General features: G+C 46.7%; 2 protein-coding genes across 2 annotated transcripts in view; both read right to left on the bottom strand.

The window, feature by feature from the left end:
* Positions 1-6,126: 6,126 nt before the first annotated feature.
* Positions 6,127-21,844, bottom strand: LOC149335608 (uncharacterized). The gene is made up of 6 exons (XM_089553980.1): positions 21,815-21,844; positions 15,738-15,899; positions 14,066-14,311; positions 12,750-12,892; positions 11,794-11,902; positions 6,127-6,477 (listed from the first exon to the last, which is right to left on the bottom strand). The coding sequence occupies exons 1-6, from the start codon at positions 21,842-21,844 to the stop codon at positions 6,127-6,129; spliced, it is 1,041 nt and encodes a 346-aa protein (XP_089410106.1).
* A 14,639-nt stretch (positions 21,845-36,483) lies between these two features.
* Positions 36,484-71,873, bottom strand: part of LOC149335609 (sodium- and chloride-dependent glycine transporter 1-like) — a 35,762-nt gene continuing 372 nt past the window's right edge. The window contains exons 2-15 of the mRNA XM_089553845.1: positions 70,930-71,051; positions 70,197-70,328; positions 65,618-65,787; positions 64,344-64,528; positions 62,944-63,076; positions 61,803-61,937; positions 60,973-61,076; positions 59,149-59,273; positions 50,656-50,768; positions 49,486-49,614; positions 48,153-48,252; positions 42,516-42,616; positions 37,864-38,031; positions 36,484-36,852 (exon numbers count right to left, since the gene is read on the bottom strand). Of these exons, the coding sequence (XP_089409971.1) occupies positions 36,520-36,852; positions 37,864-38,031; positions 42,516-42,616; positions 48,153-48,252; positions 49,486-49,614; positions 50,656-50,768; positions 59,149-59,273; positions 60,973-61,076; positions 61,803-61,937; positions 62,944-63,076; positions 64,344-64,528; positions 65,618-65,787; positions 70,197-70,328; positions 70,930-71,051 (2,050 nt within the window). The 3' untranslated portion in view covers positions 36,484-36,519. The remainder of the gene's footprint in view (positions 36,853-37,863; positions 38,032-42,515; positions 42,617-48,152; positions 48,253-49,485; positions 49,615-50,655; positions 50,769-59,148; positions 59,274-60,972; positions 61,077-61,802; positions 61,938-62,943; positions 63,077-64,343; positions 64,529-65,617; positions 65,788-70,196; positions 70,329-70,929; positions 71,052-71,873) is intronic.

Below are 71,873 nucleotides of genomic sequence, written 5' to 3' on the forward strand. Positions count from 1 at the left end.
CACTGCGCCATGCCAGCTCGATGGTTCGGAATGAACAAAGGCGCGTCTAGTGAATACGGTGTCTTCACTCACTCTGATCCTCCTCCAATCCCTTCCGGCGAGGTTTAGGTGTCCACCGAGATATGAGAGACAGATACATTTCCTTTCCTCAAAAACCAATTTACCGATGAGCGAGGCGTAGAACCGAATGGGCGATGGCGTTCTATGGACTCATTGGCAGCGTTTCAAGACGCTGTCACGTTCCACTCTTAGGGCCGAAGCTTAACATCTTAACCACACATCAGTGACCGCACTTTAGGTCAAATAAGTCCCCCCTGAATTTTGACGGGTGTCCACCGAGATATGTGAGACAGTTACTGCGTAATTTCCTTTCCTCAAACACAATTTTCATTTTCTTCATTACGGCTCCTCTTTATCTATCTTCTTTCACTCCCACCTCCCTTCCTCTACGGTGCGGTTCAGGTGTCCACCGAGATTACAGAGAATTACTGCGCCATTTCCTTTCCTCAAAAAGCGTTGCGTTCAAAGGGCAAGGCATCGCGCCGAACGGGTGGTGGCGTTCCATGGACTCCCTGGCAGCGCTACAACGCGCTGTCGCGTTCCACTCCTAAAGGCGAAGCTTAAGCGGCATTAATTAGCAGTTAATTAGTATTCAGGCATTACTCAGTAATTAACAATTAATTAGTGATTTGCCATCACTTAGTAATTAGTACTCAAATATATGAGACGCCACCAGTGCCACAGAAACAGCGAAGGTGGTGCGGAAAACGCTTCCGCCTCTACCCACTTTAGATAGTCAAAGTGCCCCCTGAATTTTTTTTTCACTATATATAAGATTTCACTATAACAATCACCAAACCCGCATATCTTCCGTCGGCAAGCGTGAATATTTTGTTGCTATTATCGGTTTTGCTATCGTCAAAAGCGTTCTGCGTTGGTTTTCTATGGCAGTCTTAACTGCTCGATTTTGCCACATATCGGAAGATATGTAGCAATCGGAAAGATTTTGCTACGTATCGGAATAAAGGACCTTCAACATCTCTACACCAGTACATTACACTTTTGCAATATTCAAAGTTTTCGTCCGAGAATGTTGCACCTCATAGGCATTGGTTCCTGTCTGCCCGCGCACCGGTAAAGCGAGAAACGACGAAGAATTTTTGGGCTCGAGGGCATCAGCGGTCAAATAGCTCCATGACACAAGGTTTTTTTCTTCTACTCAAGGCGGGGTCAATGACCCATTTCCCAAGCTCACCCTTCCCGGCGTTTCGGCTACGGTGAATTAAAATTATGTAATCTATTTAACTATGCTGCTGTGAACGTCTCCCCCCCCCCCCCCCCCCCGTCTCACTGTGGCAATTTTCCTTTCAGCTGACGGGGGAGGGGGGGGGGGGGGGGGGGGGTTTGCTGGCGTGCTGTTTGCACGTGTTAAAACCGGAAGTGTCGCTTCGTGCTGTCAGGTGCCTAAGTTCTGGGAACTTTCCAGCTTTGCCTTGTACCACGCAAGTCTGCAAGTCTGTCATTCCTCTTCTGCACCGAAAACTAGTCGAAAACCAAAGACACCTGGTCAGTGTTCTGCCCACCGCAGGTGCAATCCGCTTCCGCGAAAACGATCTGCATGCAGAGGAGTTGCGCTTGAGAGGAACTGGGTAGTTGTTGCCCTCACACCTGCCGTCACTCGGAGGGGGCCTCAGAACCGAGATTTCTTTCCTCGGCCTGAGTGGCCATTATGTAAAGGCGAGGCCATTGAAGCCGACATTCACCACTTACTGTGGCACTGCGCTGCTCTCAAGCCTACAAGGATCCGGCACCTGAAGGCAGGGGGTCTTTCCTCGCGCAACCCTGCTTCATATATCGCCTGGAAGCAGGGATGGACTTCACAAAATCAGCTAACCTATTCCCATTACCTTAATCTTTACTGCAGCCTCCATCACACTTTCGCCCATTGATCCCCTGAAGCAATAAATCTCGCTAAAAAAAAAAAGGAACTGCACGTGTATGATACAAGCTGGCGGCCCGTGTTCAAACAGGGGGGTGTTGAAAATGCAGTAAAGAAAAAGCGGGGCTTTAAAATATGGGATTCATTGTGGAGTGTTGTTCTCGCATTCATGTTTGAGTTGATTTGACATCAGTAAATCTTTTTCCAGTATGCACCCCTCTAGTGGCCACCAAGAAGGGTTTGGTCGCCTATGGTACCTTCCGAGAAGCCACTGAGGAGACGTGCCCAGTGTGCCTATTGTATTGAACGAACAGCCAACTTTCAAAGTTCTCTGGAAAGCGCCGTGTCGTCCGTTTCCTTGTCTCTTGTGCTAGTCGTCGTTCGCGCTGTTTATACAAGAAGTTTCAAAGTTCCACGAAAGCTGACTAACAGGGAAAAAATTTCCCTCCAAAAAGCCTCAATCATAGATTGTTTTCACTTCCTGCTTTGCCCACAAGAGTAGTTAACGCGAAGCTAGACCTACGAGTTGGCCTCCATTCTATTCTTTTGGGTTCTCTGGAACGCTTTTTCGGCGCCTTTATCCTATTTTATCAATAACTCCCCTCTCACACAGATTAAGTGCAGTGTAGTGGATTTGACATAAGTGAATCTTTTTTCACTATGCACTCCTCTAGAGGCCACCTAGAAAGGTTTGGTCGCCTATGGTTTCCTCGGAGAAGGCACTGAGGGGACGTCCCCTGCGCGCCCATTGCATTGACCGAACAGCCAACTTTCAAAATTCCAGGAAAGCTGACTCACTGGGTGATAATTTTCTACGAAAAACCCTTGTTGAAAATTGTTTTCACTTCCTGCTCTGCCCGCAAGAGTAGTTAAGACCAAGGAAGATAATAGAGTGTCCCTCCTTTGTATTCTTTTGGATTCACTGGCACCCTTCTTCGGTGACTCTATCTCGTCTATTCAGCGACTTCCGTCTCATGCAGATTAGGTGGCATCTCCCCCCCTTCCTATATCGAAAAAGATTCCGAGAGTGCCTTCTGTGAACGAGACCTTTTGGTTGGAAGATATCTCAATTTGACGCGACACTGCCATTGCCGCAGACCGGATGCTAGAAGTAACAGAATCGTTCCGACCTCACTGGCCTCTAAACCACGTGACTTCACTCATTCACTCACTCTTCCGACTTGCGTATACAAAGAAGGGCGGGGGGGGGGGGGGGGGGGGATAGTTTTTCTAGCACAATCTTCCCTCTCTCCTTCAACAGATCGGTGGTTGCCTGATTCACTTTGCATTAGTCCTAAAGCTTCCTTTACTTTTTCTTTTGTAACTGGCGGGACGTCCGTCTTCTGTCTGGACAAACAGATGCAGCATTTGAAGATTCAATTAAATTTATTTTTTCAGAAAAAAAATATACATCCTGCAGAGGTTACAGGGCTAAAAGCTGTTAGTAAACAGCTTGACTTGGCCGGAACCTCTATAATCGCAGTAGACGATGAGACGCACATAACTGGATGATTGTGATTTGACAATAATATTTAAGCAACATGAAATTGTGAAGAGATACGGCAACAAGTTTAACATGAGCACATAAGTCAATTTCTGCAGCCACACCAGGTACAAACTTGAACACAAGACACAAATTGAACACTCAGTATGCTTCGGTGATAATAACAGCTTACAGAGGTACGTACAACCTCGCAATAAACAAAGCATGTTTTAAGCTCATTTAAGGTAACATTAGATAAAGAAATGTATTCGTTAAGAATAGATGGTATATTGTGTTCTAGTGCTTGTAGTTTATAATTATTTCCAAAGTATAGTATAAACCAGCGGTCGGTGTTTCGAGTGGAGATTTGGCTTGATGGGGGTCTTAAATGTGCAGTATTTATTTAAAAATCGCTAAAGGCAGGAGAAGAATGGTAAAACGAGCGCGAAATTCGAAAGACATACATATACTCAAAGCGAATTATTTTGCAATTCTGAAAAGCAGTTCGCGTCGGAGGGAGATAAGGAACATTAGCGATATAGCGAATCATTTCCTTCTGCGGAATCTGTATTTTTCTTATATTTGTTTTTGTAGTGGTCGCCCAAACAGAGTTGCTGTAATTCAAGACAGAACCGAAGAGAGCATGATAAACCTGAATTTTTATCTGAGTAGGGAGAAGCGATCGGCATCTTGATAGCACTCCTGTTATCGAAGAAAGCTTTTACAGATATTATCTACATGCCAATCCCAACTAAGGTGGCTTGAAAATGTAACGCCAAGGATTTCGTGCTTATCTACAACTTGAACTTCCTGACCTGCGTATTTAAGAACGTGTGGTAGTTGAGCTGGCTTATTTTTTCCACGGAAAATTATTACCTTAGTCTTTGTAGGGTTTATTCGGAGGCAATTCAATAACACCAATTCTGCAGTCTCATAAGTATTGCATTGCACTTTTGTATTAGATTGTTCACATCAGGGCCAGAGATAAGTATACTGCTATCGTCGGCGTATATAATAAATTTCGCAGTATCATTAATGTGGACAATGTCATTTATGTAGACGTTAAAGAGCAGTGGGCGAAGAATGCTTCCTTGGGGCACACCACTTTCTATTGGTAAAAAAGAAGACTGATGGCTCCCTATATAAACAGATTGTTGCCGATTATTCAAGTATGACTTCAAGAGGTTAAGAGGTATCCAACGAACTCCATTCTGAGAAAGTTTGTTAGTTAAAGTTTTATGGTTAAGGGAATCGAAAGCCTTGATGAAGTCAATTAAAAGTCCTAGAGTAAAAATACCTGTTTCGATGTTTCGCAGTGTAGTTTCCTTGAGTGTTAACAGAGCTGTTTCGGTTGACTTGCCGTTTCGAAAACCAAATTGAGCATTAGACAAGATTCCTTTTGTGTTATAAAACTTCGATAGACGGGAAAAGATGACTTTTTCCAACCCCTTCGAAAAAACCGGGATCACAGATATTGGTCTACAGTTTGATATACACCTTTATCACTGCCCTTAAACACAGCTATCACCCTTGCTTTCTTCATCTCTTCCGGGAGAACTCCTGTTTCAATCACCGAATTGAATATATGTGCAAGCCCTGGCGATAAGAGGTAGTATGTTTCACTGGTTTTATCTGGATATTATCAACGTCTAATGCTTTGCTATTACTTAGATTCATAAAGGTTGTATATATCTCTGTTTCATCGGTGGGCTCAAGAAAAATGCTTTCGACGGGAGTACGAGATGAGGGAACTTCAGGCAGTTGTGCCATTGGGTCATGAACAGTTAAAAAATTGTTAAAATGGTCAGCAAGTGCCTGGCTAGATAATTCCCGGCCTTTCTAAAAGTATTCGTTAAGGTGGCGCACTTTTTGCATTGCGGCCCATCAAGTTGTTTACAATTTTCCAGAGAGCGTCTGAGCTTTTCATTCCAAAGTCAGAGAATCGCTTTCGATGATACTCTGTTCTAGCCCGTCTAATGTCATCTAGTATCGTGAACAATCATGCATGACAAGTGCTACAGTTTACGGTCCAGAGCTCTTTTTCTCTCCTTTGTGTCTGCCAGCAGGTTCGGGCATTAGTTTTTTTAATATTCGAGTCTTTGTTGTTTTAATGGTAGTTTCCCATCATTCTGCTCGAGTATGAATGTATCGTATACTTGGCTTCTGTTCACTGTCTCGATTGTTCTGTTATCAGTTATGTGCCTGCTCTGCGCAATTCTCCATGTGTTTACATGCGGTTGCGCGTAGCGCCTGTCACACAGTGCAAACAAACACCGTTGCTAAGACTTCCAAAAGGCGATCGGCAGTGTTGAATACACAGCAATTAGGACAGAGTTCACTGCAGAGATATGGATTTCAATGAACGGCAGGTCATTCGCGAGCACTCCGTCCAAAGCCGCTGTCTACATCTACGTTTTCATCATTTTTAGCTATATCAGAATGTAGTACTCCTCTTTTTCTTTTATTTTACGCCCACCTGGAGAATGTAGCGTGCTATCAGTGATACGCCAGACACGAGAAGTTTCTAAGCATTGCAAATATAAATCTACAAAAGAAGCTGCATGGGTCCCGCCAAGATACTGTATGCTCCGCAAACGATTCGGTACCCTGACGAAACAAAACGGCGCTACGACTCGTTCCGCTTTGTTCCCCGACACTCAGGCAGTTTGAAAGCAACCAGCCTTTTCTCATCGACTTGCAAATCTCAGCCTTTTTGGGGCTCGGGCTTTTGTGCCTCAGGCTTCGGTGGCTCGGCCTTGGGCTCGGCCTTAGGCTCGGCTTTGGCCTCCGCTTTCGGCTCCTGCTTGCCCTCGCCGGCAGCTGCTGCCTCTTGCTCCGGCTTATCCGATGCCTTGTTCGCAGCTGCCTCCTTGGCGTCCTCGATGGCCTTGAGCTTGAGCTCGAGCTCGCGCTGGGGCCTCTCGCTCTCGTTCAGCCTCTCGGCGTCCTCGGCCTTCATGTAGCCCTTCTCGACCATGAAGAGCCGGTAGCGTCGCCGGTCTTCGTAGCCCTTGGGGCCCCAGTCTTCGCGGGGGCTGATCGCCTTCCAAAAGTCCTGCGACAGGACGCCGCGTCAGAAACCACAGTTATGAATGTAGCGATACGCAGAGCAATGAAATCAATCTCGCAGGATCATTATAGGATTAGCATCCAGTCATATGTCTCCCATGCCTCAAGAGACGGAGGCAAGACCCAAAATTCTCAACTGTCATTTTCCCTCCAGCTTTTTGAAATTCTTCATCTGCCCACCAGGAACGAAAATACCGAAGTCCCGCCTCCTTATTATGCTTATCATATCTCGTGATTTTCATCAACTAAGCCATCTCAAGAAAAAAAAATTACTTTCATCATACTCTCCTTAAAGAGCAACTGCAGCACTTTTTTGAGAATTACGCGATATTCGAGGATTCAAATCTATATAGGCTGTAGGTAAAGCATGCCAAGTGTTTTTGCACTAGTATTTAAAATAGTGACGTAATCGACGATTGAATTTTGCGCTTCTCCTCAGTGCATGGAAGGGGTGCAGGGAAATTCAGCGTGACGTCACGGAAGGTATGATTTCAAATTACAGCTGTCGTCAGCCACACCCTGCCCTGACTCATTAGACGCTGCCAAACAACTCTCGACAAGGTTTGCCTTCGGTGGCGTTGGTTTTTTTCCTTCAAAGCAAGCGTTTGTGCGTTGGAAATGTACTGATACTTTCGATGACGTCACCATGCGCCCCACCACTTGGCGCTGTGCGCTGCGGAGAAGCTTGAAGGGCGTCCGGATTTTAATCGGCGCTTAATTCACTATTTCAAGTGCTAGCACAAAAAGACTTCGCGTGCTTTACCTGCAAGTTTCACACAATCGACCCTCTTAAGCTCGTTGATTTATAAAACATATGCAGTTTCCCTTTAACAGCCGTTCCAATGGCTTCGGCTCTAACGGCAGAAATAATTTTGCGCTTCCTTTTCTGCTATGCTAAATTCTTTTATTATTTTGTTATTTTCTACTTCATGTTGGATTACGCTAAGGAAGTCAAGCAGAACCTCTAACTGGGCTAGTTGGTTGATTGTGACATAAGTGAAAAACGCGCGAAAGTAGCCCGAAGGCGAAACGAAGAAGGAACAGGAACGAGCGCTGAGAAGGGCCCACTGTATAAGAAAGGTAGTCAAGCAGAACTTTTTGCTGGGCTAGATTTAGCAGGACCAACTAGCCCAGCAAAAAGTTCTCCTGCAGGCCTGCACTGGTCGACATAAATCTCCTTCTCTTACCACTTGTCTTCCATTATAGCTCTTCGGCGGATTAATAGCTATTCGGCGGATTAATCGCGGGGCATTTTAGCTTAATTAGTGGGTCATTACTCTTTCCATTTGTTTATAAATACAACCCTAGGTTTGTACCTCTCTGACGGATGGTCCATTGACAAGGACGTTTATTTGCGTTTATTTCAAAACAGGTGCTATTCTGTTCCCCCACCAGTGCATGGGAACAGAACAGCACCTGCTTTGAAAAGATTTACCTCAGCTTCCGCGCCTGATGCCTGGTTATAGCTTAGCACGAGAAGTTTTCGCAGAGGTTGTTCCTCAATTTTTTCGCGGAGTATTTGATGAAGGGCCTTTACTGCGTTCGAAATGTTTACTGGGATCTTTACTGGGTTCGAAGTTTGTGTGGGTTCGAAATGGCCGAATCTGCTGTCGGCCAGAGGAGGGTGGTTCGGCTGGCCCACTCCACTGATTTCAGCAAATTGGTTCGGGTGACTGCTGGCGTTTTCTGTATTCCTCTGCAAGTACATTATGGCTTTTTTTACGTTGTTGCAAGCACATGCAGTTTCACTATTGTGCAGGTAAATATCATAAGCATTGGAATGAGTTTGTTTCGCAAGTTGGTGTGACGCAGTTCACGTGCTTGTGTTGACGGAAATTGACATAAAGAGCTACCTCACGCATAATTTTTCACTTTCATGATCCCTTTCATACCCGACAGGGCAGCCGTTTTGTAGGGATTGTTTTCATTCACCGATGTCTTATTTTATTCTCCTGATTCGCTACTACGAGGCAAAACGCAGCCGCCGCGGTGCCTGAAAGGTTCCTTCCTCAAAACGCGATGCGTTCAATTGTGTTTCCAACGGGCGACGCATCGCGCCGAACGGATGGTCGAGTTCCGTGGACTCGCTGGCAGCGCTACAACACGCTGTCGCGTTCCACTCCTAAAGGCGAAGCTTAATCGTACGTCATTCATTTATTTTTTTTTTGTTATTGAAAAAAAAGTCGGATAAATTCTTTGTCGGCTGCCGCTTTGCAGCGCACAATTTGTATATGGATGCTTGGTGGCCACAACGCGCCGCCACACAATTACATCGATGTTAAGGAATTATGAATGGGAACATTTAATGAATCCTCGAAAAAACAGTTCCCATCCAATAGCGAAAATCTTGCTGCCCTTAATAAATATATAAAAAATATTTACATAAAAAATTTACATAGTACACATACGAGCCTGCCCAAGCCAACAATGGGCTTGAGGGGCAGTGCTCGGCAGAATGGAGCAAGCCAGAGAACGGCACAGATTACTAAGACCGTCATTGCTGCTTACGAGAAGAGTTCAATGCTTTTCGCAACCCTGCAGATTCAATAAAACGGCCGGGAAAAAGTAAAATGCAGCCAACGAGGGTCTGAGGAATCGTGTCCCAGCCCCATTTTTCTCTAAAAATTTCTTCGCATTATCGATCACTCTATCACGTCTATTCTACACTTGCAAAACTTACCTCTTCCATGAGTTGCATGTTTGCGGAGTCTCACTTCTCATTCCTAAATATGGTGTCGAAATAGGTGTCGAAAATTCCTGAATATGGTGCCAGCTCATTGCTTGGCCTACGGCTGCACGAATTACTTCATTCACCAAGGAAAAGCTCAGGTTCCCGCCCAGCTCGTTTCGGATGCTCCTGCTGTATTTCGCGCTTGCTGCCAAGTGCACGCAGCTCGGTGGTTCTAGAAGAGTTTTGCCATGGACGCACGTGCGTATATACCGAATATATACTAGTATGAACACAACAATGTCCAGCAATCCAACAATGTGAAGCCATGCTATCTGAACAGTGGGAGCACGGCAGAGCGCAACCGTCAGCACGCAAAAAGCAACGCTCTGCCGTATCAGCACGAGCCATTATTCAGATAGTACAACGGGTCACCATAATCATTTATTTGACCGTTAAAGGCCTTTGGGGGAGGGGGGGGGGGGTATTACATAAGGGGGCTCGGTTACTAATCAGTTAAGTGTGCCCAGCAGCAACTAATGCCCTATCAAGAAAGCGTACCAGTGACGAGAAACCGACGACAAGGAAGGCCGTTACTAACGACGAACCATGCCGTTGCCACATAAACACCGGTATTCAACGCGCACGCGCCACTCTCAGGAAATCTAGTTCATCGTTGTTGCTTCAAGATTCATCATCAAGTTTCTGACGTAACCTTCCTCCTTGAAGGACCAGCCGCGATAAGCCTGGCCAACAGCGGAGATGGTGGAGTGGAGGTTTTGCCACACATTTGAGGCTACCACGCGAAAAATCTTCGCTTTCTAAAAACGCAAATGGGAGGTTCTCCTCCTCTGTCATCCTATTTCGTTAGCAAACGCACGTATCCGGCAAATAAACAACACTAAAACAACACAACAAGCGCACGAGAACTGCTGAACGCTGCCTTGCACACGTCTGCTCGGGAACAACTTTCCAACCAAAAGGTCCGGTGGAGCTTCCCTCTTTGCACGACAGGTGGCGCTCGCTTTTCCGCTTTTTTTTTTTTTGTCGGACTCTGATAACAGATGTTCTCCCGTTGTAAAGGATGTGACCGCGACATCATCATCATCATGGTCAATTAAATGGTTTTTCACAAACACAAAGGACTGAAAATTATCCACCATGTTTATTTCACTCTTACATGTGACCCACTGCGGGGGCTCCTGAAATTGATAGCATGCACTTTTTTATTATTACACATCACAAAAATTTAGATAAGAATCGAAGTTAATCTAGACGTCCACAGTGCTCTCCTCGTGCGCTGTCAAAAACCTCCCCCATGCAACATGTTCTGATAAGCACTGCATGCAATATGACATTATCCGTACAAAGTTCTCAGCCGCGGTACAGTGAACTAGAATAGCCGCGGTGAGTTAACATGGATATCCGAATCGCCGGGCGTTTCAACGGAACAAGCAGACGCAGTCTGGCGGGTTCGGGCGAGGTGCGTGACATAGTGGACGGGGTGTGCAGTCCTTCAATCCGTGCCATCCTGTAAAGGATTGCTGCCTGGTCTTGCGTGAGGCTGCTTACACGTTCGTACTTAGACTGTCTGTACTTGTCGCATGGAGCCTGCAACAAAGAACGACGTCAGATATTCGTCCCATGCTGGCGCAATTTACAAACACATGCAGTCATATACATGCGGGAATTTTAAGGTGAAAGCCTTTTATGGCGTTTGAGTAGCGTGGACAGGATGTGGCACCCATTCACCATTCCACAGCCAATCTACACTCTAATCCATAGCCATCCAACAAGCCAAACCGTAATCCACAAACCAATTCATAACTGAAAAAAGTACCAACTGTCAGTGAATGAAAAATAAGGAAAGAAAATGGGTATATACGGGAATAAAAGCCGGGCCTGCGATACGGCAATGATTCCACTGCGCCACGAGAGCTTTTTTTATCATTTATTACACGCATTTATGCATTACTTGCAAAAATAATCAACCAGCAACCGATCAATTTCGTTGGAAACAAAACACCACACAACTAAAACGGTGGCAAGGAAAGACAAGGGTTTCACTGTTACAGGTGAATAAAGGCGCGTCTAGTGAATGGAGAGTTATCTTAGAAGTTTTGGGTTTGGTTTAGTGGGGTCTAACGCCCCAAAGCGACCCAGGCTATCGGGGCGCCGTAATGAAGGGCTCCGGAAATTTCGACCACCTGGTGTTTTAACGTGCAATCACATCGCACAGTACACGGGCCTCTAGAATTTCGTCTCTATAGAAATGTGACCGCCGTGGCCGGCATCCAACCCGCGTCTGTCGGGTCAGCAGCCGAACACCATAACCACTGAGGCACCGCGGCGGGTTGTCTTAGAAGTGTATAACGAGTAATTATGAGCATATAAATGACACCGTCGCAGTTAAGCGAGTACAAAAGTACGCTTCCGGTAAATTTACTTCATGCTTGCCGTGTCGTAGCGCCATCACTGGCCCTGCAAGTGAATCCTTACGAAAGACCACATAAGAAATTTCTATGCATAATAATACAAATCAGTAGGGACTGAGAAACGGACTTGTACTCTCGGTAACAATAAGCAATGCATCGTTACATTTGTACGCTCAAAAAAAGTAAATACAATACATACCCAATCTCCATCTTCGCATGCGTCCAAGGTCATCCTGATCATCTGCCTCACTAAGGGCCACAGGCTCTCTGCTGAATGACCAGAGTGGAACTCCATTTTGAGGTCCCAACTGCAAAGGAAAAGCATTGCGCTTGGCGCTCACATCCACTATTTCAAACTGAGCTTGTGAGACCTGCGATTCCCAGGCAGCTCTAGGACGTCTCTCTCGGCAAGCGGCTTTAAATTTTATGTAACACTGAATACCTGGGAACTATCCTGATGACGACAACAACTGTCTGGTGAGGAAGATAGCATACCAATCGTTTTCGACACATACAAAAGATGCACTTACGGAATGACATATCTGTGTCACCACTGTTTATTACGTGCACCTTCTATTAGAACACACTAATGCAGTCAAAATCGAGCTGGAATCAATCCCACAGAATCCCAGAATACCGTTGATACAAATCTCATGCGACAGTGGAAAATGTGCGCAACACTAGAAATACTTGCTTTTGTTGTTTAGTCAATATGACCTGAAAGTTCAGAAGTGTGATATAAAATGATTGTTTGACTTAAAAATTCAGAATTATCTTTCTATTGGCTGAAATATTTGTCAACACCGAATTTTCAGCTGAATTACAATATAGCATACCAGGCAGATTCGCTACCTACAGCTGCAAGCATTTGAAATTGACTTTTAATTAAAATCACATTTCTCATCACGCGCGGCGGTTTCCATATGAAAGTACTCAAACACCGTGTTTCGTTTTTTTTCTTGCAGAATTACAATGTAGGCGAGGGGTCGAATTTCAAAAATGGCGTTCAGAGAAGACTGGCGGATCTTTCTGAACGCACACAATGCACAAAACTGAACGTACACCACACAACTCCTGCACAGGGATACTTTAGAAAGCTTTAACACCGTAAACTTTTAGAGCTACTGAGAAAAAAGAAGGAACTCAGCTACATACCAACTTGCTGGCCTTCCATTAAGCAGCAGCATCAAGTACACAGCTGCACCAGCCAGCAGTGATGGTTCCACCGAAGCCATCTCGTGGTTCATCACGGAAACCTCCAGAATGAACATGGCTGTCAGTTCCTCTGTTGTGCTAGCCTGCAGAGGGGAAGATGAGAGATGGTAGCCAGGAATACTCACTATGCGAGTAAATCCGGTAATACACATACCCAGAAATTCTGGACGGGTGCACTTTTCAACAGGAGATATTTGGTGAATACAGTTTTTTTTTTCACATGTCGCGTACGATTTCACTGTAACAATCAATCGATATCTAAATCTCTCCCTCAGCAGGCTTGCCTTTTTTTTGCTTTTAATGTTCTGCATTGGTTTTCTGTAGCGGTCTTAACCACTTGACGAAAGCGATTTTCCAACATACCGGAAGAGTGGACCATTACGTCCAGTATTTCCATAACAATACCTTACAATATTGCATAGTTCCCTCGGAAATAAAACAGGTGCCCAAGAACCTTGTCCTTATTTCTAATAGACTCTATTGCCTTCCATAGATATTTCTTTTTGTCTATTCATAGTCTATAGAGAAAAGTTTGCCAAAAGTGTACGGCCATAAATCTATAAACTGTCTATAGGCAGTCTGTAAGCATTGTATTGCCTATAGACAGCTCTACCCAGAACGCCTCAGAGAGTGCGTATGCACTGCAAATTCGGCCTATAACGAGCGTCGCACACGAACGCCCGTAAGGATGGGTAGCTACTCTGATGAAATCTTCTCGACCAGGTCGCTAGAACATTGGTCGCAGGCCGAATTCATCTCGATTCCAGAATCGAAAGTTCGATAGTAGTCTGGGGCAGCAGCGCCGCCGTCAAACCGGACAGCCGCATGTGGTTAAAATACATTTTTCAAGCCAGCGGTGCCAAGCTTTTGTCCGAATCCACATGCAGCGCTCGTTACGTCAGCAGCGGAGGGCTATCATTGGTCCGCCGCGTCAACTCTGTCTGACGTCACGCCGCTACAATGGCCACGGCCGGGAGCTCCGCCCCCCGGGGAACTCCCTCGCGCGTCGGCAGCCGTAGGAGGGGCCGAGTGGGGGAGGCCGACTGAAGAGCGGCGACACTTCAGTGCGCAAAAGTTACGCGAGTAGAGACAAAGGCATGAAAACGCGGCAAATCAAATTTTAACTCCTAGGCATCCCGCAACACTATTGAGAGCTTATTCAAGGGCACTGTGTTCGCAAAGACAATGCGGACAGCATCATCCCCTAATGACCCTATCACGGCAAGAACGCAGCCCCAAGCAAGACATGAACAAACCTGAGCCTCATCGCAGTTACTACGCAGCTTGTGCACGGAGAGGGGAGATGCCTGAAACCACTGGAGCACATGGAGAATTTCATGCGTCATTTCCATCATATCCTCCTCTTCGATGCCTCGTACCCCGTGTACCGTGTTCATGAATTCACTTGGCCATTCAGTTGCCTCGGACTCAATCATGGCCGCTATCATGAGTGAAGATGCCCAGAGCACGTCCATCTTCCGAAAGGGTATCTGTCGACTCTCCTGAAATGTAGGAAAGGCGAACACTGAGCACGGTCGCGAGGAAGCCCTCCTCATTCGCAGGTTGCGGCGAAGGTTGAAGGCGCATGTACCTTCTAATGCAAAAGTTTACAGCCCACCGCGCCACTGAAATGAACGGCGCGGTGGATTGTAAACTTTTGCAACACACGGTACATGCTACCGTCACAATCGAAATAAGGCGAAACTTTTGCGCAGCACAAGTGACAGTTCCTTCACATCATTCACACCTTCGGGTCTGAAGCATTTGCTACTCGGCTCGTTAATAATTATTTGAGCATAGGCAATGCTAAGGCGGGGAAAGCGGGACCTAACAAGAGGTCTACGATATTGAAGAAGCCAAGGTTGTGTTCTATGCAAGTTTTCTTTCTTTAACGAAAGGCTCGCTTTGTATTTCAACCATAGTCGGTTACAACTCGAGAACGAAGCGGTAGATATGCCCCCAAAAGTGGCCACTCCAGGCAATGGCGTCGGCCGATTCGTCCTTCTTAACCGATCCCCGTGCAGGATGCACAAGATGAGTATGCAATAACCGCGGCTTAATCGGATTAACCCCGGCGTCCCGAAAATGGGTCGACGCCTTTGGCTGGAAGGCGTTCCTTCTGACTATAGCGCCATGAGGGCGACTAAAATACCTCGGCCACTGCAAATGCAGCTCACATTGAGCGCTGTCAGTACTGGTAAAAGTTGCACCTTGCATAGTGGCGACAAACTTACTTCGCGGTTAAGCTCGAGATGGATAAACTACTGCAATAAGAACAATTAAAATTCCCCGGCCGCTGCACTCGCAGCTCTTACTGAATGCTGTCAGTAAGAGCAACTGGTACAGTCGCACAATGTTGACTGAGCAACTCTTACATGGTAACTTGAGTTTGTTCGCGTTAATTATAGCATCTAATTAATTCATTTACCAATACTGCAGGCCTTTCTCGGGCCTACCCAGGAGGGTATAAAAACGCAGAGTAATTAAAATAGTGAACCGAACAAGAAGAACAAGTGTAGGCACAAATAAATAGAAACAAATAGTTCATCATCACATGGGCGTCAGTGATAAGGATGTCCATTCATGACTTAACATATTCTATGAAAGCCCCGACCGAGTTGCGATGCACAATAGATGGCAGTGTATATGTCACCTAAAAAGAGGTGGTGGGGACAAGAAGACTTATGGGCATTGTTAATTCTCGAAGGGTGGCCGAACGCCTCCTGAGAGTATGCTTCTTTTGTTACGCTCAAATGACCGTGACAAAGTTGGTACAAAACTTTGTAATTTTCCTGCAGTGTGCTAATCACTTAGTATTAAGTAGGTTAGATATGCTCGAACTCCTTGAATATTAATAGAAAGAGGTGTCGCATTGGGCGCAGCTTTGGAATAACGATATTCAAAGGTAAAAGTAGGAGACCTGCCAACCTGTAAGAAGATATCCATGAATAGGACCGCCAGAAAGAGCGTCTCTGGCAATAATCCGACGAGTTCGTGGGTGAATATCATCCAGTCAACGCAGCAAGCCCGCATCCAGGGTTCCAGAAATGGTTGCGACTTCATGAAATTGGGTCGGATCGGCCATATGCCCTGCAAGGAAGGGAAAATAAAAGACACTGCCTGAAACACAAACTACAATCATCAGTCGTTGAATTATCAATGACCCATGTTTAGCTCACCAGCTTTGTTGCGTTCCAGAAAAAGACGCAGGGCTAAAGATAAATGCTCATACGATCAAAGATTTACATACGCACATTGATTGCTTGAGTAAGCTACCCCCAAAAGGTTCTAATCATGTTCATCTGGTACAATTTACAAACGGCAAATTGAAGAAAGGATACACAGGACATATTGAAGGCAAGACACAAGCAAGTAAGCAATTTATGTATGCCTTGCTGATAACATTTTTTAGGAGTGTGAATTGTAAAGGATTATACACCGTCACATTCAGGCGAGGTAGATTGAGAGCTATGTGTCCCTAGGTTGAAAATATGTCAACTTCACACAAGAGAAAATGTGTAACTCAGTTGAATTAAGCTGCATTTGTTGATCGAACTTTAGGACTGTTCACAAGGCCCCAAGTTTCTCGGCTATGCCAGCAGCGCGGAGCATGACCTGCCAAATGTAACTATTTTGCGTAGTTAACGCCCGCTTTTCCGACATTCTCTGGGATCCCTTTGTCTGATCGTTGCACCGCATGGAGGGAATTCCACGCAGTAAGAATGGCAAAATTTTCTTCCAAGCGGCCGGTCACAAAATTTCTCTGGAGTCAAGGTAGCAGCAGTAAATTTCTTTCAAAGAAGCCCTAAACCATAATCGTAGATCTTTCTCTTGCACCTCCTACCACGCAACTGCAAGGACATCTCAGGTATAAAGACGCACAACTTCGGATGATGGAGAGTCCATAAACCGCGTTTGCATCAATACGAGAGTGGGCACCGCAATTATAGCGCATCTCGCGAAACCGACACGCCACTGCGTACATGTCGTACATGGCAAGACTACTTTTGAAAACCAGTTAAATTACATTACTAATTTCTTTCTCAAAACCGCGCATGTGTAATGAATTTACTCGGCTATTCCTTAAGAAAATTAATGGAATTGACAACTTACAGTATACAATTTTTCAAACCGAAAAACCTCGTTCACACACGGTGATCTCGCATTCTTGATCGAGAAGGAAGGGGGAGATGCCCGTTTATTTGTACGAGTGGAAAGTTGTTGAAAGGACGCAATAGAGCAGCGGTGCGAACGCGAGGAGCTTACGGAGACAGGTACTCGCCAAGAAAATGCATCATTGTAACCTTTCGACAACTGCCCTTTACACTCTGTGGAAAGCTTGTGGTGACCGCCGAAGCTCAGTTTCACGCAGATTAGGGTCCAGCCCCCCCTCACCTTTTCGAAAAACAATACAGTGGAGCGGGAGTGACTTATCTCCCTTCGCGCTAACCCCTTCAGTCAGCAGGGCAGGAAATGAAAACGCGTCATGCGAACGAAGGTTTTTGTTTGCAAGAAACCTTCCTGTAAGTTAACTTTCCTGCAAGTCGTACATCACTATGAAATTTATGTTGCACGCAAGCGAAGACGTGTAGTGGTCAGAGCTCTGAAGCATTTGAAATTTTTTTTTATGGAATGAGCAGTTGCATTATTAAAAAAGGGACATTGCAGAGCAGTGGCGCTGGAAAGTGGCCGTCGGAAATTTGCCCTGAGGGCAGGGTGTCGCCATGATGAACAACCGCCTAGTGCAACTTCCTTTGTGCTAGGCAAAAGGGGGAGGGGGGGGGGGGGTGCGAAGGGGTCGTACAAATGCTCTGACACGTTTCGGATTCACGGCGTGTTTAGGAACAAGGAGGGACACCGGCATTTGTCACCGTTGCAAGGGGAGTGGGTTGTTTCTTGTTCCGGCTGCGGAGCAGTGAAGGGAGGATGTTGAAAAGAAGTCTGACTTGTCAGACCCGCTCCTCACTGCAAGGGGAACACATTAATTCTAACGCAGTAATCATAGCGCGGGAACAACTCAGGCCAAGGACAAGACGGAACAAGCGCTAACTATTAACACAGCGGATTTATTGCAGATCAGGAGTATATATACACTACTGATGCAGTAAATAGAACGAAGAATAAACATAACAAAATGCCACACGCCGTCATGCCATGAAATCGAGCTCTTTCTCCGATAATGCCACAGAGGGTCTGCTGTGTCAGCGAACCGTAACAGGGAACCGAGAGGCGGACAGGATAGCTCGAGGGTACACTTATTACCGAGCATCCAAAGTAGCCGACCTCGAGGAGAACGAACCTGTACCCCAAGATTATTCGGCGATACTAAATTATTACAAGGGCTGCAGAAAGCGGTATCCACCACCGGACAACTCCCTTAGCAGAGAAGACTGTCGCGTGGAGGCAGCTACAAACGGTCTCGTACCCGAACCTACACGTACTCAACAAAATGTATCCCACACAATACACTGACAAATGCCCTTGGTGCCAAGATCCACACACGCTGTACCACATACCGTGGGCATGCCAGAAGATAAGCGTGGTACCAGTTATAACAAACCCGAGTGCGGAGCAAAGGGAGGGAGTGCTCTCCAGCGACCGCCGAGTCGACCAAGAAGGTCTGATTCGGCGAGCACATCTGGCACCAGCTTCCAGTGGAGCCCTGGACTAAGGGCAGCCGACCTTTGTGTACAAGTATCTATACATGAAAAGCATTAACACAAAATGGACTAATAGAACCCGAAAGCTAAGAACGAGGTATTTACGGGTGAGGGATGGGACGCAACAAAATACTAACGTGAAAGCGGAGGTAAAGGAGACGGAAAGAAAGATGTGGAAATAAAGAATGCAGGAAAAATCGGAGCTAGGCATATATAGGACACGAAAACAGGACATCAAAAAAGAGCGATTATTCGATAATTCGCGGGGCAGTACACTGCTTTTTGAGGATAGGACAGGGGCTCTGAGAACAAAAACGTATAGGACCAAATTTGAACAAGTGGATATTTTGTGGTCTGCTTGTAGAAAAAAACGGAGACCATAGAGCACTTGGTTCTGAGGTGCGCAGAACTACGCCCAGCCCTCCCAGAGGGGGCAGCAACAGCCATAGGAGTATTGGTGGCGGAAATCAAGGGAGGGGTGAATTTGGAGGAGAAAAGGATAGCCAGACTAGACATTGCAAGAGCGAAAGTGAAAGAAAGCGAAAATAAAAATAAATTAACAATGGGGGAAGTATAGGCTAGGTGGCGAAAGCTACCACCCGATACAATGTGCAAAGCCATTATTATTCATCCATCCATAAATACAGCGCTGATGAAATAGGATCGTGTGGCTCATCGGGAGCGCCCCTGTGACGTGACGTTGTTTCCACTCGGGAGAGGTCTATTCCGACTTGTGGCGCAGAGCACTTCCACAAGACCTGTCCCATGCGCATTGTCTAGGATACTTGTAACCAAATTCGGCTACTGAAAATTTTTCCCCCCTGCATTTCAGACGGCTTGGCGTTGTGGTTATTTTCGGACTTTACGCTTCCCGGACATCTGTATGCTAAAAGAAACGTCTTCCAAGAAGTGCAGTACTTTTGGTTAGCTGTCGATACAGCCTTTGCTTCCCTTGCTCTCTTTGCTTCCGTACTAGCGAAATTTGCTTCCGTACTAGCTATGCCCACAAAAGATGCGAGTGCGAGAGTAGATTGGTCGATTGCCTGCACCGCATTCTTTTCCGGGAAAGCACCAGGGGCCTGCAGTAAGGCACTGTTTCGCGCATCGAAGCTTTCGCGATGGTAGCGGCGCCTTGTGTCGCAGCTGAGAGTTAAGGCGGATTCAAGGTGGGTTCACACTGGCGAGTCGCGGAGGTCGCGCGACAGGCTTAAATCGATTTTTTACCCTCCCTCCCCACTTTACAAGTACTTTGGAAACCGTCACTAATTGACCGAAATCGGTCGCGCGACGTTTGCGACTCGCCAGTGTGAACTTGCCTTCACACTGGGGAGTCACAAACGTCGCGCGACTGGTTCCGGGAAGTTAGTTACATGACCGAAGCACTAGGAAAGCGGGAAGGAAGCGTAGCAAATCGGCTCGTCCACTTCGGGCTTCTGCGTTCTCGGAAACGCCACCACGAGCTTACATGTCGGTCTACCTTTGTCCACCGCAACCACAATGCCCCCGAGTCTCCCCTCGCTTTCGGGTTGAAACACATTTCTGGAAGGAGCAGTCGGGACTCCATCCGCCCCCAGGTGACGCAGCCACTAGGAAAACCGGTCTCGATGCGTCTCTCGCAGCCGCGTAAGCCCGGCCAGGAAGACGAGGGTCGAAGGCACACATACAAGAAACCCCAGTGAAAGTAATTTCGGCAGTAATTACGTACATGGGCTGTGAAATTGCTGCCCCAAAGTAATGCATTACAGCACCGAATTACTCTACCAGGGAAATGACTCGTATTCCGAATTACTAGAAAATAGTAATTAAAGTGCGGTCCTGTCTCGTACACGTACCGCATCAAGTCTCAAGGAGCGGTCCAGCCGACGCAATCTTAGCGCAGACTACTTTGATATCCAGTTGAGGCAATATTGTATAGTACCACAGGGAGGGAGAGGGGCGCTTCCAAACCTGTCTGCACTCACTTTGTTTCAGCATCGTTCTCGGTCCAAACCCATATCTTAGCCGATACTTGCGCCCAAAACACATTTTCTAAAAACTGCTGTAAACCAGACATATGCCCGAAAACGGGACTTGGAGACGATGGTGGTTGTATAATTCACAAATCTGAAGACGCCACAAAAATTATTTGAACACTCAGTGCTTATTCAAGACTGCTCTCTACGGGGAACTGGGGATCTTAAACCTCTTTGAATGCTTTTGTGAGGAGTGCGAATTTCAGGATAAATTCGAAGACGGCAGTTTAGAAGCGGGGAGCCAGAATAAGGCTGCCGATCAGACGCCTTACACGAGTCACTGAAGTAAGCGCTACCCACGATTAAGGACTACCTGAACCAAAGAACCGGCACGTTTGAAATCGCTGCCGAAATCCTGAATGTTTTCGCACTGCATACCTAAAGGCAGGCCCATTTTCCTCACATGCGGGAGTGCTCAGTGGGAGATTGGTAACGTACGCGAAAATGTATTTGCAAAAGGAACTGGTACTGCCTGTGGAAATTTATTCCCAATAACCCGATATTTATCCTGATTTAGAGCTCGGAAAACAACACCCGGTGTTTACGCCTCGAATTCCGGAAAAAATAAAACCCGAAAGAGAACGGCCTATGTACAATGCAGAGCCGTCGAGCGACCGTGGCAGGATGAACCGGACACGAGACGGACTAACCAGACGGAGGAAAAAATTTGCTTGGGGAGGGCATGTAATGCGAAGGCAAGATAAACGCTGGTCCTTAAGGGTAGCGGAGTGGATTCCAAGAGAAGGCAAGCGAAGCAGGGGGCGCCAGAAAGTCAGGTGCGCGGATGGAATTCAGAGGTTTCCGGGGATACGGTGGCTGCAGCTGGCAAGGGACAGGGTCAAAGAACAAGGAGAGTCATGCATGGGAGAGGCTGCAGTGTCGTAGTAGTCAGACTGATGACGAGACAATCTCCGGAAGAGATGTAATTGCTGCTTTAGAAAAATGGTCGCCGTATAGGATCGACCTGTATTCTCATTCAATCGAGATCAAGGTACCGGATGCGGGAAGAAGTGTCAACGATTTTATATGTGTGCTGATTTTTCTCAATCAGTGTAATTGTCGCTCGCGAGATGAAATCCGCCTAATACTGCATTTCCGTTAACTAAGAACTGCACCGTCCACGTGTAATCCATCACGTGGGAAGAGGGATTTCCTCCATTATTCAAAACAGCTATTGAATAAAATCTGGGAAATATCTGAGCAGACCTCCAACACCAGGCAAACATGCGCAATATTGTGAGAACAGCAGCGCTAAAGATACTTCAACAAGTGGATGCGCCAGATATAACGATGATTTCTAGGCGGACAAATCGGAACAGCTGGATCGACTCACATCGGGAATGGGTGCGTTGTTGTTCGCCATACTGCAGGTTCAATACCCGCACTTCTCTCACGCAGAGTGTTCAGACGTCGCCGAATGCACTGTTCGAACCAGCTCCCGACCACCACTGCACACGAACACTTTGAAAACTGCGGACTCTAAACTGCGGGCTCTATTTTTATAGGCAAGGTGGCCCACGTCACGTGTGCATGAGAGAGAAAGATGTGAGTGGCTAAGTAAAGGGAAAGGGGATAGGTATGGAAGTGACACCTTTGGTTTGTGACATGTGAATGTCGGTCAACTACTGGCACTGCCACTCAAAGCTAGTAAGGGCCGTTGTACGATCGCTTTTGAGCGGATCCGCCAGGCAGACGGACTGGCGGACCGAACGACCAGACAATAGGCATTCGCCCCGTTCGGCAGGCGAAAGGAAAGTTGGTGAACTTCAACTTTGGGGAGGACGAGGGAACCGCCCGGCGACCGAATTGCAGCGATTGGCTGCTTTTTACGTGACGTAGGCATCCGCTCCTGCCGGGACAAGATGGCCGTCCGTCGACTGAACTGGGGAGCGTAGGTCGCGGCTGTAGTGGTGGCAGCTATGCCGCGAGGCATACTATATTGGCCACATGTTGATATTACGAGTGTTCAGAGCGACTGCGAACTTCTCCGCGTGCAGCAGCGGCGAGCAGCGACAGTTTCCCGAGTTGAAATCGACGCTGATGTAGTTGACAGAGCGCCTCTTCAAACCGACGCAAGACCTATGCGTTGGCGGTGTCACGAAGTGTTTATATGGAGCTGTTTGTGGTTGCTGCAAGCGTTCCTAATTCCTGCGAGGATCATCACGCACAGCGGCGAACAACAGCTGCTCACGGTGAACTTCTGTGCGTGCATGAGCTGCCTAGCACAGTGACTAGTGTCCGCGTAGTGAAAGTGATTGCGATCGAAGCGAATGCTTTTACGTCAAGGCAGTGAAATGTGCATCTTCGAGAGCTCACTACGCACGCCGTGCTTTCCGAATGCTGAAATGAACGTGGCGTTGTGCAGCTAGTCGCATTCGTTGCGATGGTTGCAGTGATCGCGACCGAAGCGTGCACATGACGTTGTTGCTGGCTACGCATTCGTTACCATTTTGTTCGCGATTCGTGTTGGCTTGAGAATTGCCGTGTGTGCGACGTGACGCGACGCGAGCTTGGCTGCACGGCCGTAGGACTGTTTTGCGGCGACAACAGCGATGTCGCCATCCTTCTGCGCTTTGGTGCTCCATTCAGTACGTTTTGTGATGATGGGTGCTCGGGTTACGACTCGCCGGAGAAACTGTGTAACCTGTGTGAAAACATCGGTGCAGTGCAAATGTATCTTCGGGAGCGTCATTTCTTTTGATTTCCTGCCGGCTGTGCGCACATTTGCCTGCAATAAACATATCGGCGTGATGAATGAGTGACTGAACACTTCCTCTAGCCATTTCGGTTTAGGTTGTAACAACATGGTATTACGCGATTACAAACAAGAATCATTGCCGCTTTTAAATCACGACTGATTGACAGTGTACAAATCTCTAATATGTGCCAACTCATAAGTCTGTTTTTCATGAGCATTTCAATTGATGTAGCGCAGAAAAAAAAAAGTGTGGCAGCAGCTTATGCAATCAAAACTGTCCACAGAGCAAGTTGAGCATAACGAGTCTTGATGAAAAAGAAGAAAAAAATATTAAGAAAACCTTTGCCATTGCTTTTTTTCTCTTTTTGCTTAGCAGTGTAAAGTCAATATTGACAAATGCTTGGCAGTATTCAGTTTAAGTGGGATGTTGGTTTCCACTGCAATCAGAAAAATACAGTAGTCTTGAAGCACCTCATAGGCAATGACAGTGTCTGTTGTTGATTTTGCTCATGGTCCTTTTCGATCCGGAGATCAGTGGCACGAAACTGGATATGTTCGCAATGTTGCAGAGCTGCTCGCGAAATCGTCTTTATTGGTGTCAAGCGGTTGTTCAGCGGCGCTTCCTGGGTCAGCCGCAGCAGTTTGTTTAACAAGACATTCTTGAAGCTTTGAGAAGATCTCGTCGATGCACTTGCATATGTCTGTCTGCTACCACCTTCATTTGCCTGTGACTGCTTGCAGACTGCAAAATAAGCCCTCTGGAGCTGGTAAAGCTACGCTAGGAACAAAGATGATGGTAACAACATCACTGCACAGGGTAGCAATTCTTGCTCTGTCGTCGTCCCTTAGCACAGTTTCGACATGCCAACTTGCCACCGGTGCACCCCACAGTACGCTATGATCAAGTTCTGTGAAATTTACAGAAAGCAACAACGGGAAAAGAAGCAGGTTGTATAGGCATATCTAGTGCATGCTGTACAGATAGCTTCCTGCCTGGCCCCTCTGCTTTTAACCCTTCATCACCCAGCACTTGTGGTCCTATTTGTGTTATTGGCATGTGCTGCAAATCACCAAACACATTTCATACTCTTCACCCTGCTAGATTGTTTTGGCCCATTAAGTTGTTTGATTCAAATCGGCAAGTTTTTAGAAGACATTTCTGCAATAGCCAACTTTTTCTTGTTCTTCACGACATGCACCTTGACTGCAACATCCCCCTATGATGCTTTTGTTCTTTGCTTTGAAAAAGCATGCGATTCCCCTATTTATGTGAGGCTGGTTTTCTCGTGCTTTAACTTGCATCCAATAGCTCTAAACTGGATCCAAGCTTAAACAGCCAGCCTTCGGCAGATTTCCCTTGCCAATTCTTATGTATCTTGCCTTTTCCTGCAATCTCGGACGTCCACCAGGGCACTCCTTTGGGCCTCAGCTTTTTATTACTTGCATTATTACCGTCCATTCAGTGTTTTCTGACATGCCTTCACTGACAGCCATATGGGGTCTGCCATATTGCAATCAATACCAGCATTTCAGTTCTCCAAAACAACAATTAGCATGCCCTGCATTGGCCTGTTTGCTAATGTTACTAAGTATGCACTAATACTGTTTTTTTATTGTCACCATTACATGTTGCCAACTTATAAGGCCTTCCGATAAAGGTATATTCACTGTATACTGGTTCAAATACCTAATAATCCTCATACACCCACCCACAACCCATGATATTTACACTCGACGTGCCCTTAGTATCACCGTCTTCCAAGTTGTTTGCGTTCAAATCCCCTGTGTGGCATCAGCTTGTGTATTCGAATGGCACATGCCACAAAATCTAACTTAACTAGAATGCTGGAATGAGTTCAGACCTGAGGCGCTTGTTTTATTCTCTCAGACTATTTTTGAAGCTCCAGTGTAACAGCACTAAAAGTGAATCTTGAAATTTCTGCATGCCGTGCAGAAACTGCAGATTTTTTTAAACTGTTTATTGTCACATAACCAACTAATCCGTTCTGAGTCATGGTTCCTTCTGCACTAGTCGCACAAGCAGTGTTGTGCCTCAGTTAGCTCATGCCACTGCATTTCAAGATTCATTTTTGTTTTTGCCACAAAAGGCTGGAATGGCCTTCCAACTCACAGGGCTTACTAACCTCTTGTCCTTTGAGCTAGTCACTGCAGAAATCCATGCAGTAAATGATGATGTTCATCCACTGAATTAGGTAAATCCCCCAAGGTGAAGATTTGTGATAAGGGAGCAATTACTCATTAGCATCCGCTCAAGTGGAGCCATAAGGCTACAAAGAAAACCTACAAAGTTTTCCTTTGTAGCAGTATGGCTGTACTTGGATGCTAATGGTTAATTACTTCTTATTAGTATAAATTAGTACTGTTCAGGTATAATAAATGTTAAAATAAGTTATTGTAATAAAGTGCTTAGCCACTTGCTCAGCTCAGGAAACCAATACAATGCTATCTTATGTGTAAGAACTATCCTCACAATCTATTTCAAGTAATATTGGGGCAGATTTACACAACAGTTTTGTCGGACGGTATACAGTTGCATTTAGGCTAACTTGCACACTGCACAAGCTAGGTCTAGCCAGCTAAACTCGTGCACTGAAAAGCTAAGCATGCATTGCTGTGCCTATCTGTGTCAGTCTTTCCCTGGCGCTTCTCTCTTATCGTATCTTCAGCTAAGCAAGACATCGACTTCATAACATGGCTCAGTGAGAATGCTGCAAATGCATACATATGCATGTGACTTTTATATATTCAGGATAGTGTTTACAGGACTGCTGGTTCATCTTAAACACAAAAGCCGTCAACTTCAAGTTGCAGTATAGAGATGCCAGAAACGACATAAGCCATCACTGCTTTTCTGTTTTTCTTCGGCATTCTTCGGCCTAACTTCATATTGCTATTTTCCAAATTTCTGTTGCCTGTCAATGCCTCAGTTAATTTCTTTTTTTGAAAGCAGACTGGCAGTGATATAGGTATATTTTGCTGAACATGTTGATAGTCAGCAACTAATAGCACTCTAAAATTCAGCATATGTTAAGTGGTATGAACATCATTTAACAGTTAGCAATGTTCACTTTTGCTTGATACCTTGGGAAGTGCTCATCGTTACATTCAGCCATTCTACATTTTACTGATCAGTGAAAATAACTTTAGACATTGCTTTAAGGCTGTATCAGAGAACATATGAATATATACCTGTCACATACTTAAACGGCTTATTTGTAATTTCATTTTATAGCACGACATCATAGCTCCCTTACTGCAAAATCCAATTTTACAAATTCTACTTGAGGTGTTAGTGTTTGCTCGAGATAACCAGATAATATGGCCATCGTACCTTGTTCCCCTGACTATACAGGTATTCCTTCTCAGCCTAAGCCGGGAGCCGTGGCCATGTAAACCCTCCAAATTGGTTCTTGCATTTACTGAACCTGTAATTCAGTTTACTGGCTCCGACATCTCATTATATTTATATTAATGAGAATGGCATGCACAGACTTCTATGCAATACGAAGGCACCAACTTTGCTTTGCATTCACAGCGACATTTGAGAATGCTTTGGAGTTGCACAGAGTATATGCCAGCTTGTTTTGTACATGGCAACAATGACATAGCCTTCAGCAGAACTTCCCATAGTTGTTTTCAACACTGCATTCAGGCTTGTGCAACTGCAATATGAGCTCGGGAAGGACTGCTAAACCACAACTTGATGGCCCGCTGTCACTGTGCAGAACAAAGCCATGCCCTTTTAGCCCAGTGATGCACGTCTAAGCCCCTTTGCAGCCACAGAGTGCTGTTTCTATGTTGGCTTTAATAATGGCGTGAAAAACATGACAAAAATAAATCATTATTGTTGCATTTTCACTGTTCTGTGAAATGCATAAATGCTTTAACTACAACTGATTTTACCTGTTCCAATTAGCTGGAAACATAACTTCTCATGTCCATTAGCATTAGTGTTTGACAGCAGTGTTGTGCTAAGTTGTGAATGTTAAACGCATGCACAATTAACACACACCCCCACATGCACGCACGCACCTTATATATTGAATAGGTAAGCATGTCTTTTGCAGTAACAGTATAGGGAGCCAAGGAGAAGGCCGTTTACATATTACAGTGACTGTGCAAATTGCTTGGGAAAGGCTGCAAGTGCAATTATTTTTTTTCTCTGTCAGCAATGCAAAAACACTGAAGTGTGCTATTTTGAATAACTGACTAAAAATTTTAAGTATGCAATCGTAACTATTTTAAAAAGTGGGATTATGCCGATAATAATTACGGACGGTTGTTGCCTGTATTGCAGTGTGGCCCGATCGAGAATTCGCAGCAAGAATCGCGTCGTCGCAGCGAAATCGTCAGGGCAGCGTAACTTTCAGAGCAGGCAGCATTCTGTTATTTTGGGGCCGGAAATTACGGTCCGTTGTGAGAACGTATCATCGAACGGAGACGCGATGTGACGCGTTTTTCAATCTCCTGGGTAGAAATGATCCAAACACGTATCGTTTCCGACGGCATCGCTTCAGATGAGCAGACTGCCTTCGATCTTGCAAAGTTTTGTCGCGAATTGTTTCGCGGCCGTCAGGGTCGCCTGAACCGAGATGCGTGCCGTTTCAGCCCGAATCACAGCCGACCACGAGTCTACCTTTGACGAAAATCCCGCAGCAAAAGAAACGTTGACGCAACGGATATATTGTCTTCAATACGCCGCATTTAATATGGGCAATTTCTACCGCAAGATATCTGCGTGTTTCGCTACAAACACATGCCTGTACCGCTGCAGGCGATTAGGCGGGCGGCACTGCTGGGAGCGCCAATCGGAACGTTCGAACGATCCGCCTCGTCCGCCAGCTCCAAAATGATCGTACAACACCCATTCCGCCCCACGCCCGAGCGAAGGCCGAAAGCGAGCGGTTCGCTCGCTGGCGGATCCGCCCAAAAACGATCGTACAACGGCCTTAAGAGGAGCGATGAGACAGGATAAAGAAGGAGAGAAGAAAAAAAAGTGGCTGGAAACACTTTCCCCATATAGGCCAGTAGCACTCAAGAGCGCAGCGGCTTTTTCCTGTCGAAGGCCCCTTCCAGGAATGGTGCCTCTCGATTTTCGTGACCCTGCTAGTGCGACAATGCAGGCAGTGGCGCCACAATAGAGAGAGGGGTCTATCCCTTACCACAGAGGGAAGGGATTGCCCCCCTTCATCTACCACGCCCTGCTTTGCCACGCTAGCAGAGTCATGAGTATCGGCCGACGGCATTGCTGGGAAGGGGTTACTTTAATGGGGTAAAGCAGCTGAATTTTTAAAGTTGTATCCGACTATAGTCAGCATGCACATATTGTGTAGGGTACCACCCTACATGTAGTGTGCATGCCAACGAGTTGATTAAAGCCTGAGGGATCTCACCTCTCTCTTTCCTATCCTTTTATGTCGCGTGCTATCAGCATGGTTCTACAACAAAATTAAAAATGGGCCTCTTCTAGAAAGGCTTCCCCTATGTGCCCCAGCCCCAACTAGAGATTTTTTCCTTGCGAAAGGAATGCGATAGGGAGTGAGCAGTGTAAATCTCTTGGGCTTGCTTTCAGAAATAGTTAAGAGCAATGCTGGATATTGCAGCCATAAGAGCTGTGCACTACCAATATCCACGCGACTTAATCCGCTTTCTGCCCGGCTCAGAGTTGCTTGAGGACCAGACCGCATGTTTTCGCTGAATGCCGGACCTGCGTGCGTACCCAGCAATTCTGAACAAAAGCATTCTTGAACGGGAAAGGGTTTATGAGCCGATTTTTTTTTTTCACTATATATAAGATTTCACTATAACAATCACCATATCCGCATATCTTTCGTCGGCAAGCTTGAATTTTTTTTGCTATTATCGATTTTGCTATCGTCAAAAGCGTTCTGCGTTCGTTTTCTATGGCAGTCTTAACTGCTCGATTTTGCCACATATCGGAAGATATGTAGCAATCGGAAAGATTTTGCTACATATCGGAATAAAGGACTTTCAACATTTCTACACCAGTACATTACACTTCCGTCCGAGAATGTTGGACCTGATAGGCGATGGTTCCTGTCTGCCCGCGCACCGGTAAAGCGAGAAGCGACGAAGACTTTTTTGGCTCGAGGGCATCAGCGGTCAAACAGCTCCATAACACACTATGCTGCCGTGAACGTCTCCCCCTCTCTCTGTGACAATTTTCCTTTGAGCTGAGGGGCGGTGTTTTACTTCTGAAGGAACCAGCGCACAAAACACAACGGACAAGAAAAAGGTGGTACACGACGGACAGGAGCGCTGAACTTACAACTTTATTTCGGAAGTAAAGATGCAACATATATATACAGCCATGTCAGGGAGGCGTGTCACACAGGGAAAGCAAGAACAAGTGAAATCTACAAGGTCATTATGAGACAAGCGGCACAAGCAAACCAAAAACCTTAACTAATATAACATGTGAAGGTAACCAGTTTCAATGGAGGCAGGAAAAACAACAGGGAAAAAAACAAGGGAAAAACGCCAGACCTCGTGAAGATGAAAATTGATACTGATAACAAAAACCGATAAAAACAAAAAGGCAAAAGCCAATAAAAGCGATAAAAGCAATAAAGTTAACAGGGCAATGGAAATGAAAAAGATAAAAAGAAAAGTGCATTAGCCATCCTTCGGCGTCGCTATCTGAGAAAGAACTCGCCTATCTGGCACAAAATTCGAGGCACTAGCATTTTAACTTCCCACCTTATGCAGCCGTCTTTTTCCCGCCAACTTTATTCCGCTATTTGTTTACACAAGACTTAACCTTATGTTTCTGTGGGTTTTAGCTTTTAGCTGTTAGTTTTTTCCGCGATGTTTTCTTAATTTTAGCTGTTAGTATTTTTTGCCGTGTTACTTGTTGGCATTTTATCTTTTTCATTTCCATTGCCCTGTTAACTTTATTGCTTTTATCGCTTTTATTGGCTTTTGCCTTTTTGTTTTTATCGGTTTTTGTTATCAGTATCAATTTTCATCTTCACGAGGTCTGGCGTTTTTCCCTTGTTTTTTTCCCTGTTGTTTTTCCTGCCTCCATTGAAACTGGTTACCTTCACATGTTATATTAGTTAAGGTTTTTGGTTTGCTTGTGCCGCTTGTCTCATAATGACCTTGTAGATTTCACTTGTTCTTGCTTTCCCTGTGTGACACGCCTCCCTGACATGGCTGTATATATATGTTGCATCTTTACTTCCGAAATAAAGTTGTAAGTTCAGCGCTCCTGTCCGCCCTGTACCACCTTTTTCTTGTCCGTTATGTTTTGTGCGCTGGTTCCTTCAGAAGTATGTATTACCAACTAGCCCAACAACAAGAGGCGTTTTACTGGCATGCTGTTTGCACGTGTTAAAACCGGAAGTGTCGCTTGGTGCTATGAGGTACCTAAGTTCTGGGAACTTTCCAGCTTTACCGTGTACCACGCAAGTCTCCAAGTCTGTCATTCCTCTTCTGCACCGAAAACTTGTGGAAAACCAAGACACGTGGTCAGTGTTCTGCCCACCGCAGGTGCAATCCGCTTCCGCGAAAACGATCTGCATGCAGAGGAGTTGTGCTTCGGAGGACCTGGGTTGTTGTTGCCCTCACACCTGCCGTCACTCGGAGGGGGCCTCAGAACCGAGAAACCTTTCCTCGGCCCGAGTGGCCATTATGTAAAGGCGAGGCCATTGAAGCCGACATTCACCACTTACTGTGGCATTGCGCTGCTCTACAAGGATCCGGCACCTGAAGGCAGCGGGTCTTTCCTAGTGCAACCCTGCTTCATATATCGCCTGGAAGCAGGGATGGACTTCACAAAATCAGCTAACCTATTCCCATTACTTTAACATTACTGCAGCCTTCATCACACTTTCGACCATTGATTCCCTGAGGCAATAAATCTCAATAATAAAGAAAGAAACTGCACGTGTATGATACAAGCTGGCGGCCCGTGTTCAACCAGTGGGGTGCTGAAAATGCAGTAAAGAAAGAGAGGGTGTTAAAATGTAGGATTCATTTGGCAGTGTTGTTCTCGCATTCATGTTTGAGGGGATTTGACATCAGTGAATGTTTTTCCAGTACGCACCCCTCTAGTAGCCACCAAGAAGGGTTGGGTCGCCTGTGGTTCCCTCCGAGAAGGCATGGAGGAGACGTCCCCCGCAAGCCTATTGTATTGAACGAACACCCAACTTTCAAAGTTTTCTGGAAAGCGCTGTGTCGTTCGTTTCCTTGTCTCTTGTGCTTGTCGTCGTTCGCGCTGTTTATTCAAGAAGTTTCAAAGTTCCACGAAAGCTGACTAACTGGGAAAACATTTCCCGCCAAAAAGCCTTCTTTTTCCAGTACGCAACCCTCTAGGGGCCACCAAGAAGGCACTGAGGGGACGTCCCCCGCGTGCCCATTGTATTGAAAGAACAGCCAACTTTCAAAATTCCAGGAAAGCTGAATCACTGAGAGAAAATTTCCTACAAAAAACCCTTGTTAAAAAATTGTTTTCCCTTCCCGCTCTGCCCGCAAGAGTAGTTAACGCGAAGGACGATCGGGAGTTGCCCTCCTTTGTATTCTTGTGGATTCACTGACACCCTTTTTCGGTGAATGTATCTTGTCTTTTCAGCAACTTCGGCCCGTGCAGATTAAGTGGCATATCTCTCCCCCCCCCCTTCATATTTCGAAAAAGATTGCGAGAGTGCCTTCTGTGGGTTGGAAGATATCTCTATTGGACACGAACACTGCCACTGCCGCAGACCGGATGCTAGAAGTAACCCAATCGTCCGACCACACTCGCCTCTAAACCACGTGATTAGACCTCCTCCATGTTTGCAAAGAAGCGAGGTGGCGCTGCAGTTGCTAGTGGGCGCGTTTTCAGTTTTTGAGAACCATAACAATGGTTGATGCTGTCAACTAAGTTTTCCTCGAAGTACAGGGGCTCGCGTTGACCACGTACTGGGTATTTCACCACAGTGTACTGTATGGTTTCTACCCTAGGCATTGAATAAAATAATAAGTTTTTGGCACTCTGCACTAGCCAGGATGATTTTACCTCGGAACAGTAGTGAGGGAAGCACTGGCGTTTTTTCGGCAGAGCCGACATGCGCTCACCATCTGTTGACACACGTGTCGCCCAATGCGAAGAGTGGGGACAGTGTCGATCGTGTCCCGATCTCATCCGTCTCGCGTAACCGCTGTTTTTAGCCGTCAAATCAGGCACCAGCCAGGCCGACTTCTCCCCTTCTTAAACTGGTCGATCTGGGGAAAAGTTTGGATTCCTGAAATTATATCCTTTCCGAGCCCTGGGTCTTCTGTTTAGTGATGAAAAATTATAGCAAAATATTTGGTAGAAATTCATAAAGTTACACTCTTTAGATCTTTAGTTGTCAAAAATTGAGAGGTAATAGGGTTTCTGATGGTCCTGGCACGTCGCGAATTCTGCGGGTTTCCGACGACGGAGCACCACAGTGGTAGCATCAATACGAAGAAAAGAGATCAGGGGTTTCGTTGATTTGATTGCCGTATTTCTTTGACCAAAGTGAAAGCGAAGAAGCCATAAACGAGGAAATAAACTTAAAGGTTTGTTTTGTTATCTACCACATTTTCTGCGATTAACATCACTCGCCCCTTTGTAAATTTGTACCGAATGGAAACAGAATGATTCTATTTGTCGCGAACGATTCCAGAGACGTTTAGGAATGCAATAAATCTCTCTTTTTTTTTCCTAAAGGAGCAGTAGTATGTTAGTTATATTTATAAGAAAAGTTTTCATGTGACTATGCATGCATAAGTACTGAGAATCTAAAGTAAAAAGAAGTGATACCGGCATCACAGAGAACACGGCTTTGGGAACATGCAAACATAAAAAAATTCCGCACTTTCTACTTAATTATTCAAGACCCGGGGTGACATGACGAAGGTGTTAATCATAATTACCCAAGAACTGTGCCAGGTATAGCTGGCAATAAAATGCATTACTGCAATTAGCCGAGCAATTTCATAGTTGCACTAAATTTGGTTACATATCTCATAGATCACTAAAGAAAACACTCTTCATTGCCTCATCCCGTGTCAATCTCGCTACGTGCCTCTGTTAATAGCCCGCCTGCAGTTGCTTCTTTCCAAACAGGCTTCACGGTCATGTACTACTTCATGAAGCAGCTTATGACACAGGCACGATGCAATGAAAAGCTAATGGCTTTTAGCACACTTAAAGTACGCTGTTCCGACCGCGAACGTGACCGCAACGTGCGCGAACGCGACAGCGCAAGGTCTGCCACAACTTATCAGACTTGTTTCTACTAGAATCAAATAATTACATCGATCTAGTTTCAATTATATATTAAATGCCCTAAAACGCGCCATTATACGTTCGTATAACATCAACACACTTTAAAATATGCTATACCATCAAGAAAACAACGCACTCCTTGGTGGTGAGTGACCCTGCCGGCGCCCGTGCACACCAGCTCAGGGTGATAAATACGTGCGCAGTTATATATATGCTTTTTTTTTCCTTGCTCTATTTTAAGCGGACCACGCTGTTTTTCAGGCGAATGAGCGCGGCAATTTCCCTGCTATGAAGTACGTTGACTGGCAGCGCTGGTCGGCACCCAGACTCCGCGCTTTTACTACCGCGGCCCATTTCCTAGTGCGGTATTTATTTGCGAGAAACCTATTAGGGCTAATCTAACTGCGGATGCGACAGTGACGCAGCTGGTCAGTACATGATGTTTCTGCAGTGCGCAGGCAGCCGCCGGTAGCTGCGGTAGGCACGGCAGACGAAACCTGGTTTGCCTACCGCGCGAAAGTCGCTACTGACATCAGCGCCACCGCATCTTCGTGACGTCGGGCGGGGGTAAGGAAGTCTATACAAAGCAGGGGGGTGGCTAGTTCTTCTAGCACAATCTTCCCTCCGTCTTTCAACAGATCGGTTGTTACCTGATCCTCACCAGCTGCCTTCCCCCCTTTGCATTGCTCCTAAAGTTTTCCTTAATTCCTCTTTTGTCACTGACGGGATGTCCCGCTTCAATCTGGGCAAAAAGATTGAAGATGTCATCAAGCACCGTGAATAATCATGCTTGACATGTGCAACAGTTTACTGTCCCCTGAGCCGTTTTTCTCTGCTCTCAGTGTCTGCCAGCAGGTTCGGAGTATCAGGTTTTTAATTATTCGAGTCTTTGTTGTTTTAAGTTTCCTCTCATTCTGCTCGAGTATTAATGTATCGTATACTTGGCTTCTGTTCACTATCTCGATTGTTCTACAATCATATCAAAAGTGAAATACAACAGGCGGACGCGATTTTACGCAAAGCGTATAAAACCGCGCTTCGACTACCCCATAACACCTCAACTGAAAAGCTCTTAGCCTTGGGACTGCACAACACGTTCGAGGAATTACGGGAAGCGCAGCATGTTGCCCAAATGCGCAGACTACAGCAGACCCCCACAGGCAGAGTTAGTTTATTTAAAGAAACTGGGCTACAGCGAACAAATTCGAGAAATATTGAGAACTGAAACGATCCCCGATGAGTAGCGCAGCACGCTCAGGGTGGCACCAATACCAAGAAACATGGACCCTAACCTCCACAAAGACCGAAGAGAGGCAAGGGCCGACCGCTTACAGAAAACACACGCATCCCAGAATACAACAGTGTATGTGGACGCTGCCACATATGCCATGACAAGGGGACAAGGCACCAACAACGCAGTGGACACTGTAGTCAACTCGGAATTACACGAGATTACCAGCGTCTCACTGCAAGACTGCACGATAGCTGAGGCTGAAGAAGCGGCCGTCGCTCTAGCGGCAGCGGAGGGCTATCGGACTGGGCGGTCACTGACAATTCTTACTGATTCACAAGCAGCCTGCCGCAACTACCTTTGCCGCAGAGTCGGTCACAGAGCGCTCCGCATACTCCGCTCTGTAGACTGCAAGACGCAACAAACACATGCAAAACCACACAAGCCGATCAAACATAAGATCGTCTGGGTGCCGAAGCACACGGGGGTGGCAGGAAACCAAGAGGCGGACAGGATAGCTCGAGGATATACTAACTACCGAGCATCCAACGTCAACGACCTTCAGGAATCCCTGCCAGTACCTCAGGAATACTCGGTCATACTCAACAACTACAAAGGCAGCAGGATGCGGTACCCACCACCGCACAAATCTTTAAACAAAGAAGAGGCTGTCACATGGAGACAACTTCAAACGGGGTGATAAACAAATCTAAACACACTAAGTAAAATTCACCCCACACTTTACGCACACAATTGCCCGTGGTGCCATGAAAAACCTACACTGTATCACATCACATGGGCATGTCAAAAGGTCGACATCGTCCCTGTTATACAAAGCCGAAGTGTGGAGCAATGGGAAGGTCTGCTCTCCAGCGACTGCCGCGATGACCAGATCGGTTTGATACGGCGAGCTCAGCTGACGGCAGCATCCAGCGGAGCCCTGGAATAGGGGCAACCGACTGTTGCGGATGGACTCATCTGACCGCATAAAAGAACACTTGTGCTAGAGCCAAATAAAGTTATCCTATCCTATCCTATCTGCTATCGTTGTGTTTACACGCGGTTGTGCCTAGCGCCTGTCACACAGTGCAAACATGCACTGTTGCTGAGACTGCCAAAAGGCGATCGACAGTGTTGAATACACAACACTGACGAGTGTTCACTGCAGGGATATGGATTTTAATGGTCTGCGGGTCGTGCGCGAGCACTCCGTCCAATGCCACTGTCTACATCTACGTTTGCATCATTTTTAGGCATATATCGGAATGTATAGTCGGATACAGGTTAAAAAAACAGCAGTTGCTAACACTGGGCTGCGGTCTGCGGCATCTTGTATTACTCCGCTGGCCAATCGCGACTGTAAACGAAATCAGCTTTTTAATGTTTGACTGTACCATACAATCCACGTCTCAAAGTTCTAGAGCTCATATTTTTTTTCTTGTGATAAGCTTCCGGTTTAGGTAACAAGAAACGTTTAAGTAGCGGACTACTTTTTTGTCGTGGAGGAATTCTGTGCGCGGAGGCTGAAAGTGGGCGGAGCTTCACTGCAGACTTAAGTTGTATCCGACTATAGTACTCCTCTTTCTTTTATTTTACACAAGCGTGGACAGCCTACCATGCTCTCAATGATACGCCAGACACGAGAAGTTTACAAGCATTGCAAATATAAATCTACAAAAGAAGCTGCATGGGACCCGCCAAGATACTGTAGGCCCCGCACACGATTCGGTACCCTGGTGAAACAAAACGGCTCTACGACTCGTGCCGCTTTATTCCCCGACACTCAGGCAGTTTGCAAGCAACCAGCCTTTTCACATCGACGTGCAAATCTCAGCCTTTTTGGGGCTCGGGCTTTGGTGCCTCAGGCTTCGGTGGCTCGGCCTTGGGCTCATCCTTGGGCTCCGCTTTCGGCTCCTGCTTGCCCTCGCCGGCAGCCGCCTCTTGCTCCGGCTTATCCCCCTTGTTCGCCGCTCCCTCCTTGGCGTCCTCGATGGCCTTGAGCTTGAGCTCGAGCTCGCGCTGGGGCCTCTCGCTCTCGTTCAGCCTCTCGGCGTCCTCGGCCTTCATGTAGCCCTTCTCAACCATGAAGAGCCGGTAGCGTCTTCGGTCTTCGTAGCCCTTGGGGCCCCAGTCTTCGCGGGGACTGATCGCCTTCCAAAAGTCCTGCGACAGAACGCCGCGTCAGCAACCATAACTAGGAATGTAGCGATACGCAGAGCAATGAAATCAATCTCGCAGGATCATTATAGGATTAGCCTCCAGTCATATGTCCCCAATGCCTCAAGAGACGGAGGCAACACCTGAGATTCTCAACTGTCATTTTCCCTCCATCTTTTTGAAATTCTTCATCTGCCCACCAGGAACGAAAATACCAAAGTCCCACCTCCTCATGAAGCTTATTATATCGCGTGATTTTCATCAACTAAGCCATCTCAAGAAAAAAAAATTACTTACCTTCGTAATACAATAACTCTCCTTAACAGGCGTTCCAATGGCTTCGGCTCTAACGGCACAGGCACAAATAATTTTGCGCTTGTATTTGCTTATTTTCTGCTATACAAAATTCTTTTATTATTTGTTATTTTTCTACTTCATATTGTATTAAGCACAGGGACACCTTTTTCCCCGATTGTTTTTCTTAGTCCCACGGTAGTATTAGTTACATTTCGATCATACCATGCAGTATTTCTCATATGTACACACACAGTCGCCGGACCGCTTATCCATTCATTGGGGAAGCTCCATTACTCTATCACGAGGTTCATGGCGTACAACCGAGTTAAATTGGCGTCGAGTCAGAGAGGATCAAAATGCGAGGAGTGTGCTCATATTGCACACACATCTCTGCTTTGAAGAACAGATCTTCTCTCCTCGCCGTTGGCCAAACGCACAGTTCCCAAGTTGCACTCAGCATTAGCTGCAAACATAGAAGGGTCCATATGCTCTTCATCGAAGCCTACTAATTCGTGGAATCTTCAGTCGACTCCCGAGGAGCATACGGACCTCTGTAGGGTTAGCAGGTCTTTAATATAACGCTTTAATACCGCTCTAACTGCCGGTCGCCTTTCATGTGCAATGATCTCTGTGCTTTGTGACGAAAAGAGGATCGCGCACACACATACAAAGCACCCACTGCTACGCTCTTGACTGGAGGACATAGCAACCCCTCCTCACCCATTTCGCAGCCCACAGCTCCTTGAGGGCAACCGCGGGGATGATGGCCAGTCCGACGCCGGCCACGATGATGCCCATGTACTGAGCCCACCGCGGGAACTCGTAGAGCACGCCGTGCCGTTTCAGCGTCAACCACTCGAAGTTCGTCATCGACGTCACGGCGAGCACCTGCGAGGAGAATGGGCGGGATGACTATAGTGCTGCCACCGCCCAAGAGATTTCACATTGGAATGATAAGCCCCCCCCCCCCCTCCCCCCGTTTGAAAATTGGGAGAAGAAACAGCGATAGGCACCTCACGCTCGCGTCTTACGGGGCCATCTATCTCTCAATCTAACAAGTTGCACTCCCTAATTTATCGCCCGATTGTTACTTCGCTGCAGCACCGAAAAATATCAGATGCCGATTTATTTATTTATTTATTTACTTAGTTATAATACCTTGCATTGCCCAGCAAAGGGGGCAAAAATAATGACAGACGATTACGATAGTAGGCAGTGCGAAAGGGCGCGGTAAGTGGAGGGGAGAAAGGATGCAAGGCGCGTAGAGAGCACATGTACATGATGTGCCACATGCTAACGTATACTCTGCCGCATCACTCGCATTGATTTTCTGTCATTTTTTTTTTTTGTGACGATGGGACTGACTGACGATGCACTAGCTATGATTGTCCATAGAGTATCTGAATTGACCTTTGTGACGGCGCTTCAATTCGCACCCTGCACACTGTCTATTGTAAGAGTGAAAGAAGCCAACAGCCACAGAAACCAAGGGGCACAGGGGATTTTTAATTTATTTATTTATTTTGTGGTGTTGATCAATTTAGAATATTACTAAATTGATCCGATAGGAGAAAATATCCAGAACGTTTCGAATAGCCACGAGTTCATGACCCTCTTGACCTTCGTGGACGGTGAGTTTGGCCGCTATTATGAGAAGCCGAGTGCATAACACAGCTGCACTATACACACCCGAGAGGATGGCAAGAATTTTTGCGTAGCATATTGGAATCACTCAATTCAGCCCTTGGGCGCGGCCGGGCAGCCACCAAACCACGTGGCGTGATGTCACGTGGTTTGGTGACGTCACCAAACCACTTTAAAAAATAATAAAAAAGAAAAGAAAAAAAGAACTGCTGAGCATGGTGGCGGTTGCCACCGCCCCGTTTCAAAGGGGGCGCTCCTATCCATCCATCCATACGTCACGGAGGAAAAGCCGCTGAGAAAATCGAGTGCCGCCAAGCAATACCTCACGCAAAAAGACCGCGCAATATGTAACGCATTCTTGGCTTAACCAAGCTAAGCCTGGGCATATTTTTTTTTCGCCTACAATGACAGGTGGCAATTTGCAGCCATGCGGGTCGCAGCATTCCACCTGATGGCCAGTCTGTATTTGTACATGATGTATATTGCCGCCCTACCCTTATCCTTTGTTACTATCGCTCCCCTCTTTCCTTCTCTCTCCCTGTCCTTCCTCTCACGCCAGCTGCAGCCCAGGTGTTTCAGGTTTCGAAGGCAGCTGCCACGGCTAGCAGCATCTTTTAGCAGCGTCTGGCTTGCTCGCACGAATATCGCGTGGTACGCACGAAAGGGCACGTCGCTTCCTGACCGTCGTCACAGACTGCACCATCGGCCTTCAACGCATATTGGCACATTGGGCCAAGTGGCACATGTAATTAACCATTTAAAGCACTTACAGAGGTCAATGACCCCGATACATGCATGCATGAGATTCCGAGGACCTCGTTACACATGCATGACTTCTTTCTCAAGGTCCCTTCACTTTGATGTTGGCATTTTAGCGCGTTTCGTAGACTCGCGTTCTAAAGCCTATTAGAAAAAGAAAAAGACATCCGATGTACCGCACAGAAATGAGATAACGCACGATTCCTTCCCTTTTAATTCCTGAATTAATTATGGCCCGCACTTAGACAAGCACGGTGCTTTGATTGTCGGTAACGCGTTACAAGTAACGTCGTTACCGGTAACGCGTTACTTTTTTCGGTAACTTAGTAACGTACTCGTTACCATTTCGGGACTGTAACGGGTAACGTACTTGCGTTCACATTTCTCGGTAACGTGAGCTCACGTTACTAGTTACTTTTTATTTCAATTGTCTCCCTCCACCTCTTTGTGAAAAAAAAACGCCGAAAATGGTATTGAAAATAAACAAAATCTACAGGTGTTCGCGACGACCCTTGTTGCGGCTCGCATGCATGCCAAAAAACACCTGCCCTTGACGACGCACTAAAAAAAAAAAGCACGAACACGCAGTCACACTTGTCTTCACCCCCAAACCACTAACACACAACTTTCTAAAGAGTGGACGTATGCCAAGCCACCGATGGACCATTTGCAGAAATCTCTAAGCCAGTTTCTCCGTAAGCTTGTTTTCCAACCAAAAGGTCTCGTTCCCAGGCGACACTCTCGCATTCTTTGTGAAAGCAGTTCCCTCTTCGGAGCAAACTCAGGAATGTCGCCAGTTTACTTCAAGATGGCCCTAAAAAAGCCGTCGAAGGAGTACAGTGATACAGCACCGAGCGAAGATGACCTTGAACACCTTGACGTAAACACTCGCATTTTTGCGATAGTTATGCAGGTTCAAGTAAAAAAAAATTGTTTATGAGCGCAAATATATTTTTTTTCGGAACTATGAAATTTAAGCATTTCTTTATTGCTACACAATTTCCGCGTAATTTCGTAAGCAGAAGCACACCAGAATTACTGTAAATTTGTTGAGTTCAGTTATGTCTTCTTTGTGAAGTTGGAATTATATGAAATATGAGCTTTATAAAATTATCTTGAATTCTTACAGCCAGGACGCACTGATTAAAATTTATGGCCATGGAGTAACGGCAAAGTAACGTGCGGTACTTTTTTTCGGTAACGGTACCGGTAACGGTAACGCGTTACCTTTTTTGTAGGTAACGTAGGGCGGTAACGCGTTCTTTTTTTTTTAGTGTAACGAGTAACGTATTTAGTTACTTTTTTTCGGTAACGCCTACAACACTGTTTGAAACTAGCCACGTTGACATCTGCTGGCCCAGACAAGATTGCCAGTACGGATCCGCTGAAATTCATAGCTTCCCCTTTCTATAGCGGGCGTGCTACACTCTAAAAAAAAAGGTAGTTGAGGTTACTACATTTTGGGGTAGTAACGACTGTCACATATATGACTACCTAGGTAGTAACTGTACGTAGTAACTGCAAGGTAGTAACATTTACTACCTCTCAGTAACTGTACGTAGTAACTGCGAGGTAGTAACATTTACTACCTCTCGAGAGAAAATACCTTAAGAAATAATCTAATGACTTTTGATATTAGAATCTTATGCATATAAGATAGCAATAGTGCGAAATAAGAGCCAAAATAAAAAAAAAACAAAAAGAAAAATAAAAAAAAATGCCTGCTTTCAGGAGGATTCGAACCGCCGACGTTTGACTTTCTATCCTCAAGTTGTTTCTAACCTGTTTATATACTTTCTATCCTACCACGCTAACCACTACGCCACGCCACCAGACGTTCACTTCTCAACTTATGTGCCGTGATATGTGAAGCCACAGTTGTTTCTTGTTCTTTTCATTGCGTGTAAATATAGCAGCAGCATCTACATTCTCGCACGGGACAACAATGTTGTTGAGAAGGACCTTTCAGTGGCTGATGGCCAATGACATAAGGAAATCTTCTGTGTTAACGAAAAAGAGTCTCTGCTGAGTTTTTATTGTCGAAAGACATGAATACCTGACTTCGTGGTGACTTTCTAATGTGTCACAAGGAGTGCATGAACATGACATCAGAAACTCAACGCCCATTTTTGTGCATCTTGTAGTAAACCAGAAGGAAAAATGAGCACAAGTCAGGCACAATAGCTTGGGGTTGGTGAAAAAGTGGAATTAAGAAATCAAACTAAAGAATGGAACACATACGCGGTGCGTATATTGTATTGAAAACAAAAAAAACAGCACTGGCAATTTTGTTACATTTGCTGCCAATTATGAAACCCTTTTCATTATATAAAAACATGGGGCATTGAGTAGCAATGTCACCGGGAATGTTAGTATACGTACATGTGCATATTCCGATCATCCATTTCCAGATCAAGGTAGTAATGGATACTACCAGGGTTATAATGAGGTAGTACAAGTGTAGTAACTGCCAAAAAACGTAGTAACAGCAGAAGTTATTACCTTGTTACTACTTAATTTTCTTTCGAGGTAGTAACAAGGTCGTAGCAACGTAGTAACGGTTAAAAAAAGGTTGTAACAGCAGCCGTTACTACGTTTTCACTACCTTTTTTTCTAAGAGTGTAGGGCGGAGTTCGGGGATACTTCCGTCTATTGGAACACGTGTAACAGGGATATGAGGAGAAAGTGGGTTCGAGAGCTCAGCCGCGAGTTTATTGAACCGTAACATGAGAGCAAAATTGGTCATGACTTGATAATAATGGTTGAATGGTCTATTAATGTGACCAACAACAGGCCTCAACTATGCGCAACATGGCTGATGACAATGTGTTAATGTAAACTTATTATGCAATGGCGTCATTTCGTGAGGATGGAGCCCACGGTATTCTGCGGTACTGCGGAAATCCCATATGTTAAGTTGTAAAAACGAGGGAAGCGCTGCTCGAGTGACGCAGCGGCGTGTCACTCACCGCCACTGCCAGCGGAAGCACGAATTTCCAGGTGATGAACATGAAGGTGCCCGGAGGTCCACCCAGCATGAACTCCATGTCCACGACCATGCGCGAGATGCCTGCGAGCGCCGCATGATGCATTCACTTAAAGGGATACTGAAGCAAAATCTGAAAATTGAACAAAAAGGCTGATTATATATTCTCGGAATGTGATTACAGCGAAATCTAGTCGTCTCTGCGCATATTTTTCAGCGGATGGTTTTATTTTCGATGTTTCATGATCGCGCGCCAACCCTCCCGCTCGGCGCGAGGTGGAAAGCGTGACGTCATGGCACCCTCCCGCGCCGACAAATATGACGGCGCCCTTCGATGCATGAAACGTCGCTTCGGACTGGTTGCGTCGTTGTTACTGTCTTCTTCAGCGCGTTCACTGGCCATAAATGGGCCACCAGTCTTTCGTTTCATCTCCTGTTGCACATAAGAAAACTTACGAGTAATAAATTTGCTTTATTTTTTATTTAGAGTGGCGATTCTGCCCCCTTTAGGCTAAGAGGGGTGTCGGTTTGTTGACAACAATGCTTCCCCTTCTAACCACCTGATGACGCCACTAGTCTGAATATCGTCGCGCTTCTGTTTTAAAAGCGAGAATGCTAGAAATGGCACAAGGTCCGGAAAAATCAGTTCAATAAGTACTTTCTTCTGGGCGAGTTGGTTCATAATTTCCAAAGGTAAAAACTTGCGCAAACAGTAGAAGAAGAAGGAGACGGTACAACAGGACAGAGCGCAAACTTCCAACTGGTTTATTTAGGAAACTGTACCTACATATATAGACAGGTGAAATCATATCAGAGTGATCAAGCGTAAACACGTGTGCACACAACCAGCGAAGAACCACCACCAAACAGGGCAAAGCTAATAAAATCTCATCATGTTATCACTGAGGCCAAAAGATGCTAGCTGTAAGAAGGCTGAATGAAGTATGCAGGGTAATACCAGCAACGCAGACAGATACACACACATACACATGCACGACTGCGCGCGCGCAAACAACACATGCACATACACACACACACACACAAATAGACAAGCACACGTAACCTTGTAACAACACATATCTTTGGCAAAGCCAAGTCAGACCTAAAAACAAAGTAAAACAGGCAGTCACAAACTAAAACCGATAAAACAGCCAAAAGACTAAACCTGAGTGAATAAAATCCATTTTCTAGGCAAAAGCCGCGTCACTCATAAAAACCAACAACAAAAAAATCAACAACAAAAACAAGACGTATAGAATTCTAGGCAAAAGCCGCGTCAGTTATAAAAATCAACAGACAAGAAGGTATGTAACAGCAAGTAGCCCAAACAAATCACACATGTCCTAAAAAGGCTAGCTCCTTATCAAGGAGTGTTAAAGAGGTGGAACTAATACATTTTTCACCGTTTTTCGTTATTAAAAAGGCCTCAGTGATCTCTCTCTGCATTTTGGTTTTGCTACGTGCGAGAATAATAGTGCCCTCATACACAGGTTTGCATTTATGGCAGACAATATGGTCATACAGGTTGCCAGTTTTGTAACTTTCCACATTCCTCTTGTGTTCAATGATGCGGTCATTCACGCATCTACCCGTCTGTCCAATATATATGCACCCACAAGTGAGAGGCAGGCTGTACACAACATTGGTGGAACATTCGACGAACCTAGTGCCATGCTTCTTTTCACATCGCTGAGGTTTTTTGGCCAGAACGGTACATACGCTTGACAGCTTAGTAGGCGCGGAAAAAAGTACAGTCACATCATTCCTGTTTCCAATCTTCTTCAGGTTATGGGAAATTTTGTGCAGATAAGGGATGACTTGAATCTGCTGTCTTGGCCGAGGCACTGTCGAGGCTTCCTTACTGTCATTCCTTCGTGCTTTATGTAGTATACCTGCTGTTACACTGTGGATTGCGTTGGCGGGATACCCTGCTTTTTCAAGACGATTGATCTGGATGGTGACGCTGCTTTTCAGGTTGTGTGAACAGCTCCTGGCAAGTGCTGCTTGAAGAAGACCAGCTATTATTCCACGTTTGACGAGCTTCGAGTGGGCGCTTTCATAGGGCAATAAGCTTTTCTTGCTGCGTGGATTGTATTTGTAACAAGGGCCGCATCCGGAATCGTTGAAGGTTATTAGCAAATCAAGGAACTGAATCTCCTGACGATGTGGTAATTCCCAGGTGAACTTGAGGCCTTTTGCTTCGGCGGTGAACAACCCTACAATTCTGGCGACAACGGCATCCATGTCGCAACCAGGAGTCGCTTGAAGTATGATAAGGTAGTCATCCACATACCTCAGGACTTTCAGTACACCCATGCCTGTCAGGAAGTCATACATTCGTCGGTCCACGGCAGACAAGTAGATGTCACAGAGCACCGGTGCCACAGATGAACCTATGCATATCCCTTCTTTTTGGACAAAGAATTTTCCGTTAAAGAATATTGCAGTGGAATTGAGATAAAACTCAAGCAGGGTGATGAAGTTGTCAGTACTTAGCCCTGATGAGCTCTGGAAGTTGATTTCACTAGAGCACTCAATCTTGTCCCGGACGGTTTCGAGGAGCCTTCCTTGTGGAACAGAATAATAAAGATCTTCCACGTCTACGGAAAAGGCTGTCTTTGCTGATTCCAGGTTTAGAAGAGCTTCGACTGCGTCAGCAGAACTTTTAACTAGGAAGGGATCCTTAAGTGGCAGGGACTTAAGCTGCTGCTGCAGGAACTTGCTTACTGCGGCTTGCCATGTTCCCTTTTCCGACACTATGGCCCTCAGTGGGCATTCAGGCTTGTGTGTTTTGCCTGAAAAGAACATTTCTAAGAAGTGATTCTTGGACTTTTCGGCAACTTTCTTCACTCTCTCAAGGGAAAGATCCTGCAGCAACTGCACAGCAACAGATTTCTGCAAGATTGAGTGCTCTAGTGAAATCCACTTCCAGAGCTCATCAGGGCTAAGTACTGACAACTTCATCACCCTGCTTGAGTTTTATCTCAATTCCACTGCAATATTCTTTAACGGAAAATTCTTTGTCCAAAAAGAAGGGATATGCATAGGTTCATCTGTGGCACCGGTGCTCTGTGACATCTACTTGTCTGCCGTGGACCGACGAATGTATGACTTCCTGACAGGCATGGGTGTACTGAAAGTCCTGAGGTATGTGGATGACTACCTTATCATACTTCAAGCGACTCCTGGTTGCGACATGGATGCCGTTGTCGCCAGAATTGTAGGGTTGTTCACCGCCGAAGCAAAAGGCCTCAAGTTCACCTGGGAATTACCACATCGTCAGGAGATTCAGTTCCTTGATTTGCTAATAACCTTCAACGATTCCGGATGCGGCCCTTGTTACAAATACAATCCACGCAGCAAGAAAAGCTTATTGCCCTATGAAAGCGCCCACTCGAAGCTCGTCAAACGTGGAATAATAGCTGGTCTTCTTCAAGCAGCACTTGCCAGGAGCTGTTCACACAACCTGAAAAGCAGCGTCACCATCCAGATCAATCGTCTTGAAAAAGCAGGGTATCCCGCCAACGCAATCCACAGTGTAACAGCAGGTATACTACATAAAGCACGAAGGAATGACAGTAAGGAAGCCTCGACAGTGCCTCGGCCAAGACAGCAGATTCAAGTCATCCCTTATCTGCACAAAATTTCCCATAACCTGAAGAAGATTGGAAACAGGAATGATGTGACTGTACTTTTTTCCGCGCCTACTAAGCTGTCAAGCGTATGTACCGTTCTGGCCAAAAAACCTCAGCGATGTGAAAAGAAGCATGGCACTAGGTTCGTCGAATGTTCCACCAATGTTGTGTACAGCCTGCCTCTCACTTGTGGGTGCATATATATTGGACAGACGGGTAGATGCGTGAATGACCGCATCATTGAACACAAGAGGAATGTGGAAAGTTACAAAACTGGCAACCTGTATGACCATATTGTCTGCCATAAATGCAAACCTGTGTATGAGGGCACTATTATTCTCGCACGTAGCAAAACCAAAATGCAGAGAGAGATCACTGAGGCCTTTTTAATAACAAAAAACGGTGAAAAATGTATTAGTTCCACCTCTTTAACACTCCTTGATAAGGAGCTAGCCTTTTTAGGACATGTGTGATTTGTTTGGGCTACTTGCTGTTATACCTTCTTGTCTGTTGTTGATTTTTATAACTGACGCGGCTTTTGCCTAGAATTCTATACGTCTTGTTTTTGTTGTTGATTTTTTTGTTGTTGGTTTTTATGAGTGACGCGGCTTTTGCCTAGAAAATGGATTTTATTCACTCAGGTTTAGTCTTTTGGCTGTTTTATCGGTTTTAGTTTGTGACTGCCTGTTTTACTTTGTTTTTAGGTCTGACTTGGCTTTGCCAAAGATATGTGTTGTTACAAGGTTACGTGTGCTTGTCTATTTGTGTGTGTGAGTGTGTATGTGCATGTGTTGTTTGCGCGCGCGCAGTCGTGCATGTGTATGTGTGTGTATCTGTCTGCGTTGCTGGTATTACCCTGCATACTTCATTCAGCCTTCTTACAGCTAGCATCTTTTGGCCTCAGTGATAACATGATGAGATTTTATTAGCTTTGCCCTGTTTGGTGGTGGTTCTTCGCTGGTTGTGTGCACACGTGTTTACGCTTGATCACTCTGATATGATTTCACCTGTCTATATATGTAGGTACAGTTTCCTAAATAAACCAGTTGGAAGTTTGCGCTCTGTCCTGTTGTACCGTCTCCTTCTTCTTCTACTGCTTGCGCAAGTTTTTACCTTTGGAAAGTCCGGAAAAAGTACCTGAATTTAGCGGACGTAAGCGTGCATACGGTTATGGTATGTAGACAGCATCGATTAATATTTTGACATATCTGTGTACGCCGTGAGCAGACGAAGAACATGGAAAAGCCGCGAGTAGCGATGGCAATCGTGCTTCTGCGGGAACGGTGGGCGCGCGGGTGTTATGACGTCTAGTCGCAGCTTCCACAGGCGGCCACCAGGTGCAACGATATGGCAATAAATCGCGAAAAAAAGCGTGTTATCCGCCTTTTTCGCTAAAATGCTTATCATATTTATCAATTGAGCTCGTCTTTTTACCGCGGGAACTCGATCTGCACGGTTCCCGAATTCTTCGAAACTCCGAATTGTTGTCCTGCGCGGCCGATTGCCCTATTAAATGCAATTAAATGTCCCGGCTACTGCCTTCTTTTTAACTCACCTTGACACATGGTCATACTACCATAGCTCGGGCCATACCACCATGCAGTCAAGTTCGGTTTGACCTTGTGAGGCATTGAAGGTCGTTGTTGATGTGGTGCCGTCTCAAATCAAATGTCAAGGTCAGGTTCCCAACGGTCATAGTCACTGATCACATGGTCATGCTACTATTGCTTGGGCTATACACCACGCTGTTAAGTCCGGTTTGACCTTGTGAGGCATTGAAGGTCATTGTCTCATCCACGTCATGACGGCTGCGGCTCTTTTTAGTGCGATTTATTTTTTGCATTCTACTGTAACGCCCATGCCATTTTGAGGATACATTTTCATGAAAAAAGTGCGCGTTGAAGTCGGGCAAAAAAAAAATAAAGACATTCCCAAGGACAGTGGCCACCGTACAGCTACTCTGCCGGTTCAATGAACACGCTCACCGTAGCCGAACACGAGGGTAGCCATCTCTCCCACGCCCACCCAAGGGATGAGGTGGCTGGAGACGAACTCGTCCATCAGCGTCAGGATGTACAAGCCTCCCTGCGACGAAGCAGAATCACTGTAAGCCTAAAAGTTCGGCCATCGAGGATGCGCAGTTGCTGCCGGCCAGTCAGGATCGCAGTCATTCCTATGCATTGCAAAATGTATGAAATTGAATTGAATTGGTGGTGTGTGGTTTTTGATGTCCCAGAACAGCACACGGTCTATGAGAGAGATTCCGTCGTCGAGGGTTGCGGATTAAGTTCGACCACCTGAGGTTCTTGATGTGCACTCACATCGCACAGGAAAAGGTCGTCTTTTTTCGTTTCACCTCCATCGAGGTGTGGCCGCCGCAGCCGGGGATTCCATCCCGCGTACAGGTGCTCAGCAGCTGAATGGCATTGTCACTAAGCGAATGCGGCGAGTAGCACCTTCCTAACACACTGTGACAAAGCATATGCCTGTGTGCCCGTCCTGAAGCCCGTCCTGAACATTTGGCTTTCTCTCGATATAAATCGAAAGCAAGGGGAACTAAATTTTTTTTTAGTGCTGCGAAAGCACTAGCTACCACGATTCCGACCAAAAATCTTGTGTGAAGCCTCGGAACAACTCGGGTGGTTGCACAAGCTGCAGCCAATGGGAGGGTGACCTTGAAGGTGACCTTGTCAAGGTCCGTTTGCTTTCGCATCCTTTGGTTTCGCACGTCTACTCGGTTTAGCGACGTTAAACCCTACCACTTTTTTTAAATCTTTGTGGAATTTGTATAAGCGCAGCATTTCGGGTGCCTTGGTCTATAGTTGGATGCAACATAAGTCTGCAATGAAGCTCCGCCCACATTCAGCCTCCGCGCACAGAATTCCTCCACGACGAAAAAGTAGTCCGCTGCTTAAACGTTTATTTTTCTCTAAACACGAAGCTTTTTATCACAATTAAAAAATTATAAGCTCTAGAATTTTGGAACATGGATTGTTCGATATAGTCAAACATTAAAAAGCTGATTTCGTTTACTGTTGTTATTGGCCAGCGGAGTAATACAGGACGCCGCGGACCGCTGCCCAGTGTTAGCAACTGCTGTTTTCTTTTAAGTTGTATCCTACTGTAGTGGAGTTGTAGCTAATTTGGTCTATGATGCCATGCAAATGTCAACACAGTTACGAAAGGCCCACCTTTCTGCTTTTACTGAGATCGCCCTTAGAGCGCGTTTAAAGGTCCGCGCCTCAAGTGTATGGTTGGTAGTTGTCACGCTTTGTGAACGACAGAGCAGCTCCGGCGTCGTCACTCCGTTGCGCTTACCTGCGACGCGATGGGCAGACCCAGGATGAAGAGGCAGATGCAGCATATGGTGGCCAGGTACGTCTCGTGGGCCCGGCACGCCGGTATCTCGTCCTTCAAAGGGGTCAACGCAGCCTCGACGAAGCCGAACTGAGGGATAACGAAAGACAAGTTTCAGCAACCAATTCTTAAATCACTCAAGACAAGCGGGCACGGCCGGAATGAAAGCGCAGATCGCGGGCAGTGTGAAAATCCTTCATCCCTTGTGACACTCTGACAGCAGTCAAAATGGAACACACGTTTTTAAAGATCAAATTTACGCACAAGATACTTTTTACAGTGCAAGTAAAACTACTGCACAAACAGAAAAAAACAATATCTGCGAAGTTAAGTACTGTAACGGCATTCGGTGCTCAGCATAACTAAGGTTTTGCAATAACTAAATCCATCGCTTGCTGAAATCTAATGATCGATCAAGTCTAGATAGGGCAGCAAGTCGGTAACCTATTTTTGGTGCAAACTGACTACAGATCTTCAAATGCGACCCTGGACCACCTCCCACATACACACAATAACAGCTGACTAAACGAAGATGAGTTTCGGCAGAGAGCTATGGAAATGTGAATTGCGCGAGCAGTGCTTGTCAGCGCACCGAATTCCGAAACACAGCGAAACCTACGAGAAATTTCGCAAATTGCATAACTTCAAAACCTTGCACATGGTCATTCAAGTGGGACCAGTGGGTGGTACCATTGGTACACAGATTGTGGACCTGCATAGAATGTTCGGGGTGGTATCAAAAGATTCAGGGTGGTACGAAGCATGAGATTACTATTCGAATCCAAGCGAGCACTACATTATAGGCATTCACACCGACGACCATTGGTTCCCCAAACTGTGACTTCTTACACTTCAAACGTTCGTTACGGTCAAATTAATTGAAATAGAACATTCCTGTCTTCTACGCTGTATACGTTGGCATAAAAAAGTAGATATTCGTATATAACGAATAATTAGAACCGGATACAGCGAACATGGCTAATGACGCAATATTCGTTCGAAATTGCTAACGCTCGATACTCATACGCTGCCTCAGCGTTTCGCTATTTTTTCTGTGCACTGCGGATATAGCGCTGTGCTGCCTTCATTGCTAAATTGAGAATCGAGGCTCCTTCGGAGTCCGGGCACTACCTCGGAGTCGATGGCCAGAAGGAAGAGCATGGCGAAGAACGTCACCGACCAGAGGCGGGGGAATTCGATCAGGCTCAACGCCTGAGGGTACACCACGAACGCCAGGCCGAACGCTGTGGACAGAGAGAGATGAAGGGAAAGAAACGTGTATGCGTGAATTCATTTCGGTCACATGTGTCCAATCTGGAGAGTATAAACAGCGTGAAACTGAGCTATAGTCGGATACAACTTAAGTCTGCAGTGAAGCTCCGCCCACTTTCAGCCTCCGTGCACAGAATTCATCCAAGATAAAAAAAAATGGTCCGTTGTAAAAACTTTTCCTGTTACCGAAACAAGAAGCCAAACACAAGAAAAAAAATTATATGCTCTGGAATTTTGATAACTGGTTCATTTAATAAAGTCAAACATTAAAAAGCTGATTTCGTTCACTGTTGTGATTGGCTATGGTAGGATACGACTTAAAAAAATTGCTGAGGCTCAGCTTGGCTAAGCCTTGGGAATGCGAAGCATATTAGGGCTTAGCTTGGTTTACCTTGGTTATGTTGTAGCTAGATTAATCCACGACAACACCAGAATGTCATTCATCATCGTTTATTTTTTTCAAATCAATGAATACACTCTTGTGATCTGTAAAGCTGTGATTTTGATTCCACCGCTCGACTGCATCCTTCTTCGGAGGCATCGTGTATCTACTGAGGGGGAGCGCAACCGCCTCCTCTTATATACTCCAATATGACGCCATAATGTCACGTGGTGTGACGTCACGGTGTCACGTGGCGTGACGGCTAGGGGTCCCACGGCGACGGCGCGAGGTGGAGGCCGGCTCTCTCATCTGATGTCACGTGGTGTGACGTCACGGTGTCACGTGGTTTCACGGCTAGGGGTCCCACGGCGACGGCGTGAGTGGTAGCTCTAGCAATATGCTTCGCATAAAAACAGCAGTTGCTAACACTGGGCCGCGGTCCGCGGCGTCCTGTATTACTCCGCTGGCCAATCGCAACTGTAAACGAAATAAGCTGTTTGATGTTTGACTACATCAAATAATTCATGTATCAAAATTCTAGAGCTCGTAGTTCTTTTTCTTGTGATAAGCTTCTGGTTTACGTAACAAGAAGCGTTAAACCAGCGGACTACTTTTTCGTCGTGGAGGAATTCTGTGCGCGGAGGCAGAATGTGGGCGGAGCTTCACTGCAGACTTACTATAGCGGAGTAATACAATGCGCCAAGGACCGTGAGCCAGTGTTAACAACTAAGACCAGAATCCAGAGCCGCTTCCCGGCGCGGCCATTTTCCGCCGACTGGAGCGCCGTGGTGCGGGCGTTTCTTTGGGGACTGCGGGGCTGCGGCAGCTCCGGGGCCGCGCCTGCACATAGCCGCGCTTCGGGCGCTAAAGAAACATTGTCGAGCATACTTCCGCAGCGTGGCTGTGTTGCAGGAAGTATTTACGTTATCAAAGGGAGAATTTGATTAGTTGTAATGACGTTTAGCTTGACATTCACTTTAATTCTGTCAGCGCTTAGAACGCGGTCGTGCTTATATCGCTACCATCTTGGTGCTCCGCCACAAAGAAAACTTTTCGTTCAATATCAAGCATTAGGTGCGCGGCTAGCATGCAGTTCCAATTCCCATGCACTCTTATTCCTCTTTGCCGGCCCTAAAGCATCCTCCCCAAACAGGGCTTTCTTGTCGCCTCGCCACTTTATCAACAAATCACCGCTGTCAGCTCAAATGAGTCGCAACGCCAACAGAAAACAAATTTTGTCATGGTTTATGCAACCTGGTGCGCATAGAAACGTACTTTCGCTTAATTTATCACAGCTTGAATAGATATGAGCAGCTAATCCGGCTTTCACGAATTCTGAGGTCCAAAGTCGCGTTTATTTTATTCGGGAGCTCTCGCCGCGTGTGAGAGCGTTGCGTAGCCGTTTGGCTAAGTGTGAAAGAATTCAATGAAATTGCGCACATTTTCTTACGATTAAGGTAGATACCAACAGCAGAAAGATACTACGGAAAGCCAAGGGCGTCCGCAGAATTTTTTGCAGGGGGGGGGCCCATTGGTTGTTGGCGCCGGAGGGGGGGGGGGGGTATGTTCGTAGCAAAAAGGCACTATTTGCGGAGTAAATTTATTTATTTATATACAAATAAAATAAATAAGTAAAATACACACATGAAAGAAAAATTACAAACAGCAAATTAAAGCGAGGCTAGGAGAGATACATTGGAGTTTATCAACGAAGAAACAATTAAAATTAATAAAAATGCAAAAAGATACTATCACTTCGTGGAGAAGAGTGCTCAGTCTTGCTGCATACGGGTTCTCGACACACCCGGATTGATGACCAGCACACAGCACAATATGTTCACAAACACGCAACGACAGTCACTCAGTCAGTCTTCCTTGAACAGAAACTGTAGACGCCTCGGATTTTTCTGGGCGAATTGCGTGATGACACTGCTGATAAATTCATTTCTGTGCTTCATTACACGCTCTCGGTGCACACTCATCATACAAAGGCCGTCCAGTCTGTCGTTGGTCATCGTTGAGCGTAGCCACGTTTTCACTCTCCTCATTGTACTGAAGGAGCGTTCGACCGTACAGGTAGTAACTGGCAAAGCCAGAGCCACCTCAATGGCTTTTGCAACACCAGGGAAGAATGTCTTGGCCTGATGTAGAAGCTCGCAGTAAGTTATTTCTGATGGGTCCACAGTTTTGTTGCACCACATCTCGTACCAAGAGATGGCCTCTTCCTTGAAGTTGTCGATGCCGTAAAAGCACTGGAGTTCTTCGGCGAGAACAGCGAACTCAACACGGCTCAAGTGCTTCATTTTTGATGGATGCAGCTGGAGAAGTTTGAAGCTCCTCTCATTGCTTTCAGAAAAGCGCCGAGCTAAAGAAGCAGTGAGGGAGTCCAAGTACGGCACATATATTGCCACACGGTAGTATTCCTCTGGCGACTGAATCCCGTAGTTGTCTCGGTGGGCCTGACGAGAGACTTGTCTTGGTACAGATATCACCACATTTAAGTGATTGGCTGCCTCCCTTGCTGCATTCATGATGTTAGAGAACTCCTCTACAGCGTTTGTCCGGTGGCCGCGAAAAATACGTTGTAGCTCAGTGATGTGGCCATGCACAGAATGGAAGTCCATGGATACACCTTGCAGAATGTTCGTAGCTGGTTCGAGCCGAGCGCTGTACTTCGCTACAATATGCAAGCAGACGATGAAAGATGAGCTTGTTGTTGCGCAGTAGAGGATGTGAGCTCGTTGTCTAGTTGCAGCGTTCGAGCATGATTCCGTGGACGCGAGCTGCTCGAGTGCTTCGACTATGGCCACGTAATGCTGAGAGAAGATCCTAATAGACTTGTACTTTGCAGACCATCTTGTCTCACACAGCATCGGAATGTTGGGCACCAATTTTCTCCGGAGCACGCTCTCGCGGAAGAAGTTTATGGTTTGTTTGATTATCCCAATTGTGTTTCGAATTTCAGAGACGTCGTTCAAATCGTTGATGACGAGATTTAGTTTGTGACTTGCACAGTGGAAAAATAGTGCCTTCGGGAACTGTTTTTGTATAATTTTGTTCACTCCAGCTTCTTTTCCAGCCATTGTAGAGCATCCATCGTACCCCTGTCCAACGAGGTTCGAAAGAATCAGTCCGACATTCGTCAAAAGCTTCAAGATTGCCGCGGTGATGCAAGCGGAGTTTAATTGCTCCAGCTCTACAAATCCCAAAAACTGCTCTCGAACGCACACTTCGACTTCCGCCTTGTCAATAAAGCGAACGCCTATAGACATCTGCTCTTTTCCTGAAATATCTGCAGTTTCGTCAGCAAGAACGGAAAAAGCAAACGCTTTGTTAGTTTCGGTAACTATCTGCTCTCTCAGGATGTCGCCACAGATTGTGATGATCTCGTTCTGGACGCGGACAGAAGTGTACTTGGCATTGCCAGCAGAAGAAGCGAAGTGCTCCTGAAGTAGAGTATCTCCAGCTTCTACACGAAAGTCAAGCAGATCATTGAAGACTCCACTATCGGACTGCTTGCCGCGAATCGGCAAGTCATGCGTCGCGCAAAAGACAATGGTGGAAACTATTGGAAATAGTTTCTCACGGTTCCTTTCAACTTGCGCGTGCAGTGCTCTGTTCAGCTGCTGTACAACGGGTAGCTGCTTGCCTTTCATCACATCCATAAAGTTCTGTGAGGCCGTCATTGCCTCCTGGTGCCATTGGGATTTTACGTGATCCCTGCACGCCTCGTGCATTTTTCTGTAGCTACTGAAAGCGCGCACGATAAAACTACCTTGAGTACCCCGGTGAACACGCGGAGGAAAAATGACGCAAAAACGACAAAAGGCGCCTTTCGCTGTCGCTGAGTACGCAAGCCAGGGGGCGTAATCTCCCAGCCACTGATGTCGAAAAGGCCTCTTTCCAGGTGTTACATCCTTCTTAAAATCATATGTGACATTTGGCGACCATGGCTTAGTAAGAAGACGTAACTTCAAAAAGTCCGGTATGCCAGTGAGTTTAGCTTTGCCTAGAAACTCTCCTAAGTCATATTCTTGAGGCAAGTTATTTGTTTTCTTGATGTTGTCTCCGGACTTCGATCCCAAGCAAGGAGAAAGGGAATCGTTTCGGCTTACTGCGTGACCGGAGCTCGCTGGTGGAGTTCCTTCCATGGAGACGACGACGCCGGCTACTGTCCGGTGATGAAAGGTTGCATCGCTCTGGTCAAATCCGGACTTGAATCCCAAGAAAGGAGAAATGGAATCATCTCGGCCTGCTGCATCACCTGAACTCACTGTTGACAGAGTCCCTTCCATGGAGTCGACGACATCAGCTACTGTCCGGTGATAAAAGCTTGCATCACTCTGTTCAAATGCTACACCGTTGTCACATGTCACACCAGAATCTGCAGGGGCGCATTTGGATAATGCTTCGTCAGACAACCGCTGACGCTTGAAGAAGCGTCGAATATCCATCATTCGGGACCGCGCGAGACAAAGCTGGCTATGGAGTTCCTCGGGGTTGGTAGTGTTAAAAATATATACACATTGATTGGAAAAACGGTTGAATGCGTACGTTGAAAACAAAAAATGACTATGTATGCAGCGAAAACTTATTTACAAGATAAATGCACGCTCGCAGCTTCATACACCTCGCTCCATCTTGCTCGCGCAACCGCACAGTCGAGTATTTGCACACACACTACTCGCCGCTCGTCGTTTTCTCGTCCGCTGTCTTGGTTGTTCTCAGCTTCGTTGACAACCGGCCACTAAAAACACCGAAGCACAAACAAAGAGGCGCGCACACGCAAGGAACGCCGCGCGACTTCCGAGGGGAAGGGACACTCGCCACTCCGGTCGGAAAATTTGTTTTGTGTGTTTTTATGAGGTTCAGAGCCCCAAAACGACTCAGGCTATGAGGGACGGACGGTCTCTTTACCATGCACTGACATCGCACAGTACATGGGCGCTGTTGGGATTTGAGGCCCAGCCAGAGGTGACAGGCGAGCCAGGCAGGCGCCATCGGGCTGCCTTGACCAAAGGCGCTGGTTTCCGGAGAAGACGCAAGGAACGCTGGTGTGGGGGCGCCTCTGGAGACTGCGTCGCCGTGAACAAAAGCAGCTAATCCCCTTTGCCGAAAATTCTGAAAGCGGCGCTTGTACCGAACTGCGCTCTCCCGTGGATCGGAGGAGACAGCGAGCGGCGGCGGCGCCAACTCATCGCCCGCTTGCCCCTGAGCAGTCCGACAAAGCGGGGATGGACACGGCTGATTTGTCCCTCCCTCCTGAAGAATTCATCGGTGGCCGGGGTGTGCACTGTCTGCCTCCGTGTCGCTATCTCTCTAGAGATCAAAGAAACAGGCACACATCTCAAGACGGCTCGAAACACATGCTCGCCGGTGCCGCTGTATGTCTGCAACGACGCGTCCCCGGACGCGGCACTTTGCAGATGTGACCCAAAGCGTGGAAGCAGGGCCGCTTTTACTCTTTTGGCTGAGCGCACCGCCGCCCCTGACGTGCGGCCATCACTCACGGTTCGAGTGAGTGATTTTCCAGGGGGGTGCAGCCGCCCCCCCTTGCCCCCCCCCCTCCGGACGCCCATGCGGAAAGCCCTTTACCCTCTCGCGGAAAGAGCAAATGAAATTGGTAGTGGTCGTGCTTACAATCCTGTGCATGAAATGTGTTTAGTGGGAACAAGAGCAAGCTCAGCGCAAGGATGCCGAGCCCGTACTGGTGATCGAAAACACGCGCTCCGTCGGGACAACCTTCAGACTGCAGCGCGCCTATCCAGTTACTACTCCACTGAGTCAAATCAATAGATATACATTCTGATAGAGCACTGCACGGGCCTCAATCTGAGGCCCAAGCACGGCCCGGACCCGATATCGGAAGCCCGAGCCCGGCCCAGGCCCGCGGCTTCAAGCCCGGGCCCGGCCCAGGCCCGCTAAATTATCGCTCTAGCGAGCCCGACCCGGCCCGTGAATACCGGAGTGAAGCCCAGCCCGGCCCGTTTCACAGCAACGCCTGAGGTATACTGCTCACTCTGAGCAAGTAGACTGCTACTTGACCTAAGAAACTGGTCGTCAAAGGTTCTGAAACCAGAGTTTGGCTTGCAGAAAGTTGGTTCTTTTTAACCCAGAAGGAAGTGATTAAGAGTAGTGCTCGCCAGGCCCGTCTTTTGGACAGTGATCTCGTGAAGGTGCGCAAAGATAAACTCGGAAGTTCCGAGAGCCAAATAAAAAGGGCTGCATACGTGCGTAATAGACTACTTTGCATTCCCCCATGATTTTAATCAGTTTGTAAATAGGAAGACGATCAGCAGTTAGAGCAGCAGACCCGACGCGAGGCGCCAGACGAGAAGACGACGATCGGCAGCTGAAGCAGCAGAGCCGACGCGCGACGCGAGACGAGAGCGTGAACTGTTCTGGGACCGGACCTGTCCTTGCCCGCTCTAACCGGCCTTCACAACTGTCAATAAAGGCCGTTACAAGTTATATTTTTCCGCCCGGAAGTATAAGCATTAAAACTGCCTAGCAGAAGATAAGCTGGAGCAGAAGATAACGCGCGAACCACGAGATAACTTACAGGGCAAAACACTTGTCATGACAGTCAGGCTAAAGAAGCGAGGAGGGATAGATGTGGTTATGAGAGGAGGTTTACAAACTATCGCGAGCTTTTGTGGCTATTTCATTTACGAGACGTTCCGGTCAGCTGATCAATAAGAAAACCAAACGCGCTTTAGTTTGTGAATTTTCTCGCATGATAAAAATATAGCTATAAAATAAAAGCTATGTTTTTGGAGCTTAAGAGATCAAGAGTAGTCAGGCTGTGAGAGACACCGAAGCAGAGGGCTCCGGATCATTTCGACCACCTGGGTTTATTCAACGAGCAATGATACTACAAAGTACATGGCTGTCATGCATGCCGCATAAATAGAAATGCGGCCGCCGAGGCTAGGAACAAACCCTGGTTCCCCGGCTCAGTAATCAAGCGCCTTGACCACTAAGCCACCGCGGCGTGGAAATAAGGAAATAAATAAGTAAATGAATAAAGCTTTGTTTTTTTTTTTCATCCGTGTCGTTGCTCCAATGCCGCAGTTGTGTATTTCACTCTGCAATAGTGAATGAATAGTCGGACACCAGCCGTTTCTGTACGGACCCAAGCCTGACTTGGGTCCGCAGCTTTAAGCCCGAGCCCAGCCCGGGCCAGCATCTTCAGGCCCGGGCCCGGCCCAGGTCCGGCACAACAGATCATGTCCTGGCCCGGCCCGGGCTTTTGGGCCGGCCCGAGCCCGTGCACTACATTGTGATGCATAAAATCATCATAGATGACAGTGCACGTAAAAGGCGGCAACAAACGACACGCCAGCGCAGAAATCTGCTTAGAAGTACCGGTTTCCAGCCCGTACGCTACCTGGTCGACTACCCTCGGATGTCACGTTAACGAGTAACTGCTCGCATGATAACCGCAGTACTGAAGAGGGAAAATGTGAGTACTGACGCACAGCACACACCCTCGTACGTTAGCTGATGGAGCACAACGACGGCAGAAGCGAACACGTAAACATGCGTTCTACGCGCGGCGCCACGATTCTTCTTGGTACAGAGACAAGGGAAAACAAGAGCGGGAAATCTTGGAAACGTATCATATCGGTTTGTCAGGCCATGATTGTTTTAGCACAACCTCGGTGCGCTTACTCGAGAAAGAATCTGCTTTTTTAGGTGGATCACGTTAGATGAGATTTCTTGTCTCTTTTGCCCTGTGATTTGTGATGCTGCTGTTGCGCATGCTCTGCTCGCCTTGCTGGTACTATGTATTTTCTAATAAACTTCAGTTGTTAGTCCAGTCGTTTTGGCGTGTACACTCCTCTTGTACCTCGTCTTTTGTGACTGGTTCTTTTTTTTTTTTCATTTACAATGTACCAACTGGCCCGCATTTCAACCCTTCTGAAAAAAAAAAAGCGAATGCGGAGAAGCGCGCTCATTCTCCTCACCGGACTGCACGACTTCAGGCACGGGCACGTCAAGTTGGAATGCCATGTTTCCGAGCACCGAGAAGATGACGACCCCTCCGAAGATGCTGATGAAGGAGTCCGTCGCCGCGATGATGTAGACGTCCCTGCGGCATCGCGAAAAATGTTAGTTGTTCAGGCATTTTCAGACCTTCCATCAAGGAGCGTGACGACATGCCATACCATGGGAAGACCGCGATACTTGGTAGGTAGAAGGGTCGAAAACGTTATAGTTGATCAGACCGAAAGGACACACATAATGATTTTCGTGCAAGACGAATATAGAACCATATCAAGTCTTAATGGGTTAGATATGATAATTTACATTAAAAAGCACTTTTAAAAAAGTACAACTTCCATAAATAAAAATTGGTAGGATTTTAACACAATCGAGCAGAGTAGGCGTGCGAAAGCATGTGTTCAGCCTGGTTGGCTCATGGTTTTGCTTTCATGGGTTGACGGCACGTCTGGAGACAATACAGACTCAGGTAAAGTTCTGATCGAGGTTAAGCTGAATTGATCTGTTCGCGCCGCCACGGGTTCGACTCCCAATCGTGGATATTTATTTGATTCCTTTTTAGCTTATTATATGGCGTCGCTATTCAGGCAACAGCACAAGAAAGATCGAGACAAGATTCATGGTCGGTTTTAGTTATACTATATCGACGTCAGTGGCTGTTCTGACGTCCATATACTATGTCGACGTCCGTGGCTGTTCTGACGTCCATATACTATATCGACGTCCATGGCAACTTGGTGTCTAAGAGTATTTTCTTTGTGCTTTCTGCGTTCAGGGGCTAATTCTACCTCAGGAACCAAATTTTTCCCATGGCAACATTTTATCACACACTATCTACCACAATCACACCTTCACACATTTATCTTCAGAGAACGACGTAATCGTGCGGACAAAATTTGCGAACACGTTTTTCGGACACTTTCTGCTGACCTGACGTAGCCATATAATTCTTTCGCATTCATAAATGCAAACCAACATGCCCAGCATCATATCTTCTTCGCTGCTTTCTAGCTTCTATTGTTAAGGGGGGGGGGGGGGGGTGGAAAGGGGCTCGATAGTGTAAGCGACGCTGCGTCGAACAAAAATTTACGTGGAAGCCAGCGCTTGTGACGTGTTGTCGTGTCCTATATCTGCTACAAGGCGCAGTAGTATTAGCTATATACTACGAACTATCCGCATCAGCACGTTGGCTCCTGCCACCTCTCGCCATGGCGGAACCTTCGTACGTGGAGACAGAATGAAGCAGGACAGCAATCAAGTCCATATGTTCTCTGAGCCAAGAATATAGTGGTACACGTGCGTATGAATAATGCGGAACTCAAGTTGCGTTCACAAGCCGACGCGGTATTCAAAGCTCTCGTGCCAACAGCGACACCAGAAATTTCCAGTGTCTGTATCACATACACAGCGCTATGCAGATGCTTTTTGACCAGAGGGTACGTATTAAACAACATGCGCAGTAACTTTCCTCTGTCGGCGTTGCATACTTTCCAAAATCTAACACCTTCCTTGCCTTCCTTGAAAACACTGAGGCTGTAGGATAATCTGCGAGCCTGTAGCTTGTTGTCTTTTAAAATAAACAAACTTTGCCCAATTTGGAGCGACCGCTACATAAATTTCGAATGCTTCATATTGCATTCAGGTAAGGTATTCGCTTTCGCATACAACTATGGCTTCTGGTTAACTGGAGAAACACGAAAGAGGCCTTTGTCCCGCACTGGGCGTAGTCGGGCTGATGATGATGATGACATCTGGTGGTCCTTGGTGTCTTTTACCACATCACTCACCGCACGATGTTGTTGCTGAAGTCGTTGTAACTGGCGAGGCACATGTTGAGGCCTTGGGCGAGGCTGATGGAGAAGAATATCTGCACGGCCGCCGCTCTCCACGTCTGCGCCACAGTCCGAGAAGGCAAATTGAGGCCGATCAACCCCTCCATTAGGCCTTTGGAGAACCGCATACTCAATCACGCTCGCGTAAACATGTGAGGAAGCGACACAGGTGGCTATTAGAGAAATCTAGGACAGCGGGATCCGTGATCCGCTACCGAGATCACGCGCATACGCGGGGACTCAGCTGGTGCATGCGCAGTGGCAGGCGTGCGCCCCTCGGGTGTCGTCTGCGTACGTGCAGATATATACTCTTTTTTTTCTGCCACTCTCTGCATTGTCCCGCTAGCAATGCCATGAGAATCAGTCAGGGCCATTGGCTAGAAGGCGGCTTTTTGAGGGTGAAAAGCCGTTTAGTTCTTGAGTTGTATCCAGCTATACCATTCATTACCATGGTTTATATCAGGTTTACAGAACGTAACAGCTGAAAAACGCTCCCAACCTATTGTCTTTCGGCAAAGATGTGACATTAATCGCTGAGTGCTACAAACCCCTGATACACAGGCTATCCGTACATGATCATGTGACCATACAGGATGAATAATGCTTCCATTAGTCAAAAGGCGAAATGTGGGTTTTTTTTCCTCTGCTACTACGTACATACTACGATGCCGACACGTTTAAAACGCCCTGTACAGTTATGACTGAGAAATTAGTTCAAGCTCTATAGAGACTTGAACACCGGAGATATGCACGAGTAATTGCTTCGCGGATCTGCCAGAAGTCACCTTGAACTGCGCGACCTTCTCCCACTGCGGGTAGAAGTAGTAGTAGAGACCGTTTCCAGCTCCTTCCAGGGTGATACCTCTGATGAGCAGCACGCCGAGTATAAAGAAAGGGGTGACGGCCGTGAAGTAGGACACCTGCGTGATAAAACAATCCCCGAGGGACTCTCATGCAATCTCGGAAGAGTTGGTCACATGTCAGGACTGAGAGGCTATCGAGCTCTTCTCATCCAGGCTTCAGTCATAGGAAATGACATTGGAACACAAACACTAATCAGCGTTTGGAATGACTATCATTTCGACTGTGTATCGTTCGCATAATTAATGGAGCCGCCATTTTTCCATGCACTGCTCAGAGCATCGTGTACCGAAGTTCTCGGATCGGGCATTTCTGCCAGGGTACATTGGTAGCATTTTTACAGTTCGCGAAATTTTGCCATGGCTTGATGGCTTGTACAGGTTATAACCGTTCCAAACCACGAGGGCTACCGTTAAACTGGGGAGCCGAAAGCCGCTTCACTACCAGTAGAATCCACGACAGACCCATAGATTGGTTGGTTGGTTGGTTGGTTGGTTGGTTGGTTGGTTTATGGGGTTTAACGTCCCAAAGTGACTCAGGCTATGAGAGACGCCGTAGTGAAGGGCTCCGGAAATTTAGACCACCTGGGGTTCTTTAACGTGCACTGATATCGCACAGTACACGGGCCTCTAGCAATACACCTCCATCGATATACGGCCACCAAGGTCTGGATCGAACCCGCGTCTTTCGGGTCAGCAGCCGAGCACCATAACCACTGAGCCACCGCGACGGCTGACAGACTCATAGAATATGGGAAAAAGAGAACTCCCAGACTTGTCACCGTTCCCATATTGAAGGGCTTAACGACAGTAGTACAGCAACGTTCGCTTCCAACCAGGGCACCTAGTCTTAGGGCAAAACAAAAGGATTGAGCACAGACTGCTCAGTCACGAGATTGTCCGTCCCGCGGCCAACATAGGCCACGCTGATGACGACATTGCCCTTTGGTCAACTGTAGGATGACGTGAGTTTCCGGTTGCGACCTAAGACGACTTCTCCATTAAGCACTGCAGAAAGTACCCCGTGGGTGTATAACGCTGCAATAAATACGGGCAGTGAACTCGCCTTTCCTGAGGACCGGACGCCCTTGAAGACGCAGAAGAAGACGGCCACCCACGAGGCAGCCAGGCCGACCACTAGCCCGGGCTGCATCCGACCCAGCTCGTGCACGCCCGAACTCACGCCCAGCACGTAGTTCCTGACGTGAAACGATAGCTCTTTGGTCAACGTAGGAGGAAAGCACTCCTGCTGTACTTTCTACAGACTTCTTTTAGACTCTGTTGCCTTTCTATAGATTTTCCCTTTGTCTATTCATAGTCTATGAACTTTCTACAGACAAAAATCTACTAAAAATGTATGGAATGTATGGAAAATGTTTATAACGCACTTGTTTTTCACGTAATTACACTGTAACAATCAATATATCCACAGATTTCCCGTCGACAGGCTTGCATTTTTTTTTGCCATTAACGTTATTGATGTAGTCAAGAACGTTCCTCATTGGTCTTCCATGGCCATTAGCTTCTATATCTGCATAACAGTACCTTATAATATTTCAGTATTCAATTCTTTTCTCCAAGAATGCTGGACATGTTTGCTGTAATGCGCTTCCTTCGTGCCACTAGGTGAAGTTGTTTAGTTGGAAGTTTCGGCTGTTGTTATCAGGCACCACAGAAGCGCGTCACCTTCTGCGCTGTTATGCGCGATGAAGACCAGATAATCTCCATCGTCCTAACATTCCTCCTAACATTAGCGCCGGAACCATAGCTGTGGCTAAACTATAGAGGTTATAACATTGTTTGCCTTAGGACGTCGAATGAATAACAGCCTTTAATCCAGTGCTTCGTGTTTATGGTTATAGCAGGAGTGACGCAAGAGGGATTTAAGACGCCGAACGAAATATTGCGGCAAAATAAAATTCATGGGGGCACATTGTTGACCTAAAGTGAAGTGAGGCAAAAGTCTTTAGCGCGGTGTTGCTGCTTGTGTCACTCATGGGTGGTTAAGATGTTACTTAAGTACACAATTGTTTAAATCTTAAATGCTGGAGACACTGGAGGGCGTCTGGGAGGCATCCGTCTGATTAGACGCCTTTCTGCAAACACTCTCCAGCGTCCTAGACAAGGAGAACTACATATGAGTTGGCAGGAAGTAGCGTAGCCATTAGCACGCTCGGCTGCGGAGCCGAAGCATTATGGTTTGAATCCCATCGTGCATAAAGATTTTTTTTCTGGTCTGACTAGAAAAAGCGTGATACCTCTGCTGACAACCTTCTGTTGACAACGATGGGGCATTAAAGACTTTCGTCTTAAAATATCATTTAACGATCCCCGTTTCCTTCAAGATCTTTCAGAATATGGTCCCAAGTTCCGAACATTTGAATAACGAACTATAGAACCTGGGTACAGCGCCAAGCCGACATAGCGTTAAAGGCAGAAAGGCGGAGCACTGCGGCAGCGACCCACTCGTAGAACTCTTCAGGAGCCGTGACAAGGAGGTCGCTGCAGTTGCCGAAGGCGTTGTCGTAGGCTTCCTGGGGAACGAGCACGGTGCCTGACGCGCCTCCCAGGGCCACGGTGGTCGCCGGGTCCGTGCCGTTCTTCTTCAAGTACATGCCGTACAGCGTCTTGTTCACGTACTTGCAGGCTTTCTGCGTCGAGAGGCAGCACAGCGCACAGCGTTAGCGGCCACTGGAAGCTTGCGTACGGAAATTCGCACTTCTATGGAATGAAGGAAGTAAAAGAAAGATGGTGGGGATGAAGGAAGGAAAGGAAGATGGATGAGAGTAGAGGATGAATTTGAAGGAGGAGAAAGGAAACGGAAGAAAGAAAGAAAGAAAGAAAGAAAGAAAGAAAGAAAGAAAGAAAGAAAGAAAGAAAGAAAGAAAGAAAGAAAGAAAGAAAGAAAGAAAGAAAGGAAGAAGGGAAGGAAGAAAGGAAGTAAGAAAGAAAGAAAGAAAGAAAGAAAGAAAGAAAGAAAGAAAGAAAGAAAGAAAGAAAGAAAGAAGGAAGGAAGGAAGGAAGGAAGGAAGGAAGGAAGGAAGGAAGGAAGGAAGGAAGGAAGGAAGGAAGGAAGGAAGGAAGGAAGGAAGGAAGGAAGGAAGGAAGGAAGGAAGGAAGGAAGGATGAATAGGAAGGAGGAAGAAAGGAAATGGAAGAGAGAAAAGAAAGAAAGGAAGAAGGGAATGAAGAAATAAGAAGAGACAGAAAGGAAGAAATAAAGAGGCAGGGATGAAGGAAGGAAAGCAAGATGGGAGTAAGGGATGAATAGGAAGGAGGAAGAAAGGAAATGGAAGAAAGAAAAGGAAGAACGAAAGAAAGAGAAAAGAAAGAAAGGAAGAGTAAAGGATAAATAGGAGAAAGAAAGAAAGAAAGAAAAAATGATGGATAGGAGAAGGATGGATAGGAGAAAGAAAAGAAAGATGAAAGGATTGAGGGAGACAGCACGTGTTCCAGAAATAGTTTGGTGGCGGGAAACTGTTACTCGTGATTTAAAGCGCAGATGTGTGTCATGGAAAATAGATGCCATTTAATAACTCTGCATCGATATACCCTAATGGGAGACAGAAAGAAAGACGATGTCATCTGTTGTAATCGCAGGTAACCAGGGGACCCTGGAAACAGTTTCTGTCCAGTTCGGCGCGTACGGACATCAGCGGTATATTTCTCGCAGGTTTACGCTTCCGTCGATATGCTTGCTGCGCTTAAAAAGGGAGGAGGAGAAGGCAGCAGCCACGCACCAACGCACTGTACGAGTCGTAGCAGCGCGAGTCTGCCCAAGCCGGGTCGCACCGTATCCAGGGCAGTTCCTCGTAGAACGAGTACCACAAGAAGTTGAGCGAGTAGGAGAGCAGGAGGTTGTAGTAGAGACAGATGACGAAGCAGGTGTACATCATGGCCCAGCCCACGCCTGCACAAAGAATGCATGACGAAATATGATGAACAGTACAAAAAAAAATTCAGGGGACACTTTGGCTCTCTAAAGTGCTGCAAGGCAAAAAGCCTTTCCTGGCGCACTGTTTGGCACTGACTACGAGACTGTTTGTGCTGTACTAGTGCTTTATTTGGCTACACCCTTTGACTACATTAGAACTACACACTTTGACTGCCGACTTTTACTGCTTCTTCAGCACGACTCTCTCTCTGCTTCGATCAGTTCCGTTGTATCCATGGCTTTGTTCGCACTAATGAGGTACGTAAAGTGGTCATTTACGGACGCTTTGCGCCACCTGTCGGAGCGGGCGACAACTATTTTATTAGTTGTCGTCCGCTCTAAAAGGTGGGGCAGGCATCCGTGGGTGACCTCATTACTTCAAATCCGCGCGCTCTGACATCATAACCATTTCGACCAACCGAAAAGCGTGACACCTCTGCTGACAAATTTCTGTCGACAACGATGAGGCATTAAAGGCTTTCGCCTTAATGTGGCGGTTGGGATTCCGCATGAACCCACGATTTTCACGAGTACACGGCGCTCCAGTTGTTCAACAGTCGCGAATGGAGGGAAGCTCATCAGGCGAAAGTTCGCACCGGCCCGCCGCGCGATGGCTTCTCGCGATGGGCTGGCAGCCACCGAACCACTGTCCCTCATCGCGTAGCTCAGGTACTGGGTTTGCAAAAAAAATTCTGTCATCACTCTGAAGCTGCTCGAGAGACTATAGCAAGTACCAAAAGATGTTTTCGGGTACGCAACTTCACATCTGGCGATTTGACGAGTAAAGTTTTTAGAACTTTTTTCTGGGCAAGTTGGTCCATTCTGACATAAGTGAAGCAGCGCGAAACAAGAAGCCCGAAGGCGAAACAAAGGCGAAACTTCTTCGTTTCAACTTCGGGCTTCTTCTTTCGCGCTGCTTCACTTATGTCATGAAGTTTGTTTTTAAAGCGCGGCTTCCACGAAGGAGCTGCCGACGCACGCGACGTCCGAGCAATGAATCGAAATAATTCGATGAAAGCTTGGTAGAAATAATGGAACATGAAAGACTTGTAGCGTATATCAAGTTAAATATCATGGGAAGTTGTGGGTGAAAGAAGTCGCACTGCTTTCAAAGTCTCAACACCACTAAACGTAGTTTGGCGTAAGGGCGCTGTATCGCATATTTATGCTGTTTAGTCTCAAAAACGGGGCGCTAACGTAGCTCGTGTCTGAGTGGGTCTTATCAATCAGAACCCGCCGCTTTGAATCGCTGTCAGTGGCGTTGGGCTGCTGTGCCAAAGGCACGGGACTGAATTCCAAAGGGATAGTGTTTGAACAATGAAAGCCCATTAAAGGCAGATTTCCGTTGCGCTATAAACAAATAAAAAGCTGGAAAAAAGTCGGAATGCCGAACGCGATTAGCACGCTTCCTGTTGTCAGTGCCACCGCTGAAGTCGGGACGTATGCGCCAATTGAGGCACATGCATAGTTTCTCGCAGTGTTGGTGGGTTATACTATAGTCGGATACAACTTAAGCCTGAAGTGAAGCTCCGCCCACATTCAGCCTCCGAGCACAGAATTCCTCCACGACGAAAAAGTAGTCCGCTGCTTAAACGTTTCTTGTACTCTAAACAAAAAGCTTACCACAAGAAAAAAATTATGAGCTCTAGAATTTTGATGCGTGGATTGTTTGATATAGTCAAAAATTGCAAAAGCTGATTTCGTTTCCTGTTCCGATTGGCCCGCGGAGTAACACAGAACGCCGCGGACCGCGGCCCTGTGTTCGTAACTGCTGTTTTTTTGTTTAAGTTGTATCCTACTATAGGCAGTATTTTTGCATGCGTGAGCAAAGACATCGTTCAGTACTGCGCTGCTCTGTCGAAGTGTCATTTCATGAAAAAATTTAGAACTTCGGGATTCATTCCACAAGTTTAAGGAACACGTGTACCCTAAAATGGCGCCTCCGAACCGCATACTTGGTGTGTACATCCTTAGCGACGATGCTAAAAAAAAAAGAAAAAAAGAGATGAGCAAGGCGCACTAGGCGTCAATGCGCCCACTAGTCGGGTACAACTCAAGAATGCAGCGGCGAATGCCCCTCAATGGAGGCACTCAAGCCAAGGCGTCCACCGGTTGGCATGGTGGCGCGGCTGATCCTATAGCAGTGACATCGCAGGTGACTGAAAGGCGCCTCCGTGAAATAGGATTAGCCCTGCAGTCATCCAAATTGGTCGACGCCAATGGCTGGACAAACTCCTCTGAGCTCTATTACCCCCTGCGATCCTGAGATGTGTCGTAATATATGTAGGGGTGCGCGAAAATCGATGATTTCGAATAGGGAGTCAAATAGTGCACGTTTAAAATTATTCCGAACGATCCAGTACGATCTCAAATTTTCTAACAGCTTTCGAACAGTTGGCACGAAGTTGAAATCGGGCAGTGCGTAGTTTGCATCGAATGTTTCGAAAACAGGGTCCACATCGACGCCGTACACCGTATACTGCCGCGGTCGGTCTGCCCGGAAACTACTGGCCGCGAACCGGTCCGTTCGTGTGGCGGCGTTCATGGCGCCCATACATATGGCCTCCGAGACGAAGCGCCACGGCAGTGTTCAGCCAGATTCAGAAAACTGTGCCTTCATGCCCGATATAGGAAGCCTTGGCTCATAACTCTCGTCACTTTCAACTGAGATGTGGAGCTGGGTTGTTCGCCGTCGTCGTCAGTAGCAAGAAGTAATTTTGCTTTGCTAATGACATGGCTGCCCCGAACGTAATGTACTGACTTCGCGTCGAGCGCCACCTGGTGAATATCAGTGTCGCGTATTTCGACGGCGACAGCTTCAGTTGAATAAGTTACAGCGCCACCTCTAGCGCAATTATTCTCTCAGAGTAGTGAATAATCATACGAATATTTCATTCGTATTCGATTCGGGTGTACAGTCTGGCTCGAATATATCTAAACCTGTTATATCGAATTATTGTCTATACCGAACAGTCAATACATTCCCTTGAAAATTCCATGCAAAATTATAGCGCTGTTGATTGAGTTTATCGAACTCGCATTAAGCGGAGCACTGGATGTATATCGAACGGCGCGGCATTGCCTCTGCAAGTGGCGCTTCTCCTAACGGCGCTCTTCAATCACTTTTCAAGCGCGGTGAATGATGGGCTGCGTGGCCTTGGACACTTGCTGGCTGAGCCAGCACAGTGAAATTGCGCGACGAAGTGGATGTGCGGTGTGTATGAGGGTTGGCCTTTGGCTCACTGTGCAGTCATTTTCCACGCCACATCGCTGCCACGCGGTGAAGCCAACCTAACTAACTAAAGCTTAGCGGGGGCCCTTGCCTGGCGTGCTTTGCTTCGCTACCGAGGGCGTTGCGAAAACGAACTGTTCATTAATTTTAAAGAGCTTATTTTATTATTGCGAAGGCAATACTACTCGCACTTCCAAGCCTTCACGTGACCCGGCCGCAGTTACGTTTGACCTTTGGCGGAGTGAATATGGGCGACCAACTCGCTCCTTCAGATAGCCCGGCTGCAGTTACGCCGCGCCGCGCACCTGTGGCGCTACTGCCGCTGTGACGTCATACCAGCTGTAGATTGTTTTCTTTCTCTCAGTCGCAACAACATCAAAAACAAAATATAAAAAAATTACCGAAGACGCTTTGAGTCGTCGCGCAGCGGCGGCCGGTAGCCATGCGTGACCTGTAGACGCGGCGCACTGCGTTCCTTCAGTTGGAGGCGCTGCGCTTTTGCCTTCGCAACCTACCATGCAGGCTTAACCAAAGCTAAGCCCCCGCCAATTTTTTATACTGTATTGGTGAAAGCATTACACACCTGATGTAAGTCTCTGGCTAGTTCCAAAGAGCCTTCCACTACGGCCTCGATTGATTCGAATCAGGTTAGGCCTACACCTATCCAGCTGCGAGCTGCCAAGAGGCCGGCCGGTGGCACGTCACTACAACAAGCGCGCAGTTAGCGTGGGTGCAATGTATCCTGGCTTCTAGGTCACAATAAGTTTATCTTGCCAATCTGATATATCGAATTATTGATATATCAAACTATTCGCGATCCCCTTCGAGTTCAGTGTATTCGTCTGTATCACTGTTCAATTTATATTGGATTCCGTTTTTAATTACGCTATTTGTAATTAGTGATTACGCATTAGTAATCAGCCATAGTGGCACGCGTGTTCAATTCGGTTTCGGACAAGCACGATTCGCACACCCTTAGCAATAAGCACTGAACTACCGTAGGCATCGAGGCTGTTAGAGCGCCGAGACATCCCAGACAACGAGGTACCATTTGCTTGGTGCTCCCTGTAGGCATCAAGGCACACTGTGCATGCGGAGTCGTTGGTACTGTCATAAGGGTGGTGGTGTAATATGCAGATGTATCAGTGCTCACCCCTGGCGATAGGCACGCAGTCGAAGACCTGCGTGGCGCCGGCGCTCCGGAACTGCCCCATGAGCATCTCCATGTAGAACATGGAGCGGCCCACCACCGTCATGATGATCAGGTAGGGCAGCAGGAACGCGCCTAAGGGGACAAGGCAAATCAGTGCATATACAGACACAAACCACGTTGAAATGATGTGCGACATTCCTACATTCCAGCAACAGCACTACCATTATAGAAGTTCCATAACGGATTTGCCCTTCCACGGATGAAGACGGTGGAACTGATGCTTACACCCTTGTACCGTTAAACGTGGAAACGGTGGTATCTTACAAGCGACGTCGCTTCAGCTGAATTGCTCTTTCTCTTTTTATACATGAGTTGCAGAGAAGTAGACCTCAAGTGCCTTCATCCCTGCAGTGCGGCGGACATTGGTGCTTAGTTGCGACTGCTTCAGTCTGACCCAGATGACGTTTCGACGTTAAATGAACGCTCATGCTCTAGCCATCTAATCAAAACTAATGCGGATGTTTTTGCGCAGTGTGCACATAAGGTTGCAGTAACCACGCAGTAAGCTACCACGAACGATGACTTCTCGTTTTTACTTTTTGTCGGATTAGATATATCTGTTAGCTGGATTTAAAAAAAATTTCAGGAACTCTAAGACGTTAATTATTTCGACGAAGGTTGGTGGCGCCTGCTTGGAGGAAGAGCAGCTCCCACACACGCTGTACAGACTCACCCCCACCGTTGCTGTAGGCAACGTACGGAAATCTCCAAATATTTCCCAGTCCGATGGACATCCCGGTGCTGGCCAGCAGGAACTCCACGTTGCTGGCCCATTTCTGGCGTGGCACCTCGGCGCTGCAGGCAGTATAAAAGGCAGAGGAGTTATTGCACGAATAACGCAGACAGAGATTTAGCGTTATCTTTACAAACCTTGGAGCCCACAGCAAGCGCAGCTCACCCAGCGGAGACTATGCAACAAAGTGGAACAGTTATATGTCATTCTTAATGTCCACTCCTACGATTCCTTCTATACGTGCAACTGCCGGAGATACTGAGGATGCTAAGCATTTAGTACACACGACCGACACCAAACGTAAAAGCCGAGTTCCTTTTTTTGTGTTTTAAAAAGGATGTACATACATTAAGGCGGCTACTTTGCACACTCACATTCGCAAAGGAGCTTCACGCCACAAAACAGCTGCCAAATTTCCTTCATATCTGTCACGTTATGAGAAATAAGCATACACCTTTTAAAGGCATTGTAGAGTGCTTTCTAAAGACACATGTTCCCGTGGGCTCGTTCCTCTAAAGTTGTAGTTTGCCGCGGTTCGAGTACGCCTTATCGCCACTAATGCGCCCTCGATGTTCTGTGCTGAACACAAGAGCAACGAATGGTGAGCTCCTATAACTATGCACGGAAGAACACTATCACCCAGAGCGCTGAGAAAGCTATGGAGGCTAGAGTAAAGCCAGTCGAACGCAGACAGAGCAGTCTCAGAGCACAGACAAGTGGCGCGGCATTCACCAATCCTTACAGTGTGTATACGTCATCTTGTATTCGATAGATCGACAGCGACCAGATTGTCAGCAGCTGTCTACAGTGGACACAGGCCAGCGAAACAGGCCTGTCTTGTGCCCAACACAAAGCACAGCCGCACAGTGCGGGTCGCCGTACTG

Source organism: Amblyomma mixtum, chromosome 7, assembly GCF_055824585.1.
Source record: "Amblyomma mixtum isolate Tamu chromosome 7, ASM5582458v1, whole genome shotgun sequence".
Lineage (NCBI taxonomy): Eukaryota > Metazoa > Arthropoda > Arachnida > Ixodida > Ixodidae > Amblyomma > Amblyomma mixtum.

What these genes read in the sequence shown, in the direction of transcription:
- LOC149335608 (XM_089553980.1), bottom strand. Translation starts at nt 21,844, where the DNA reads ATGGCGAACAACAACGCACCCATTCCCGAT. An exon ending in TCATGGATATCTTCTTACAG is followed by an intron (nt 14,312 to 15,737) that starts GTTGGCAGGTCT and finishes CCTACATTTCAG; the next exon opens with GAGAGTCGACAGATACCCTT. An exon ending in AATGGAAGGCCAGCAAGTTG is followed by an intron (nt 11,903 to 12,749) that starts GTATGTAGCTGA and finishes TTTCCTTTGCAG; the next exon opens with TTGGGACCTCAAAATGGAGT.